General features: G+C 38.2%; 1 protein-coding gene across 2 annotated transcripts; it reads left to right on the top strand.

Moving 5' to 3' along the window:
* The first annotated feature begins 13,512 nt into the window (after positions 1 to 13,512).
* LOC145979469 (alpha-tocopherol transfer protein-like) lies at positions 13,513 to 68,082 on the top strand. Of its 2 annotated transcripts, none has more exons than XM_083112385.1 (8): positions 13,513 to 13,695; positions 44,324 to 44,488; positions 45,514 to 45,602; positions 49,616 to 49,766; positions 53,277 to 53,470; positions 60,979 to 61,089; positions 62,043 to 62,187; positions 67,860 to 68,082. In XM_083112385.1, exons 2-8 carry the CDS (start codon positions 44,362 to 44,364, stop codon positions 67,889 to 67,891), a joined length of 849 nt encoding a protein of 282 aa, XP_082968511.1. In that variant the 5' UTR covers positions 13,513 to 13,695; positions 44,324 to 44,361; the 3' UTR covers positions 67,892 to 68,082. The 2 variants fall into 2 exon arrangements, with proteins under 2 accessions (XP_082968511.1, XP_082968510.1); XM_083112384.1 differs by having other exon boundaries at positions 13,516 to 13,695; positions 45,511 to 45,602.
* Positions 68,083 to 72,089: the final 4,007 nt, after the last annotated feature.

The raw sequence follows: 72,089 nt of genomic DNA, 5'->3' as shown, positions 1-72,089 counted from the left end.
TCAACTCGACCTGAGAACTTTGGTAATAAAGACAATTCATTTAACTTCAAATGTCTATCTTTTCTCATGTACAAGGGTAAAGAATCAGAGTTCGGTCTTGCATTACAATCTTCTTGAAAATTATGTGTACCATTACAATTTTCTATTCCATTCACAAATGCACTATCATGACTGTTTGGTGACTGTTGATTACCAGCAAAATATGTGCAAGGGTAAGAACGATTAAACAGTTTCCTTCTAGACTCATCGTTATCATTATGAGAATTAAATGCTCTCTGTGTATTATTCATTCTTGAAGCTGTGTTATCAGACCTGTCTGGATTAATTTGAGTATAATTAGTAGAACCGGAACACCAAGTGCAATGATAGTTTGTGTAATTCAAATTACAATATCCTCCATAACTGCGGAAGTCCTCTGGCCTACCTAACATATTTGATGTTGTTTCACGAAAAGCGTTATTCGAGGAAACATCAATGTTATTCTCAGTTTGCACTCTGTGTTTGTTTAAAATACAATTAGATCTATTCATACAAAAGCAATTAGAATTTACTTGCGTCTTTCTAGCATTATGTAAACTAGATTGTTTGCGATTTTGCTTCCAACTTACATGCTTAAGATGCGGTTCCCTTACATAAAACGTCTTTACTTTAGTAGTATCCGTAGAGTTAATAGAACTTCCATCTGAATCACTCAAACCAGAATCATGATTATGACCAGTTCCAGAATGATGCCTTACATTTAATCTTCTCGATTGGCGATTTGCAACATTATCAATACCATGAACTTGAGTGTTCGTATTAGAATATTTGTTATGAGAAGTACCTGTAACAGTACAATCAGCACCACCATAATTTACATTAACTGGTTTCTGCATATTATTCTCAATGACATCTACACGCAATGCAAGCTGTTTCAAATTATTATCGTACTGATTAACAATTTCGAAACACTGTGAAACCTTGGAATCGAATGTTTCAACTTGCGAACAACAATCATCAAATCCACATTTGAGTTTACCTATATCGTCTTTTGCACCTTGCAAAGAACCTTCAATTTCATTTATTTGTTTCTCACGAAGATCTTGTATACTAAGAATGTCTGATATTTTACAGTCATAATTTCGCATGCTTTCTTGCAACTTCTGGTTTAATTCTGCATTTGAACTTACACACGTTTCTGCTAAAGATTCGATTCTTATTGCTACATCAGAAGCCAACACGTCTATACGGTTATTAACCTGCTTAAAATCAAAATTCATAGATTCAATTTTAGACTGTAATTCGACATTGGAAGCTTCAATTTTGGATTTCAACTCTTCGTTGAAAACTTCAAGCTGAGATTTTAATTCCTCGCTGGAAGATTTCAATTCTCTATTGGAAGCTTCAAGCTGAGATTTTAATTCTTTGTTGGAATCTTCAAGCTGAGATTTTAATTCTTTGTTTGAATCCTCAAGCTGAGATTTTAATTCTTTGTTAGAATCTTCAATATGAGATTTTAATTCTTTGTTTGAATCCTCAAGCTGAGATTCTCTACCGTAGTAGAATAAATACACCAATGTACAACTGACAACTTAAGACAAGAAAAGTGAAACCATGAAAGACATTTATAGCACTGAACAAATCTGATGTCAGCTTTCGTATCACCACAACATTCCACCTTGCGAGTACTGGTATCAGTCTTATCATCAGAATTAACTTCTTGACCTTGAACGTTTGTAAACGTTGCTAGATATGTGCCCTCGTATTGCATAGCAGTCTTCTTTCTGCTACGAGATTTAGATGAATCTCTGGAAGACATTTTTCATTAACGAAAATAAACTTACCACACTTAAATACTTGAATATCAATCAAATGCAGTTAGAATTCGCTTCAATCCCAGACCTAAGGAGATTATATTTCACATCATTTATCCGAAGAACTACTTAACTTCAGAGTCCTGTCACACGGTCGCCACTTTTTGCTAGTGTCGTAGAGGTTTGAGCATTTTACATTATACTAAGTAAATCACTGTTCTACCACACAGCAAATTATGAAATAACAATAATGTATATAGTTCAAAATCACAACACTGTTCTCTGATGAGTATACTTATTATTTGCATTGAATAAATACATTAAATAATTCACCAATTACTATGATTCGAACTATATGCCAAAAACGTTCTTGTTATCCCTTTCAATTGTTTTTCAACAACTGGTTGCTACGCAACAAAACAGTATGCTATAACATTTCTTTCTTTTTCTTTTACACAAGAAGTGATTATACATTTTACAATTTGAAAACAGTCACAAACCTTGGGACGAAAAGAAAAGTCCCCGCGCAGCTTTCCCTTCTTCCCTCCACCTCGGGGCCATAAGAAAGCATAGTCCACTCTCCCCCTCCCCTAATCGCGGGGGTACGGTGCACAGGACTCGCGGGTCTGCGCTGGTTGTTTTGCTCGTGGTTCCACTATAGTAGCTTCACTCCTAAGAAGATCCAGAATTATTTTTGCGAGGGCACATAAACCCAAAATAAACATATCGTAACATATAAGTTTGAGTTCCAATATGTAGTATATTTTATATTTTAAATGCAGCATAGAATGCTATATCGTCAGAGTTTTCTTTTGTGAAAGTCAATTATGTATATATATATATATATATATGCAGGGTGATTCTAAAGGTAGGGTACAAATGAAAACCACAGATACCTCCCATGAAATAGAGACGAAAGTGCCCCTTCCACTTTGCCGAGAGATGCCTCCGTGAGGAGCTAGACAACAACGAAAACGTGTGAAAATGAACTTCACACCGCTGTACAGCCAGTACCAGTGAAGATAGAAAGGCGGAACAAAAGAAGTCAAAAGGAACACCAAAGTCGCCCATCCGAAAAACACCAGGCGGCATTTGCGCAGCGCATGTGCATGGGGTTCCACAAAGGAAATACGAGTGTCCCGCAACACAAGTGAAGGGAAAGGGTAGCGATCGACAACGGTAGGGACAAAAGAATCAATGAAGCATGAAGGAACAATTGCACAGCATGAAACAAACACCATGACTGAAGCAGTGCAGTCGAGAGAGGTAGTGCGGGGTTGCAGAACCACGGGAGGACGACGTAGGACGAAGAAACACACCCAGAATGCAAGCAAAGTGGTCCGTGACACTCGACAGGCACCAGACGCGTACATGGTTCGGGGCAGAAATGGCGACGCTGGCGGTTCAGCGCTTGGGGAGTCCCCAAACACAGAGGAGAGACACCGCAGCAAGAACAAACCACGGTGTAACAAAAGAGAAAGAGGACTGGACGGGGAATGGTAGCTGCCAAGGAGAGAACTAATGTTCTCTTTTGTTGCAACGTGCTTTGTTCTTGCTGCGGTGTCTCTCCTCTGTGTTTGGGGACTCCCCAAGCGCTGAACCGCCAGCGTCGCCATTTCTGCCCCGAACTATGTACGCGTCTGTTGCCTGTCGAGTGTCACGGACCACTTTGCTTGCATTCTGGATGTGTTTCTTCGTCCTACGTCGTCCTCCCGTGGTTCTGCAACCCCGCACTACTTTTCTCGACTGCACTGCTTCAGTCATGGTGTTTGTTTCATGCTGTGCAATTGTTCCTTCATGCTTCATTGATTCTTTTGTCCCTACCGTTGTCGATCGCTACCCTTTCCCTTCACTTGTGTTGCGGGACATTCCTATTTCCTTTGTGGAACCCCATGCGCATGCGCTGCGCAACTGCCGCCTGGTGTTTTTCGGATGGGCGACTTTGGTGTTCCTTTTGACTTCTTTTGTTCCGCCTTTCTATCTTCACTGGTACTGGCTGTACAGCGGTGTGAAGTTCATTTTCACACGTTTTCGTTGTTGTCTAGCTCCTCACGGAGGCATCTCTAGGCAAAGTGGAAGGGGCACTTTCATCTCTATTTCATGGGAGGTATCTGTGGTTTTCATTTGTACCCTACCTTTAGAATCACCCTGCAGAGAGAGAGAGAGAGAGACAGAGAGAGAGAGAGAGAGAGAGAGAGAGTGAGAGTGAGAGAGAGAGAGAGAGAGAGATAGAAGGGAGGGGATTCTAGATAGTTCAACTTTATCTCCATTGGTGTCAATTTATGTATAACCTCTTTCCATACTTTATGTTCAAACTAGCGAGTGGGCCTCCCTGATGGCGCAGTGGTAGCGTCGTCACCTTGCAATCAAGGGGTCCCGGGTTCGATACCCGGTGGAGGCACAAGTGGTTCGGATCCCACTTGAAACTGTAGGTCCAGTCCCGATTAGCCTTACTGTGCATAAAGTGGACTTAAAACACCAAATCAACTCAACTCAACTCAAACTAGCGAGTGTTGATGACCTGATCTTTACGTAATCGTGATGCCCTAGATTTGATTTCCAGTGACATACATTCCAACAAATACAATTTCAATTTGATTATTTTCGCTAAACTTCATTCTATTTATTGGTTAACAGGAAAAGAATATAAGCGATGGTCACATGTTGTTCGGGCATTGTTTGTTTGTTGGGATATAATCACATCATTACTATCAATAATATTTTGTCATTCCTTTCAGGAGCGGCACATGGCCCCATGCCCCTCCAGCTAAATCCGCCAATGGCTCCACTCACGAGCTCCCCTTGGGAAGGGATTATAAGCGATTTTTAGTTTTAGATCGGGATACAATTTACTTACATGTAAAATAATTATTGACATATCCATTTCTGATTTTTAGTTTCTTCTTCATTCTCTGACATAATAGGCAGGTTTTTCACTGCAACTTCCATGCTTTCCCATCTGGCACCTTACGCTCCATGCCAGCGTAGGATCCACTTAATTTACTATCATCCGATATGTTATTATACCCTGGACCCTATCTTTGCTAAGCAGTCCTTCCAGTGTGTTTTTCAGCAGGAATTTTCTCCTTAGCTAATGTCCCAGACAATTTAGTTCTCTTTTCTTCATCACTTCCAGCATTGACTTTCTCCAACTATTTCCACAGCAGTTATATTTTTCTTGATTGTCCTTTCACACACTCGACTCTTCACAATAGCCACATTTCTGAAGCTTCTAGTAATTTTCCCTCACTTCATCGTAGGTTTGATTGATTGATTGAGTTGGTGTTTTAAGTCCACTTTATGCACAGTAAGGCTAATTAGGACTGGACCTATAGTTTAAAGTGGGATCCGAACCACTTGTGTATCGAACCCGGGATCCCTTGATTACAAGGCGACGACGCTATCACTGCGCTATCGCGGAGACTACTTCATCGTAGGGTCAATGTTTCTATGTCAGATAGCTCGCTCTATATTCCGCACAAATACTTCATTAGCCTCATTCTTAGTTATCATGGGGTATTGTACGGTTACATAGTACACCACGGCTGTAACTTATCTTTAGTTTGGCTGATTGATGCTATTTAAGGTGTCGGAGATTCTGGTACATTAACGGACCCTTCTGGCTTGCAACATAACCATTAAAGCTCAGTGGCGCTGTTACAATCCAAAATTCACGTTTCTAGAATCGACGCAAAAATGTACCTAGTTCAGTGAAATTGGAATGGAGTTTTCCGTCTTGGAGGGCACATTCACATTCCCACCAGTCTATGAAACCAATACATTCGAGACAGTAGCAGTTCAGAGCCCAGAAACATATGAATATAATTACACATTTTTTTCAGCTTCTGTAGAAAATGTCATATGATGTAGGTCAAGGCAATTGCGTAGTTTAGTTACAAGATAAAGCTGAAGATAAAAATATATTCAGAGCGAGACAAATTCGACAGATGATAGAGCAAGAAAAAAGGGCAATGGTCAAAGGTTAAGATACGACGTGATATCTCAATATATCGCCAATTCCCATACTCAAATACAAGTCCGGAAATTTCACTTAAAGAAAAACATCTGCTTAAAATAATCCAATTAGAATCACATGCATGCACATGTAAAAATATTGCGAACATAATAAGTATGAGAAACATACAATAAAATAAAGTCAAGATCTTGGGAAATGTTGTTAGGAGAGAAAATATGTGTGTAACAGAAAAAGTAACATGTGAGGAAGTCCAGGATACCACACAATTACAAAATATGTGCTGATTCAGGAATGAGAATACGAGGTCCAAAGAGTGAGTGACCTTGTATTGCGGTTCAGTACTGGGAGAAGTCCATCTGTACGAGTTGAATGCTACACCATTTTTATTATAATGCGACTCGCTTAGTATCATTGCATAAAAATAATATTTAATATTATCATCTTTATCTTCCGTTATTGTATGGATGTTTATTAAAATAATTTTTCACCACCTACATTGTAAAACTGCATGGGATATCCTATCACTTATAAATTCTACTGTTTTGAGAGCCAAGAGAATTATATTATTTATGAAGAAGTCTGTTCCGAAATTATGATTTCTGGTACCACTGTAGAAAAAAGCATAATTTTCAATTTTACAATATCCTGGACAATTTCCTTTAACGTCCTAGAATGTCTAATTTGTACTTAACTGTCTCATTTTAGACTGAAGTGCCACAAGCTGTTAAAAAATTGTGAACTTTTGAACGCGCTGTTTTGGCGAGGACTGTCGTTGGTAAGATAAGTAACGGAGTCTGTCCATATCGTACAAAATATTTGCCACTTTTTGACAAACGTTCAGTGTCAGTGTGAACCGTGAATGGGTTGCACGAGGTTGCATACATACAGGACCAAAACTTATTTTGTCGAATGCTCGCAACCGAAATGAGCCCTCAACGAGCCAAATGTTACCAAGAAAAATATTAGCTTCATCCTTTCCTACTCTCGTATGTCCTGGGTGTTCCATTTACAACGCAACCCGGAGTTAGGAATAGTACAACTTTTGAACCGGAAGTGGTACACATATAATTCCTATACCAAATTGAAGCCTTCTTCATGCAAAAAAAATTTAAACCGGGGAATAATGATTGGATTTCATTAGTGTCCACGCAGTGGTGCCAGATGTACCGAGAAGTGTAAATGATTTTTTTTTTTTACAAAGCATGAAAAATGGCACATAACACACATGTACGGACATGCCGTCTGTAATTTTCAGTTTGGTTAGGTGGATTAGCTCAACATCTATGACAGTTAAAAAAGAAATGTTCATTTCTACCGATAGACAATCGGATGAGCCTTCTTTAAAGGGGGAACTAGGAAGATAATTGTTTTTAGAAATTAAGACTGTGCATTGGCAACATTGCTGGTGTTTCAGTGTCACAAAAGGTGTGTTTCGAAACTGTATACATCATACAAGTGCTGAAAAGAATAAAAAAGAAACTTGGAAATTTTCATGAAAATAGTGTTACTTACATGCAACTGGCAACCATGCGATGCATCAGGAATGGAACACGACTGGCCTTTCCTCTGTTGCGGAGGAAAATGTAATCTCATTTCATGGTTGCCAGGTGCATGTAAGTAACACTATTTTCATGAAAATTTCCAAGTCTCTTTTTTATTCCTTTCAGTACTTGCATGATGTATAAAGTTTCGAAACACACCTTTTCTAAAAATAACGATTTTCTTAGTTCCCCCTTAAAGACGCCTCATCCGATTGGCTATCGGTAGAAATGAACATTTCTTTTTTAACTGCCATAGATGCTGAGCTAATCCACCTAACCAAACTGAAAATTTCCGACAGCATGTCCGTGCATGTATATGTGCCATTTTTCATGCTTTGTAAAAAAAAATCATTTACACTTCCCGTTACATCGGGCAACACTGCGTGGACACTAAAGGAATCAAATCATTGTTTTCATTGTTCCCCCTGCTTAAAAATATATGGATGAACAAGGCTTCAATTTGGTATAGGGATTATATGTGTACCACTTCCGGTTCAAAAGTTGTACACTGGTGAACTTTAAAAAGAGGTCTCCCTCCTCTCAGTTAGATTGGAAGCAACAAACAAAAACCGATACTGAATTGGAAACACTCCAGCGTCAATGCTGAAACTCTATGCTTGATATGGAAGAGCTGCACAGTTGTCAGTCGTGAACACCACACAGAAGAGCAATGTTAACCATGAGTCATCAAGGAATTACCACAGCGTTTCTTTCTGTGGTCATTCGGCCTCGGAAGAAATATTTGTTGCTCTCAAGAAATCAGGTTCTGAGCTGGCGATTTATTTCCTTCATGAATGGAAATAGGTTGTTCATTTTTTCGTTTCTTTTCTCTCTTTTGTCATTAGCTCTAAAACAAATATAAAAAGAAAACGAGCAAAGAAGCACGTGACAGGCATATGTGGTAACTTTTCTATTTTTACGACCATATTATATCCCTCTTGTTTACTTTCAACGATAAGGACGAATGTTGGAGTGACCAGAAAAAATGAACGAACACAATAAGCTCTTAAATATTACCCACGCTTCGAAAATAGATTCCGGCCCCAGTGGCAGAGTAGTTAACACATCACGCTACGACGCCAGGCGTCCCGCATTCGAATCCTGGCCTGGGCATGGATTTGTGAGTGTCCATTCATCAATTTCATCATATCGTCACTCATCCCCATATTTGATTGAGTTTGATTAATTGATTATGTGTTTGAAATCCACTTTATGCACATTAAGGCTAATCGGGACTGGACCTACAGTTTAAAGTGGGATCCGAACCACTATGTTCCTCCACCGGGTATTGAACCCGGGAACCCTTGTTCACAAGGCGACGATGCTACCACTGCGCCATCGGAGAGGCCTCCACCATATTTGCTACTTAGCCAAAAGTGGCACAAAAAGCGAAGTATAATAAAGCAAATCAATCAATCAATCGAACATAGGGTCTCCGGTTTCATAGAGCAGTATGCAAAGCACTCGGTCATGAAGACCCTCAAAATTGAAATAATAAGTGGAACAAAAAACTTGATATTAGAGTATTTTAAGAGTTTAGGCAGATTAACAGTTCACGTCAACCTACAACAATTTCACCTGTATTGTGTGATATATGGTTCTGCCCTAATATAATTGAACGTGCTCTTGCGATAATAGTTACACATTTCCGTCTTGCAACAAACAACCTCGACTCGACACGATATGTTTATTTCCTTGCCCCTTTTCTGTATTTTTTTTCTATTTAGGATATATTACGTTGCCTTTTTTCCTCTTGGTTAATCCGTAGCGATGAGAATGATTGACCAATTGATAACATGGATGTGATGGGGTAAACATGCGTTAATCATGGTTCGAACTTAAGACCTCTGTCTTCAAAGCACGTTACAACCTGCCGTGTGTCTTTTCATCTCCAGTCACCATTAATTTCAAGAGGTAGAAAGCGACGTTACTCAAATAAATTGTATAAATAATTTCCATGAGCATAAACATTTGTTGCACTTGTTGAGAGAAATCCATACCCTCGTAATGTTATAAATAAACGTCGACCTAGTTGTTGTCCCAGGAACCCTTCCTTGCACGAAAATCACACTGTGTCCACAGGATTTACGACTGAATGCTTACTAAAGTAATAGAAATGTGCATCCCCATTTCCATTAATCGTTCACTTTTCGTATATTTTGAGGTCATCTAATTCGAAATTACGACCCTAAGACAGCTACACACTGCCAAGAAAACTGCAGTGTCAACAAATTAATTACTGTATATTTATATATTTTATTTTTGGTAATGGAATATTTTCCCCTTCAGATTCTTATTTATGTTTGATTTGGTTTATTTTACTTCGCTTTTCTGCCACTTTTGGCTACACGCGACGATGAGGATGAGCGATGAAATGATGAAATTGATGAAGGGACAGTCAAGTCAGGTTTGGTTCTCTTAGCATTAAAATAAAGTCCCTAAATGCATTCTACTAAGCTTCCGATTTACGTCTGCATTAATTCCCACTAGTCTACGATACTTAATCGCATGTCAGCGGAAAATACATTGTCCATGGGAAGCGCGAATGCTTGCGTATGGTAATTTTTAAGTTGTTTTTTTCCAACATAAATAACATTTTTTTCGAAATCCAAACTGTGCTCATTAGTCTGAACACATAACCCTAGAACACATAACGTGTTTTTAGCCAAGAAAAGTTACTAACCCTTCGTCTGACAGACTACTTTTTAAAAGGGTAAAAGACCACACTCAAATTTGAAAATATTTTTTTTACTTACATATCTTTAAAGAATACATCATTATAAACACTTTAAATACATTTTGAGAATTTATATGTCCGTTACACAGTCATAGCAGCACTTTGCCTGATGTTCCCCACAAATCTCTCTTGAGCACTTGTCACAGAAGAACCGAGTTATTCTCCTCTTGTTTGAAGGACAAAAAGAGCAGATTTTGCGACCTTGTTGTGGTTGTGGTTCTGGAGAATTATTTGGGACAGGAACATCAAGAATTTCTCCAATCATTCGTCGCAGAGGTTTGCTCAAAATTCTTACCTCCATTCTTCGCCGTAACCAGGGTCCAGTTAGATCAACATGTACCGTGCGTCCATTTCGATCTGCAGCCGAGAGATCGGGAGAAGCGTGGCGGGCGGCACTGACGGAGATGCCGACATTTGCGGCCTGAAATGCCCGCTTATTTTTATGGACATATGCAGACATTTATATAAATATTGCAAAACGAGCACTAACCTGTGTTATAAGAGTATGGTTTTAATTTTAGTAGCTTAGTGACTGTATGTGCCGATGATTTTGACACGCCCACCTCTTGTGAAACACGGCGTAGAGGTTTGTTTGGAGAACGTTCTAACGCTGCACCAATATCATCGAGTTTTGCTTCGGTTAGAATCCGTCGTTTTTGCTTAGGTGTTTTAAAATTTAACGATACAGTTTCTCGTAATTTAACGACAAGATGTCTAACCGTATCTCTGTGTGGAGTTGAAACGCATGGGAATTTCTGTACAAATTACCTACACACGTCTCGACACGAGTTTGTTTTCACGTAGGTACGTGTCATACATAAAAAAAATCTTTGTTCTAACGTGAGTCTTGCGGCTGGCATTCCAATCGTCTTACTGACACGTCACACATACACACTACAATAACACAAACAAGTAACTGCAAGTAACCAAGAATAACACTCTTGCGCACAGTACGAAATTAACACGCTCTTGGTTTACATTGCTCGCCACTATATTTACAACTCTGTCTTCATCTAGTCGCGAAGGAACAAAAAACTCGAGCTCGGAGATTTCGGATTGCAAGGAAGCTCACGAACACTATTGACTTTTAACGGTTTCTTCTACAGCGTAATCTTGATACAGTGTTGCACATTCAAAACCTCCAAACGATCCCCTTCGGCACAAAACTCTTTCAAGGATGTAAACTTAAGCAGGACGTTACTGGTCAAAACTATGATTAAAATGTTTTATTATCTGTGGCTCTTAACATCGTTTCTGAAGCGTATTTTTTTGTGTATATAAGAGCAGAACTTGGATGAATTACAGAAGAACTTTTGCGTGTTATAACACAGGTTAGTGATCGTTTTGCAATATTTATATAAATGTCTGCATATGTCTATAAAAATAAGCGGGCATTACAGGCCGCAAATGTCGGCATCTCCGTCAGCGCAGCCCGCCACGCTTCTCCCGATCTCTCGGCTGCAGATCGAAATGAACGCACGGTAGTTGTTTAGCAAAGTCTCGCCTGTTCATAGGAGTTCCATTTTTTTACTTTGTTTTCCACGTACAAAACAAGTATTTACCAATATAATGTTAATCATATTTTAATCACATCTGGTCTAGTGCGTCTTTAGTTTCATTATAACACTCAATAATATCGAGCTTCTTGCTGATTGGGTTGACACTAGGTGTTTTATGACAAGTAGATAAGACCAAAACAACACGGTTCTTCTTTGTTTGGTGTGATAACAGAGTCTTAGCGCCATCAAAGCGGAAAACAACACAGGCCTTCCATCTGTCCCTACCCTGAGCAACATCTATATACTCTTTTCCATCCCTACCGATTTCTTTTAGGTCCATCTCAACATTATCCCTCCATCTTCGTCTTGGCCTTCCTACAGGTCTCTTACCATCAGGTTTCCCAACAAGAATCATGTAAACTCCTCTTTCCTCTCCCATTCGTGCCACATGGCCTGCCCACGTAAGTCTTCTTGATTTAATCATTCTAATAATATCTGGACATGAATACAAATTATGTAGTTCTAAATTATGTAACCTTCTCCACTCCACTTCTCTCCTCATCCCTTTTACGTCCAAATATTTTAATAAGGATGTTATTTTCAAATACTCTCAATTTATTTTCCTATTTAAATGTAAAGGGGGTGTAAGAGGTGCTCCTACCACGTAGTGCACCCAATAGACAACCTCAGTTCCACGTAGTACACCCTGGACTGCAGACTAACGAGGCTCTGGCGACTGGCCCCATGGCCAGTATAATTTTGTTTGTGTTGTCCTGTTTTTTGTCCTTATTTGTGCTGAGTGCTCCTTTACAGCCTCAGCTTTTAACGAAAGTCAGAAGATTTTAATATTTTATGATTTTAGTTATGCAACGTTATAGTTTTTATGTGTAACGATAAGGGGCTGGATCCCGTATAATGTGAAGGGTGCAGAATAGCCTTAGTGCTGACGCACCCAAAATTTTAAATTCAAATTCAATGTAGGGGACCAAGTTTCGCATCCATATAATGTTACAGGCAAAATTACTGTTTTGTATATTTTAACTTTTAGTTTCTTAGATATTAAACGAGGAGACAAAGTTTATGGAGAGTAAAGAAACATGTATTTCCTGAATAAAGCCTGCTTTTTAGTCTTCCTGCTGGAAGATATTGAAAAAATCATAAAACAATCGAAACTAGTACTAATCTGATATTCCCCGGACAGGTTCTTCATTTTTACAGAGGAAACTACTTACGTTAATAAGTTCCTGTAGCATTGTCTAACATCTGGAAGGTGTAACGGATTTCTTCAAATTTAAAAGTTTAGGGCTCATTTGGGGGTAGGTAACTCCGGCCAATTCCTAACATGCCTTTAACAGGGAGTCTATAGAGAAAGCCGAGGAGCTGGAGCGGAGAGGAGGCGGGGCCGCTTTAGCGGTTGGGGCGGTAGGTCAATTACCCCAGGGGCAGAGCCCGGAATCGGTGGGAAATCTGGACTCAAAAATTTCAAACGAAAATAATTTGTTCCTTTAAATTTCCCACCGATTCCGGGACGAAAAACGTGAATACGCCTTAAAGAATGTTCCGCGAAGCAGATAGGTAAGTACAAATGTCAAAAATTGACAAAACGCAGAAGTTATAGGTGTCCGGGGAATATCAGATTTTTACCTCGGATCCGTTACCCTAGTCCCAATTAGCCTATTTGTGCATAGAAGTTCACTTAAGATAAAACTCAAACTAAAAGTCACCGTGATGTAATTGTTTTTGAACCCGTGGCAATGACCTGGAGAGTCTGGACAACTTTGCATTGACTTTTAAGGAACGTTTTCCTTTCAAGCCGTGCATTTAATAGCACGAACAACACAGTCCTTGAACACAATTTGCATTGCGAACTTTCCTTGTTGTCTTCCAATGAAGCAAGAATCTAAAATCCAGTTAAGGAGGCGATAAGGCTGCTTGCTCTTCTTACACTTCTTATCAGCTGCAGAGGAGGGTCCTGGTCGCTTGCATAGAGCTCTCGGAAGGGATTACGTCACACAATTAACCCTCTCTGCTTCGTTGCCAGTGCGTGAATGCGTGTACGGTGTGGAGGTCAAGCTGTCCGGTTGAAATGATAGAGCGAGTGCTCCTGGTTGTGTTTTGTGGCGAGTGTTCTCTGGACTCCCAATTACTGGTGAGTACTGTTATGATACTAAAGTAGCGACCGCCCATGGCTTAACCCTTCGATGTGTATAATACAGTGCCCATATTTTGAGAACTTATTTATAATAGAAGTATCATTATGTTTCTAGGTCCAAGGATTTGGGCTGCAAACGTATACGAGTATACGCTTGTTTAAAAACAAAAGTTTTAAAACCTCTAAACTTCGAGGTTCCTATCTCAAGGGGTCATGTTCGTTGATTGAGTCAGTGAGTAAAGAAGAGACCAGTGTAGCTTCCCCCCAGATTATGTGATAATTAGACGTCGGATTTTAGGTTTCTAACCTATTTTCTCCTTAGCAAGTAATTGAAAAATAACAAGTTATTCATTAACCCTACGTACACCAAGAGGTTACGCGTAACACTGCACACCAAGGGAGGGTTAAAAATTGTTCACCACATAAATCATTATTTCTGTCCCAGAAAATTTAATATTCTTCTCTATTTTGTAGTAACTATAAACTAAGACAACTGAAGGCTACGAACAGAGCAGGTATTAAGTATATCACCTTTATTATTCGTTATTCTTACAATATATTTTAACATTATGGAAATTCTATTAAGTATATCACCATTTTTATGTGTTATTCTTACAATATATTTTAACATTATGGAAATTCTATTCACATATTTCCCGAATTATAAGAGCAATGATGTAGTACTACAGACATAAATTATTTTTGTTGTTGGAAGCTACAGAGTAAGCATTATTGTATTATATTACTTTCCAAAAGTCATTGTTGGTTACTCTGAATCAATAGCCTTGCGTTTGCAAGAGCGGCACACGTGACTTTCTTCACTATGTTTTCCACAAACAAAGGCTTCACATTTTCCACATACAATTGTTGTTCTTGCAAACTTGTTCAACTGTACATTTTTTGATCTGGCTTCTTTGCAACAAAAAACACATCTTCCTCTTCCTGTTCTCGGTTCTTTTACATGCGCATTATGGTAACACGTTACACCAAGGGTGGGTACTTTATGTCCACCACGAAAACTATTTTTTAAATTTTGGGTTATTTTCTAGAAATTAAAAGTATTGAATGACAGAAAATAAGAGTTATATTATTTTTGACACAAAACCTGAGTTATGACATGATACTAAAGAAATATCCATAAAAATTCTTATCCGAATCAAAGTGTGGACAATTTTTAACCAACCTTGGTGTACGAAGCGTTAAAAAAAACGTAACTGATGAAGTTTTATAATGCCTAAAATAACCTATTTTAGGTTTAACTGCCTAAAGTAAACTTTTTTAGGTTGTTACATGTTTTTTCAGGTTTTACAGGATTCTTATATCTCACAGAGGTATTTTACTTGGTTCAGTGCCGAAACAATTCAATGACTGACGTGTTTGAAACATGTTTTCTGCCGATTTCCCTCCCTCCAAGTATATGATTTTTTTTAAAAAAAAATGCATAGTGGCGGCGATTAGATTGCCCCCACACTATGGACTCTTAATGCTAAGCCTTGTCTACTAAGAGCAATGAAAAAGTAACAGCGCAAGCATAGTATTAATTTGTGGATAATTTTGAAAGTTATGTAAAGAAATTAAAATTTGGGGAAAAAAACAATATTTGGTATACGTATTAAAATTTCGTACGGTTCTTGTGAAATTTTATTTCTAACGATTATAAATTATCAGTATATTCAGGAATTTTGAACAATTTCTTTTAGAACCTACTTCACGATTTCTGGACCCTGATTTGAGATTTTTAGAAACTATTTTAGGATATTTAGAATCTATTTTAGGATTTTTAGAGCCTATTTTAGGAATGTAAAAGCACACTTTTTAGAACTTAAAAATCCGAGGTCTAATAATAAGCATGGCCACCCGCAGTTTTTTTCCTCTGGTGGTGTTCTAAAATGGGGGAAATTTTGATCGATCCTTTCCCCTAGTTAAGAAAATTCTCAAAAAGCATCCTCACCACTAGGCTGTCTTTCACGGCACTCGAAAATCACGCTCCAATTTCATTCGGTTATTCTGCACTTCTGGAAATTTTGAAAAATTATATATTTTCTGAAGTGCTATTCACCATTCTCATTAGGTATGTAAAGTCTTTCTATATATCTCAGGGGGCGCCCTTGGTCATAATTCCTCAAAATACGTATTTAATTACTACTACCCTATTACTGAACGTCACTTTTAAGCGTTAGTGAACGCTTTATTTGGTCTGGTCTGCCCATAAAATCTTCCTTTTCTTCATCTAACGGATTAAATATGCTGCATCTAGTCGAAAAACTGAATTTGAATCAGCTAAATGACTAATTACTAAGGGTGATCCCCCCTCTCCAGCCTCATCGCACATATTGCAACATGGTCTCTAGGTGTAAAGCTTTCTAACATATTTTCTTAACAAAATTAATGATGAAAGAAATTAACCCACCGCCCCCCGAAGGCACTAGAAGGCTCTGACACCTGGAGTCACAGTCAGTATAATCCTCCTTGTGGGTCATTTTGTGTTGTGATATCCATTCATCAATTTCATCTCACCCTCATCGTCACGAGTAGCGAAAAGTGCCAGAAAAGGGACGTAAAATAAACTAAGAATTTTTATATTCAAATACCAATGAAAGATTAGTGAATAGGAAAGACATCTCATATCCAAGAGCAGAATCACTAAATGGGGAGGGTTGGTGGAACGAGATGAAACTTTAATAAAATCGTAGCTTCAGGGGAAAGTACTTCTAAAGAGAATCAAAGAATTTAGAAATTAAAAAAGGAATACAGATCAGTTTGGTTTCACACAGGGAAGATCCACTGAGGATACATTGTGCACACTGGGAAAAGTAGTGGAGAGCTCAGAGGCAAAGTATCTGGTAGCTAGCCATCCTAGTCGACATTGCAGGTGCGCTCAACAGCTTATGGTCGCCGCACCTGTTTAACCCATCCGCTTACCATTTAAATGCCATTTTTTTTGCCATGAAATACCATTTAAATTTGGCTATCTCCCGTGAAGGTTGCACAGCAAGACAAGATGTCAAATATTGTTTAAACTATCCAAGCAATTTACGTGAAAATTTTATATATTGAAGTGGAAGTATAGTAATAAGTATGCACATATGCAGTTTACTTGAAAGATAATTAGAAACTCACCTAATAAATTTGATCACACACATCGTTGCATTCCATTTCCATTCCTCAACCTTTATACAACAAAGAAATGTCAATAGGAGGATGTGTCTCTGTACCCTCTTCCCTCCCAACTCAGAAACCCGTGCACACTCCAGAATACACCTAAAGATAGTGTATGTGATGCATACACACATATATTCGGTTACGAAATAGCAGTTATGGAACAGCATCATTGCTTCTTTGTAATGTAATCTCACCAATAACATAGCATGGCATATTTTCTTATTCTGATGCTAGGTGTTATTTGTTTTCGTGATTTATCATGGAAGCTTTAAATAGGTAATAAATGCCCATATACTTTTACATCAGGTACAAAAACACTACACAAAGAACAGAAAAACACAGCACAATATCACAGCCCTCATTTTGTCATATTTTCCTACTTTTGACGTTTGCACACTTGTATTTTGTATGAATTGAATTTTTTTCACATCTATAAGTACATATAGAACAATTTTTTCTGCTTACCTACTGCTTTTGTCGGGCAGAATTATTTTTTCCATCTCATTCCTGTTAATAATGATTTTTGTGTGTGTGTGTGTGTGTGTGTGTGTTTGTTTGTGTTTGTTTGTTTGTTTGTTTGTTTATATTGCGTAGTAGTTGTGGTGTGTGTATGTTTATATTGTGTTATAGTTGTGATGTGTTTGTGTGTGTCTTGTGTAGTAGTTATGCTGTCTGATGTGTTTGTGTTCGTCTTGTGTAGTAATTGTGCTGTCTAATATGTTTGTGTTTGTCTTGTGTAGTAGTTCCTCCATTCATATTGGGGGTTAGGCGTAGAGCTGACAACTCTGCACTGTAAAAAGACATGTCAAGAAACAGAAATATAAGGCCATGGATGTTCCCAAGGTAAAATATTCCGGAGGTAAAATAGTCCCCCGTTCGGATCTCCGGGTGGGGACTACTTTGGGAGGTCCCTGGACTAAGGATAAGATCTACATTAGGAATAAGGATATTAAATTAGGCACCTGGAATGTTCTGAGCCTTTACCGGCCTGGGGCATTTCAGTGTACAGTTAATGAGATAGTGAAGTATAAATTAGATGTAGTAGCTGTCCAGGAAGTTAGGTGGCCAGGAGAAGGGAATTGTAAAACTAAAAATTATACTTTTTTCTATGGTGGTACTGAAAATCATAATTTTGGAACAGGCTTTTTCATAAATAATAGAATTATCTCGGCTCTTAAAACAGTAGAATTTATTAATGATAGGATATCATATGCAGTTTTACAGGGTAGGTGGTGTAAAATTATTTTAATAAACATACATGCACCAACGGAAGATAAAGATGATAATAATAAAGATGATTTTTATACAGAGTTAGAACAGGTCTTTGATAAATTTTCTCAGTATGATATGAAAATTCTGTTAGGTGACTGTAATGCACAGATTGGCAAAGAAGAGACATTTAAACCCACGATTGGTAAAGAAAGTCTTCATGAATTAAGTAATGATAATGGTATAAGATTGATTACTTTTGCAACCTCAAAGAATTTAATTGTGAAAAGTACCACTTTTAAACATAAAGATATCCATAAATATACCTGGTCTTCTCCAGATGGTAAAACTCATAATCAGATAGATCATATTCTCATTGATAAGAGAAGGCATACTAGTATAATTGACGTTCGTACACATAGAGGTGCTGACTGTGCCAGTGACCATTATTTAGTAATTGCTAAATTAAGAGAAAGACTCTCAGTGATAAATCATAAGCAACAAAATCTAAAAGTTATAAAATTTGATACAGGAAAGTTTGTTGATGAAAGAATTAAGAAAGATTACCAAATTAAACTGTCAAATAGATTTGATGTTTTGCAGGATTTAAATGATGATGAAAATATAAATGAAACAGACGTAAATAAGAATTGGGAGCACATACGTAATGCAATAGAATCAGCAGCTAAAGAAAGTATAGGATACCATAAACCAAGAAAAAGTAAGCCGTGGTTTGATAATGAATGTCATAATCTAATAGAAATAAGAAATCAGGCTAGATTTAGATGGTTAAATAACTCGGATGATACAAATCTAAGCAATTATAAAAGAATAAAGCGAGAAGTTAACCGCACGTTTAGAAGTAAAAAAAGAGATTACTTGAAAAGCAAAATTGACGAAATTGAAACAAACAGCAAAAATAAAAATATCAGAGATTTATATAAAGGTGTAAATGAATTTTGAAAGGGGTGGCAACCTAAAGTAAACTTGATAAAAGATAAAGACGGTGATTTTCTAGCTGACCCATGCGATATTCTAAATAGATGGAAGAACTACTTTAATGACCTTTTAAATGTCCATGTAGGAGATAAATCAGAAGTAAATGAAGTCCACACAGCAGAACCTTTTGTTCCAGAACCTAACTTGACGGAAGTTAAAGATGCTATTAAAAGGCTAAAGAATAACAAAGCACCTGGCATTGATTTAATACCAGCTGAGTTAATTAAATATGGTGGAAATTCATTAATATGTCAAATTCATAAATTAATTTGTTTAATATGGAATAAAGAAGAAATCCCTCAACAGTGGAAAGAATCCATAATTGTTCCTGTGTTTAAAAAAGGTGATAAAATGAACTGCAATAATTACCGTGGAATTTCTCTACTCTCAACAACATACAAAATATTGTCTAACATTATTTTAACAAGACTAACCCCATATGCTAATGAAATTATAGGTGATTATCAATGTGGATTTAAACGTAACAGATCAATTACAGATCAAATTTTTCACATCAGACAGACACTTGAAAAAAAGTGGGAATATAATCAAAATGTCCATCAGCTATTCATTGATTTCAAAAAAGCATATGATTCGGTCAAAAGAGATAAATTATATAATATATTAGTAGAGTTTGGAATACCTAAGAAGCTTGTTAGTATGATAAAAATATGCACCAGTGAAACAGAAAGTAAAATTCGTGTGGGTAATAATATGTCTGACAAATTTACAATTCATGATGGGTTAAAACAAGGAGATGCATTATCTCCATTGCTCTTTAATTTTGCCTTAGAATATGCTGTTAGGAAGGTAAACGAAACTAAAGAAGGACTAAAATTAAATGGTGTGACTCAGTTGTTAGCATATGCAGATGATGTAGACTTACTGGGGGATGATGTGAATACAATTAAGAATAATGCTAAAATATTTTTCAAAACTGCTAAAGAGATAGGTTTGGAAGTTAACAAAGAGAAAACTAAATATATGCTTACAGGCCGAAACCAAGTGTTAGGTAATAATCAAAATCTAATTATTGATAATAACTCGTTTGAACCAGTTTCCAAATTCAAATACTTAGGAGTAATATTAACAAATGAAAATTATATTAAAGAGGAAATAAAAAGTAGGCTTAATTCAGGAAACGCATGTTACTTCTCTCTTCATAAACTTTTGTCTTCTCGTTTAATATCTAAGAAACTAAAGGTTAAAATATACAAAACAGTAATTTTGCCTGTAGTATTATATGGGTGTGAAACTTGGTCCCTTACATTGAAAGAGGAACATAAATTGAGAGTATTTGAAAATAAAATCCTTAGGAAAATCTTTGGACCTAAAAGGGATGAGGAGACAGGTGAGTGGAGAAGGTTACATAATTTAGAACTACATAATTTGTACTCATGTCCAGATATTATTAGAATAATTAAATCAAGAAGACTTAGGTGGGCAGGACATGTGGCACGAATGGGAGAGGAAAGAGGAGTTTACAGGATTCTTGTTGGGAAACCAGATGGTAAGAGACCTGTAGGAAGGCCAAGACGAAGATGGAGGGACAACGTTGAGATGGACCTAAAGGAAATCGGTAGGGATGGGAAAGAGTATATAGATCTTGCTCAAGATAGGAACAGATGGAAGGCCTGTGTTGCTGCAGCCATGAACCTTCGGGTTTAAGAAGGCTAGAGAGTTAGTTAGTTAGTTAGTGGTGGAACGAGAGCGATTGGGGACGATACTACTTTTGCCCCCCCCTCCCCCCGCAGAACTGAATAAGGAGCCCTATACGATAAATCGAGTTTCATAACTTTTCTTTGTAGTTTCCACCACGTGCTCGTGAAAATGTATAACAGGAAATTAATCAGAAGGACAACATTAATAAGTCGGAGAAATCGGATAACTGAAATGAAGTGCTCCGGTGTAAAACACGGTAAGTGACATTTTGGTTATTTCTGAGCTCATTAAGGAAAAAAGGTTACTATAAGCTGTACTGTAGATAAAATGTTTTCCTGTTGTGTTTATCAATTTCAGAAGGCTTCACCGAGTCCAATGCAATTTGTATGACATTTCAAGGATGGCACATTTTACTTTGTAACTCAAAAATGACCAAAATGTCACTTACCACACTCAGAGAACTAAATGCATAATATCGATTGATGCACCCGAATGCATCGATTGGTACACTAAAGTGTGTTTTATGGTTTCTTCGAAGAATCAGATTCACATTTGATGCATTTGGGTGCATTTTTGTATGTCGTGGAAAGAAACACCAAAGTGCATCATTTGATTCAAGTTAGGATTTATTGCTGTCGAGATGCCCTTCAATGGATCAGTCGATGCACCTTGATGCGTTTTGATGCACCAGAATGCATCTGTTTTGATGATACACTTAAACGTTTCGTCTCAGCTACATAAACTCTGTAGCTCAGACCAAACGTTTAAGTGTATCATCCGAAAAGATGCAGGAAGGTGCATCAAGGAACCTCAACCGATGCATTGAAGTGCATCTCGACTGAAAGAAATCCTCAGTTGAATCAAATGATGCACTTTCGTGTTTCTTTCACGACATACAAAAATGCACTCAAATGTATCAAATTTGATTCCGATTCTTCGAAGAAGCCGTAAAACACACTTTAGTGCATCGATATGATGCATTTAGTTTTCTGTGTGCATGTCTTACACCAGAGCCCTTCATTATTAATACTCGTACATATATGATTATCTGTTACGTATAGCGTGATGATTGCTGCAGAAGTAAATAGATTGAAATGTAACAATAGCCTTATTGTCTTTTCGACACTGTTGTGAAAAAAAACAATGTAAATGATTAACACTCGACAAACATACAAGGATTGCGTGAGTAATCAATCGTTTCTTCGAATACAATGACGATAGTGTTTCACTTTTAATATGTATTATTTTACTTATTCTATGCATACACAGGAAAAAAAAGAGAAGCGGTGTGTCAGTGGACATAGACCTGGGGGAGTAGCCAGGGAAGAACGCAACAACGACAGGGGTTCTAAGTTAAGACATGGATGTTTATGCTAATAAAACATTAAAATACTGACCAAGGAAAAAATTATAGTATAAAGAATATATACACTAAAAACGTAACGTTTCCGCCCTCTAACAGGGTCTTCTTCAGACGAAACTTCACAATAAATTGATCTGAAGAAGACCCTGGTAGAAGGTGGAAACAGGCACGTATCTAGAAATTCCTTTCGGGGGGAGCTGAACATCATAGTTTTAAGGAGTATAGATAGAACCTCACATTTGTATGTTTAAGGCCTGTCGTGGCGATTGGGTTCCAAAACGGGGGGGGGGGGATGGAAAGTATACTTTCTCTTGGTAGACAAGACCTACGATTAAGAGGGGAAAAAATGGGGAGCAACTATCCCCTAAATCGTTGCCACTGTTTAAGGCTGCCATTTTAATCAGAACGTGAAATCGGAACGTTCCTTACCACTCGACTCCTCTGTTTCCACGCATTGTGTGCCAGAACCATCTGAGTGTGTGTGTTTGTCCATTTCTTCTCGCCAGGCATCAACACATCTATGGTGTCTTGAGTGCTTTTACGAAGCCGTTACACATGCACGGGATGGACAATCCACTCGACAACGCCAAATTCAAACTGTGGGCTGTGAGGTGGACGCAGACAAATCTCGAATATTTATCTGATAAGAGCCTGAACACCACTACTGTGTCTTGTCCTCCCATGTGTGCAGCTCTTATAAAAGCCGAAACCCACAAAATTGTTCATATTCAGGCCTCTGAAAACCCTTCCGTTCCCAACACATCTAATGTTTCGTCTCCCAATATGATCAAATGCTAACTTATTTATTTCTAGATACGTGCCTGGGTGGAAACGTTATGTTTTTAGTGTATATATTTTTCATAGTATAAATTTTGCCTTGGTGAGTATTTGAATGTTTTATTAACATGGAGACAATGCTTAACTGTGTTACCATGTTTATGTCCTTGATGTTGAGAAAATAAGAGAGAAAAGTAATAAATTGGAATACAACATATAAGATATATAGAATTGGAGCTGACTTTTAAAAAATGTCGGTAGGGTGTCTGCCTGCCAAGTGGGATATCCAGGTTCGATTCTTTGGGGGGTGATTTCAGGCGGAAATTTTTCCACCAATATCCCTGAATGGAGTGGCTATGGGGTTCTCCCAGCCTCAAATACATGGACACCCTGAGACAATCACACCCTTGGGGGTGGAGATGGGAGAATGATGCTGATCCGATCAACTCCACAAATCCACAAATAACGGAGAATGTAAATTAATTACTTAGATTGATATACTGTATCTTACGTTGCTTTCCTACCAGTTTTGCCTAATCGCGACGATGAGGACGAAAACGATGAAAGAAAACTCACAACAAACTCTCATGCCAAGACAGGGATTCGAACTCAGGATCCCTGGCCTCATACATCGCTGCTTTAACCACTCGCCACGGAGGTAGGGAGTAACTAACGTTCAGGTTGCTAAATTGAGAAATTAATTTGGGCAATTCCACATGATTTTGTGCCTATTTTGCCGACAGATTTCCTTGTTCTGTGCCTCGCACGTAAATCACAAATAATTGAGGTGTATAATGTTGAAAGTCATTTCACGTATTTGGAGCAGTCTTGCCGTTTCTAAAATCGACATATTCTACAAGTACAGTAATCCCTCAGTAATCCTACAGATATCAGACCAGAGGACTGCCGCATTAACGAAAACGCTGGAGTAGTGGAGGTCCATTAAAAAAAAAACACATTTTAATAACAAAACCTATGTTTATTGCATAAAATGTTACAAAATATGTATACGTATGTAATGGAAATTAATGTTGTAAAAAAATTACGAAACAAGATACATATTGCATTTTCCTGTAGTTTACGTAACCTTAACTAGGGCTGCGTTAGGTTTACGTTATAACAAAAATAAAATAAAAACTTACATTTCTGCACTAGTACAGTAGTATTCCTTTGAGGGAACAGGTCTAAAAAAAAGTGTCAATTTTCTTTTGTTTCTTTGCTTGAAATGACACTTTTAAAACTTTTTCTTGAAGTCGTTTTAACACCAAGATATCACTCGCAGAGACATCATTTTCTTCTGCCCATGTAATGGACGTAGTGAACGAATCAATGGCAGCGTTGTGAGGTATTACTTTATGTTTTCGTTTGCTCACTCACAGCACTCGCAGCAATACACATAATTAACACGGACAAAAAAGGTGCACATGGGGTTGCGTGTGCAACAATGACGCGTACAGATCGCTATACTGAGCATAGTGTTTACCTCGTGCCAAGGTCTCTGACACCGCCGACATGCAGTAACATGTTTTCTATTTCACTCTCCCCACTCCCTCAACGCCGGTTTGGCAAAGTGCCGGATTATAGAGTGACCACTGTATTAAATCTAACACTCCTAATCATATAAAACTGATCACGCCTAAAATAAAACTATCGTCAAGGAAATAAGCATACAATATACATGCATTATTCGAGGGGTGAACAGAATATTCGTGAAGACGTACGAGGCCGAGGGTCCAGCTTTAATCCAGTGTGTCGTATCCAGACTACTTTCACCGCTTTCTAAAACAGAAAATCGTTGTGTGGACGCACATAATGCCCAATACACTTAAAATTTCCAACAGCATTAATACTAACACACTTAATGTAATAAAAACGTAAAATTTCTATCAGCAACGACGCCGTGAATTGACAGTATCACATAAAACATCCATTACTTGAAAATAATACATCCCCACAAGCAGCAGTCTTACATATTAAACACATGGCATGTAGCAACCAGGATTGTTAAAGGTCCAGGAAGTTTAAATAAATTCAAATTCCGGTCCAGGAGAGAAAAGCGTAAATGGTTTCTGGACCGTAAAGAACCTTTTTATCTGTAAAGTGTTTCAATTCGGTCCAAGTACCTTTTCACCAAATCAATTTAAATACGGTCCAGCAACCCTTTTTCCCGGATCAATTTAAATACGGTCCAGGAACCTTTTTTCAATGTAACAATACGCAACTTGGACCGAATTTAAATTGTGCGAGAAAAAAGGTTCCGCTCCTAAAGCGGAACCCAATAGAACCCATTAGAATTTATGGGTTCCTGGACTTTTAACAACCCTGGTAGGAACTGTGCTCCATCGTGATTACAGTGTTATTTTTTATGTGTGTTACGTCAGTTAAGATTGCTAGTCTTAATTAGTTGGTAATTTCCACGGTTTCAAGCACTGGCAATATTGTAAACACGTGCGAGAGAGGAACGCTTCACAGCGCTGTACATTACGAGCGCGTTTTCTGGCACAATCAACTTTTAACGACATCGTAATTTCCCATAACTTAACACAAGTTAAACTTTTAAATGAATGCACAGTGTGGTTTCTCCAAACTTACCATATTTTCCTCCATAAAATGACTAATGGGAACATAAAAAGTGATCGCCTTCTTCAAGAAATTCACTTTCGAGTACCGTCCCGCACCACAAGGAGCACTCAGCTTTTCACCAACCAGAAACCAAGATTAAGCCTAATACAGGGTTCTCTCTTCCACAGACTACCCGGCCAATACAACCCGCTACCAAACCAGTCATGTATTTAAAAGCTACATGTAATCAACTTTATCTCATATGTATGTATGCACAAACGTGAATTCTGAAGGAAAAAATATGTATTTTAGTTTATGTTATTATTATTTATTGCTACTTCCATTGTTATTTTTTGTTATTTGCATTGTTATTACTTTCCAATGTAAAATGGCCAAAGCTGTATTTGGAATTCTCTGGTAAATAAATAAATATCTTATTTATTGTCCAGTACGACATCAATTGTATTTGTCTTAGGGAGAATTCACACCGAAGAAACACGTAACACGCGACAAGCAACACGAAACACGTTTCGGTTGGAAGCCAACACTCAATAACACTGGTCTACGTCCATTTTGCTGACTGGAGTCTGATGGTTGTTCTTTAGTAATTCGAGGGTGGTAAATCCAAAACCGAAATCCGTTTTTTTCTATCACGTCAGGTTTCGGAGGAAAATAGAAAATTATCTAATATTAGGGATGTATATTTAGAGCAATGAAACAACGTAGTCCGTAAAGAGGTCACAAGATGGCAGCACATGGAACATTATAGTGATTATTATTTAAATCAGTTATTCGAACATTGTTAACCTCAAAACAAAGGACAAATATTACTAACTTAGTAAGGAAAGCGTATAGTGCATATTTCGGGATTAAATTGGGTGACCAAGATAAATCCTGGGCACCTCATAAAGTATGCAGGACCTGTGTAGAAAAGAAGGAAAGAAATATGTTAGCGTCTGGAACAACCTTCATGTATCTGGACAGAGATAGGCATGTATTAAGATATTTTCAAAGGGACGAAGAATATGTGTATTGTACAGATGTGAAGGGACTAATTGAAGCTATGGGATGTACGTATAATGCAGAAGAATGGAGGCTTTTTATTGATAGCAAGAGGAGTTTGAAGTGTGTGTTGATACATAATGGCAATAAGTTAGCATCCATTCCTGTTGGCCACTCCGTACATTTTAAGGAAAGCTACGAAACAATGAAAGAACTGCTTCGAAAGAAAAAAAGTATGCAAATGACAGTTGGCTTGTGTGTGAAGATCTCAAGGTCATTTCAATGTTACTTGGTCAACAAGCAGGTTTCACGAAATATCCATGCTTTTTGTATTTATGGGACAGTCGAGCAAGGAACGAACATCGGGTACGAAGACTGTGGCCTGCCAGGAAAAGCTTTGAAGTCGGGGCGAAAAACATCCAGAACAAGCCGCTTGTTGATCCTAAGGAAGTGTTACTTGCTCCACTGCACATTAAGTTGGAATTAATGAAGCAGTATGTAAAAGCTCTGGATAAGAATGGGGCTTGCTTTAAATACATTTGCTCAAAATGTCCTGCATTGACGCATGAGAAAGTAAAAGCAGGTATTTTGATGGTCCTCAGATAAGGATGCTAATGGAAGATGAAGAATTCTTACAAACAATTAACCACACAAAGTAAGATGTATGCTGTGCATTTTCTGATGTCAATACAAACTTTCTTGGAAACTTCAGGGCGCACAACTACGAGGTTCTAGTTGAAAATTTGTTGGTGACGTTTCAAAAGTTAGGAGTAAATATGAGTGTCAGGCTTCACTTCCTGCACAGCCGCTTAGATGTATTTCCGTCCAATCTTGGTGCCGTAAGTGAAGAACAGGGCGAACGCTTCCACCAAGACATAAAAGCCACGGAGCACCGATATCAGAGGAGATGGAATGAAAACATGATGGCCGACTATTGCTGGTGCTTGCAGCGTGACGTTCCTGAGGCCACGTACTCCAGAAAATCAAAGAAACGAATAATTTTGCCTAAGTAGGTATGCATGTTGTGCTATTCTGTGGTGTATGTTAAGTTTAGCATAAGTACAGGCATCAGGTGCTGACTGTATGTGCTCGTGAAACAAATTGATCAATTTGCCGGAATTACCTAAACTTTTTGTTCATTAAGAACTCCCTATTGAGAAAATAGAAACGTATGTTTGTTAAACAACGTGACGTGATACTCTGATTGAACATCTGACTACGTCGCATTCTCTTTGCAAGTGCTGTTGGAATGTAGCCGGATATAATTTTCTGAAAATTTTGAAATGTGACTTGTCAAACAATGCAACTTAATACCTGTTATCAGCTCCGCCACCTTATGTATAGTCCTATAATTTCATTATGTGCAGATATCTATATGGAAAATTGTTGGAGTTTAGCCCAGTATTATAATATTGTGAAAATTTTCAAATGTGATTTGTGAAAAATTGTGACGTGATACACTTTTTCTGACTACATATTTGGAATCAGCGACCTCAAATTATATAGAATCAGTTATAATATGTAAGTCAGCAGAAAAAGAAATTTCATTATGTGCAGATATCTATATGGAAAATTGTTGGAGTTTAGCCCAGTATTATAATATTGTGAAAATTTTCAAATGTGATTTGTGAAAAATTGTGACGTGATACACATTTTCTGACTACATATTTGGAATCAGCGACATCAAATTATATAGAATCAGTTAAAATATCTAAGTCAACAGAAAAAGAAATTTCATTATGTGCAGATATCTATATGAAAAATTGTTGGAGTTTAGCCCAGTATTATAATATTGTGAAAATTTTCAAATGTGATTTGTGAAAAATTATGACGTGATACACATTTTCTGACTACATATTTGGAATCAGCGACCTCAAATTATATAGAATCAGTTAAAATATCTAAGTCAGCAGAAATCTTTTTTTCATATGTAGACCAGTGAATCAATGCGACCTTTCGAACCGAAGAGACACGGCAAGATGCACGTGTTGCATGTCGCTTACGTGCCTCTGGGACTGTGCCGTTTTCTCAATACCGTGCATCGTGTTGCTTCAGTTTCTTGTTCGCGCATGAGCAGCGAATGCTTTATTCCAACGAGCTGTATTTAGACTCTAGAAGAGAGCCCAACCGGCATTATGTTTGAACCTCTAATTTGTTGATATAATAAAGTATCGATATGTACAATATTTTAACAAAGTTTTAAGATTTAAACACAACGTTCATTTCGCTTTATCAAGTTTTTTGATGCAGTTATCTATCGGCTGTAATTTGCCTTCAACATCGTGAAAAGAGGTCGTGTTTCGGCCATTTACCTGACTGTTTTTATTTGAAAAAGTCAGCTTATGAGGCACTTTAGTCCAAAATATATTTGTCAACATGGTAAAGTACTCTAGTGCATTGTTTTTCAACCACCGGGCCGCGTGCCCTCGTATCAACTATACTGAGCTGTGAAATGTTCTGCTGAAACTAGTTGACAACTATCATAACCCTAATATCATATTTGAGTTATGAGTTTTCGTTTCTTAAGTCCATTTTATGCACAAATAGACTAATCAGAACTGGATCTACCCGGTGCCTTCCCGTTTATCGAACCCGGGATCACTTAATTACAAGGAGACGACGTTACCACTTTGTCTTCCATATTTTTATATTTGTCAACAATCCTACACACGTAATGAAACTATTTTTACTCTTATGATTATGCTATAATTTATTTATCAATATTTAATTTCATAGGTACATGTTAATTCATGCATAAAATCTTAAATACTGTAAAGATTTACGAGGAAAATTCTTCGGCTAAGGGCATCGACTTAAAAGAAAAATACGGTGACATGGTTTCACGAAGGTTGAGAACCATTTCTCTAGTGTTTAGGTATTCGCTTTATTCAGGCTGAAAAGTCTAGCGTATACAGTTTGAGGTCAGTGCATATTATTTCAACAATTCAACATTGTACATATCGATACTTTATTATATCAACAAATTAGAGGTTCAAACATAATGCCGGTTGCGCTAAATACAGCTCCTTGGAATGAAGCACTCGCTGCGCATGCGCGAACAACAAACCGAAGCAACACGATGCACGGTATTGAGATAACGGCACAGTCCGAGAGGCACGTAAGCGACACGCGACACTTGCATCTTGCCGTGTCTCTTCGGTTCGAAAGGTTGCATTGATGACTGAGTGTTGGCTTCCAAGCGACACGTGTTTCGTGTTGCATGTCGCGTGTTTCTTCGGTGTGAATTCTCCCTAAGGCTAATCGCGACGATAACTATGACTGATGGGTTTAAATTGTTGACGGAGCAAGCATGTTCAGTGCAAGATTGCAACTCATAACTTCCGGTTGGAAAGTCGTGTGACGTTACCCGGACAACTGGTAAAGATCGTTACATAATCTGCACTCAGACCAGCAAAAATAACTATTGGCTTCCGGATAGTGGCGACAACAAGATCCCACGGTGTTAGGAGAAGTGGGGAACAACGGGAGCCCACAAACGGTTGTTAAATACCACAGCCATTAGGAAACCTTGCTGCCGACCACCGTGGTGAAGTGACTAGCACTCTGCGACGCCAGGGGTCCCGTGTTCGAATCCCAGGTAAGACACGGATGTTTGCGTTTGTCTGTCCTGAAGTTATGTACGAAAGAGTAGACAACCTGATATAAAGTAGGAGTTTTCCTTTAGTTTTAAAACAATGTGATTGCCACAGTACGCTACGACAACAGGGATCCCGGATTCGAATCCCGACGTGGGTGTTCCTCGTGAGTGTCCTTTTATCACTCATCCTCGCAATTAGTCACAAGTAGCAGAAAAGCGAAGAAAAATAAGCCAGATCAATCGATCACATATTATGATATTGATTGTTGGTTAACAAATATCCACATTACTTTCTATAGGGAAAATTACTGATTTTGAAACTTACTACGGAATATACTGCATATTTATTTGTATCCACTTAACCATGTTTACAAAAAGAATCGAATGTGAAACATTGAAAAAAGAAAGAAAGAGAAAAATATATGAAAATTACAGACGAATAAGAAAATACAAAGAAAAAATACATATAAGAATGGTAATCTAACCTATAGATATAGTTGGCAACCTGAGAAGTTGCTCTCTAAATAGGCAGGGATGGGGGAATCTCATGATATTTATTGAATATTAACACTACATGAAGCAATTAGAATATAGGTTTTGTAAATACAAAAAATCAATATTTGCCAAACGGGTTTTGAACATAGGCGGATCTAAACTACAGGGTGTTCAGTTCAGTCTCTGCATACCAGAATACGGATTGTGAGCGCTGCTGCGGAGTCGCCATTGAGCTTTATGCGATTGTGGCGCTGCATGGTGAGAGAATGGTGAACTTCAAGGTCATGCAATAAAATTCTATGAGTTTCTCTTTCGTCTAGTACCACTTGCATTCCATTATGTTTCATAACCTTTTAGCAATGATGAATTGAAATGTGGGAGGTTTGAACGGAACACGCTGTATTTCTAGTAGGGCATGGATTACGCTGTAAGCATATGATAGTAACGCTAACACTGGAAATATCACGCGCAAAGTTATCTCCATGTTCACACAGCTTCATATGTGTGTGTGTGTGTGTAATATTCACGTCAGAACAATTACAAGGCTTGTAGTCAGATAAACAATTTGGGACTGGTCCTTTAGTAGATTTTTAAGAAATAAAAGTGTTTCCAAGTAATGTGTATTAGCAATGATTACAGAAAGGGATAAGATTGAGAATTGATTTAATCAGGTAAAACTGCCATAAACATGAGAAATATTGAACTCTTGCCTTGTGTCCAGCGTTTAACGTTATTGCCTTTTAAGCAATAAATCCCAGATTTGATTTCCAGTCTCGACCTATTTAAGGGACTACAGACGTTTTTAGTGAATCTAGTCTCAGTGAATGTATACGTTATTTATTTTATTTAATTATCTGAAGGAGGATTGCTCGAACATTCTTGGTAGTAAGGGAATGTTATCAATACTTTTTAAAAGACTTAGTCTTCAATTTTGAGAGGGGCATGTCCCTCCCGCTAAATTCTCCAATGGTTTTGAATATGTTCACCACAAATGATGTTTCACAGGACTAAATGCACGGCTATTAAAATTGCAGAATTGCGGTGGTGCAACATGTGGGAAAACCAAAGCGAGGGCGGGACAAAAGTCGCTGGTTCCCGCGCACTGTGTGGCAACGTCAACCGGGCTGTGTTGCCTAGTTCGAGCGTGAGGCCGAACTCTATCCGGGGCACTTTTGTATGATCCCTGACCTTTCGAACAAATACTGTCAGTTTGTATCACATGGATTACAACGACCAATTATACGAGATCTTTCATTCTGTTAAATGTCCGAACACAAAGAGTTGTGCTACGACGTGGCAACATCGCGAACTTCTGCCACCCGCCTGATTTCATGGCCATGCATTTAGCAAAATAAGTCTATAGTCGAAATGTATTGCAATAGGTGACAACATATACTGTATCTGATCTCTGAGACGAAAGCAGTTTCTTTGTACAGTACTTGCAATCTGAGTGTTTCATATGCACTTTACATTATGGAAAAATACCATTTGTTTCTCTGAGGTTAAGTTGGTGTTAGATCGCTGCACGCATTTAAGTATTTACTATACAATGGAATAATGCATATTGTTTGCAACTTGGAATGTAATATCAATATTCTAAAATTCGCGAGGTATTTATAGGTAATAGTTAGGGAGACAAATTTATGGTAAATACAAGCTGAGGAGAGCGGTAAATAAAATATTAGATCAGCGGTATATACCAGTGGTGGAAAAAAAAACAGACTAATCTTATCGCTGCTACAGCTAGCAAGTTCAATGAAACTGAAGTTGAGTAGACATTCGGGGTAAGAAGGGAATGCAGCTTGACAGGGAGCGAAGTTTTCGAGCTGAGATTATGTGAATGGGAAATCCCAATTTGCAGCGTCTTCCTGTGTGATCGAAGATAAAACGTTCTTCAGCTGCTAGTGGTAGGAAACTTTAGGCAAAGGTTTCGTTACAAATCGACAATTTGCGCGCAAAACCTCGATTGACGGTTTTTGCGTGTTTTCTATTTAATTTGATGTTATTTCACGGATATTTCACGAAAAAGCGTCCATTTCGTGGAAAAGCATACAGTTCGCATTACTTCGCGAATAAAACTCATGCATATTTCATCATTGGGGGTGTAGTTACGTCCAGAATGTTCAAAATTGCATCTTTTTTTTCACATTTTGCGCATCGCGAAAATTCACTGTCCCTAGTAATAGCATATTTAACATTAAACAATCACATAGCCATATCCAGAATGAAACATTAACTAACTCTCTAGCCTTCTTAAACCCGAAGGTTCATGGCTGCAGCAACACATCTGTCCCTATCTTGAGCAAGATCTATATACTCTTTTCCATCCCTACCAATTTCCTTTAGGTCCATCTCAACGTTGTCCCTCCATCTTCGTCTTGGCCTTCCTACAGGTCTCTTACCATCTGGTTTCCCAACAAGAATCCTGTAAACTCCTCTTTCCTCTCCCATTCGTGCCACATGGCCTGCCCATCTAAGTCTTCTTGATTTAATTATTCTAATAATATCTGGACATGAGTACAAATTATGTAGTTCTAAATTATGTAACCTTCTCCACTCACCTGTCTCCTCATCCCTTTTAGGTCCAAAGATTTTCCTAAGGATCTTATTTTCAAATACTCTCAATTTATGTTCCTCTTTCAATGTAAGGGACCACGTTTCACACCCATATAATACTACAGGCAAAATTACTGTTTTGTATATTTTAACTTTTAGTTTCTTAGATATTAAACGAGAAGACAAAAGTTTATGAAGAGAGAAGTAAAATGCATTTCCTGAATTAAGCCTACTTTTTATTTCCTCTTTAATATAATTTTCATTTGTTAATATTACTCCTAAGTATTTGAATTTGGAAACTGGTTCAAACGAGTTGTTATCAATAATTAGATTTTGATTATTACCTAACACTTGGTTTCGGCCTGTAAACATATATTTAGTTTTCTCTTTGTTAACTTCCAAACCTATCTCTTTAGCAGTTTTGAAAAATATTTTAGCATTATTCTTAATTGTATTCACATCATCCCCCAGTAAGTCTACATCATCTGCATATGCTAACAACTGAGTCACACCATTTAATTTTAGTCCTTCTTTAGTTTCTCTTACCTTCCTTACAGCATATTCTAAGGCAAAATTAAAGAGCAATGGAGATAATGAATCTCCTTGTTTTAACCCATCATGAATTATAAATTTGTCAGACATATTATTACCCACACGAATTTTACTTTCTGTTTCACTGGTGCATATTTTTATCATACTAACAAGCTTCTTAGGTATTCCAAACTCTACTAATATATTATATAATTTATCTCTTTTGACCGAATCATATGCTTTTTTGAAATCAATGAATAGCTGATGGACATTTTGATTATATTCCCACTTTTTTTCAAGTGTCTGTCTGATGTGAAAAATCTGATCTGTAGTTGATCTGTTACGTTTAAATCCACATTGATAATCACCTATAATTTCATTAGCATATGGGGTTAGTTTTGTTAAAAGAATGTTAGACAATATTTTGAATGTTGTTGAGAGTAGAGAAATTCCACGGTAATTATTGCAGTTCATTTTATCACCTTTTTTAAACACAGGAACAATTATGGATTCTTTCCACTGTTGAGGGATTTCTTCTTTATTCCATATTAAACAAATTAATTTATGAATTTGACATATTAATGAATTTCCACCATATTTAATTAACTCAGCTGGTATTAAATCAATGCCAGGTGCTTTGTTATTCTTAAGCCTTTTAATAGCATCTTTAACTTCAGTCAAGTTAGGTTCTGGAACTAAAGGTTCTGCTGTGTGGACTTCATTCACTTCTGATTTATCTCCTACATGGACATTTAAAAGGTCATTAAAGTAGTTCTTCCATCTATTTAGAATATCGCTTGGGTCAGCTAGAAAATCACCGTCTTTATCTTTTATCAAGTTTACTTTAGGTTGCCACCCCTTTCTAAACTCATTTACACCTTTATATAAATCTCTGATATTTTTATTTTTGCTGTTTGTTTCAATTTCGTTAATTTTGCTTTTCAAGTAATCTCTTTTTTTACTTCTAAACGTGCGGTTAACTTCTTGCTTTATTCTATTATAATTGCTTAGATTTGTATCATCCGAGTTATTTAACCACCTAAGTCTAGCCTGATTTCTTATTTCTATTAGATTATGACATTCATTATCAAACCATGACTTACTTTTTCTCGGTTTATGGTATCCTATACTTTCCTTAGCTGCTGATTCTATTGCATTACGTATGTGCTCCCAATTCTTGTTTACGTCTGTTTCATTTATATTTTCATCATCATTTAAATCCTGCAAAACCTCAAATCTATTTGACAGTTTAATTTGGTAATCTTTCTTAATTCTTTCATCAGCAAACTTTCCTGTATCAAATTTTAGAACTTTTAGATTTTGTTGCTTATGATTTATCACTGAGAGTCTTTCTCTTAATTTAGCAATTACTAAATAATGGTCACTGGCACAGTCAGCACCTCTATGTGTACGAACGTCAATTATACTAGTATGCCTTCTCTTATCAATGAGAATATGATCTATCTGATTATAAGTTTTACCATCTGGAGAAGACTAGGTATATTTATGGATATCTTTATGTTTAAAAGTGGTACTTTTCACAATTAAATTCTTTGAGGTTGCAAAAGTAATCAATCTTATACCATTATCATTACTTAATTCATGAAGACTTTCTTTACCAATCGTGGGTTTAAATGTCTCTTCTTTGCCAATCTGTGCATTACAGTCACCTAACAGAATTTTCATATCATACTGAGAAAATTTATCAAAGACCTGTTCTAAGTCTGTATAAAAATCATCTTTAGTATTATCATCTTTAGCTTCCGTTGGTGCATGTATGTTTATTAAAATAATTTTACACCACCTACCCTGTAAAACTGCATATGATATCCTATCATTAATAAATTCTACTGTTTTAAGAGCCGAGATAATTCTATTATTTATGAAAAAGCCTGTTCCAAAATTATGATTTTCAGTACCACCATAGAAAAAAGTATAATTTTTAGTTTTACAATTCCCTTCTCCTGGCCACCTAACTTCCTGGACAGCTACTACATCTAATTTATACTTCCCTATCTCATTAACTGTACACTGAAATGCCCCAGGCCGGTAAAGGCTCAGAACATTCCAGGTGCCTAATTTAATATCCTTATTCCTAATGTAGATCTTATCCTTAGTCCAGGGACCTCCCAAAGTAGTCCCCACCCGGAGATCCGAACGGGGGACTATTTTACCTCCGGAATATTTTACCTTGGGAACATCCATGGCCTTATATTGCTGTTTCTTGACATGTCTTTTTACAGTGCAGAGTTGTCAGCTCTACGCCTAACCCCCAATATGAATGGAGGAACTACTACACAAGACAAACACAAACATATTAGACAGCACAATTACTACACAAGACGAACACAAACACATTAGACAGCATAACTACTACACAAGACACACACAAACACATCACAACTATAACACAATATAAACACACACACACCACAACTACTACACAATATAAAAACACACACACACACACACACACACAAAAAATCCTCTTCTCTTCCGGTAATTGAAGTTAATGCTAAACCAGTTTCCCTTTAGTTAGAGCCGGGAAACAATATTTTTATTTTGCAAAATGACAAAAGAATGGCAGAAAATTTTCATAATGGGTATCAAAATAGGTTACAAGGAAATCCTTGTAAGAGACTATCAACAGCATAAAAGCATTTATCTTACATAGTGTTGGAATATAAAGATTAATTAATTAAGCGGAGAATTTTCCATGCTCGGCTACAGCGGGGCCGAGCATGACGCTTGCCGGAGCTACACGAAGAAACGCGGAATTACGCGACCGGATCAAGAAAGTGTGGGGCGTTACCCCCACACCCCCTATATGCCTTCATGGCGTGGTGCTATGCACAGGGGAACACTTTACCTTTTTTACCTTTTTTTTATAACTTCTTTGACGTAGAGTTCAATAGAAAAATGTACATACATTTATATGTTCATATAAGAATGAAATTTATTATCATTAACTATTTCGGCTGCACCAGTCTCTACACATTGCATCCGTGGATGCATTCTCCATTCTAAAAGAATGCATGTGAATGAGATAATGTTTCAAACTAGTTGAATCCATCAACACATATATTTATGGTACACACTGATTCATAGGCGTGAACAGACCCTCTGATTATGGGGAGGCCAAAGCCTTAATGAAAGTTCAATCGGAGAAAGAAAAACCTCACTTCATCTCACTGTTTTATTGTATTAATGGATACGAGACAGGGGCATATATTGTGTGTGTCCTTACCCGCCGAAAATCACTGTATTAGAAGAAATCAAACTTCAGTAGCACTAACGTTCCTTGCCTCTGCCCTCCTTTATTTCTCTACTCTGTGGTTTATTAGTTGTACATATAAAAATGACTTCGTACAGCAGATTCAAAACAACTATGATTTATTCATTTCCAACAGCGACTGCCATTAGGAGGCAGTCGCTGTTTTGACACGCAATAGCTACTTTTGTAGTATTTATTCTGCAAACACATAGAGATAACACAACTAATGAATAAAGTGTATCGAAGTGTTAATAACAAGAAATTTACTAGAGAACGAAGTGGGATAGGAAATAATACACCCCATCCATAGTTGGAACTTTCGTCGGCTTGAAAATACTTAGTTTTCTTTGGAGCATAATTTTGTTTAAAAACGGCGATAAGATTCCTCTACACTAAATTACTTGTGAGAGTATTAGGGGACAACTGCCCCCTCTTGCCCCCCCCCCCGTGCGCACGCCTATGAACTGATTCTGATATTAAGAAAACAAAACAAGAACGAAAAATAATTTTGAGATAACCCCTGTATCACGTTCTGATAGCATGACGAAAAACAAGTTCTTTACTATCCTAGACGTCCAGCAACATTCTAGATGCAGTCAACATTTGTATTGCGTTTATTTTACTTCCCTTTGCTACCCCTGTCGTTGAGTACATGAGTGAAAGTTTGCATCTTGATGATGATTCGAAATCAGGACCTTAGTTAATCTTCACGGAGGAAGTTTGACCCATTGGCTCTCCATCATTTATGTTCGACTACATACTATCCCAAGCAAGATACTTGAAGCAGGATCTAAAGTCCATCAAATTTTAAATTCACGGCAACCATGAAAAATACCGGGTGAGCATAAAGTATTTTCCTGTGTTCTAACTATTATTACACGAAAAGTATGCTAGGCACAGGAATATAGTTTTTTTGGATGTGGCATCAATGCTCAAGAAGTTTTGTTATGTTAGGCACAGACATATTGTGTTACAAAAATGTTTCCCCAAATCACAACTTTGTTTTCTTATTCATAAACTTCAACGTGTGTGTCATTTGTTGCACGGAGAATTCGAGGGCATCATGGCAGATATTAAAACTCTAGACTTTTTATAGCATATAATATTAATATTATTATTATATATAAAGAATATAACAACTATAGAATTTATGAATATAACAACAAACATGTGTAATATAACAACATTTATTGAGTTTTAGTGCCTTTTCCAAAAACCACGCCTCTACCTAGCGTACTTTTTATGTAATAAATGCTTAAAATGAAAAAAAATACTTTATGCTCACCCTATATATTCTTGCTTAATGAATGACTAATTAGTGTCTATTGAAGAAACGTGTGTCAATATTATTGATTCTATTGATACTACCACTTCAAAAGTTGCTCTCCGATGGTGTCCTGTTCAGTTTTCTTCCTGTTCAATTTCGGCTTTTCTTCTGTTACGCTAACCAGGTTGGTTTGTATTTTGTGGTCCGTCTTGTACCTTGAAATTGCATTTCAGTTTAAGCACTGAGCAATACCAATGATAGCAGTGGAGTAGATGTGCCATCAGGCATAGGCCAATAGCGCGTCCACCCAGTTCATATCAAACTCACCATAAAGTATTTAATTACAACGGGGTGTTTATTACTATCAGAGGCGTCTCCTGAACGCATGCGGTGCATGGTGCGCATGCGTCAATTGTGGGAAAAAGGACAGCTTGCTCTGCGATGACATTAATTAGCACTTCAGATCCAAGAAATGTAATATTTATTTATTTATTCGTTTGCTTCCTACAGAGAGAATCTCCAATTACAGGAAAGCTTACATAATTCAAATAATAAACATATAAAAGTGTAGATTACATATAAACACACACACACAAACGCGTTTATACACACAAGATTATAAGTGAAATACTACAGGAAAGAAACATATATACATCCAACCATATACATAAATATTCATTGTTCAGAACATAGCCTTTACATAGTATTGAATGGAAAAAAATAATAACAATAATAATAATAATAATAAAAATAGCATAGAAGGTAAAATAATTTCAGAACAATGGAGGAATATACAGTAGAATGGATTCACAGATGTATATCTAGTCTTTTGCAAAAATTGGTTTTAGTGTTTTTAGATACAAGGAAAGTGGCAGACTGAAATCCAGATTTTCATGCTTTGTAGAAATATTATTATATGCAGAACAAAGTCTGAATAAAGGTGATGATTTGTATTTTTCTGTTCTCGGAATATCACAGAGGAAAAGGTGTCTGATCCGAAGATTAGATTTTCTAGAATTAAATTTAAAATGATGAAGAAAGTTACTATTATCCAGAATTCCATTTACTCTTTTGTAAAGAAATATTTGTTGTGCTAATTCTCTCCTACTACTGAGGCTTACATAACAAAACTCTTTCAATAAATACTTATAAGATAATTTCATCTCGTAAGCAGATACCTGATTCTTCTTCTAGTATAAGTACCGTAGAAATCTTTTTTGAATTTGCTCTATTCTATTTTTATAAGATATAAACCCAGGAGACCATACAACCGACGCATATTTGAGTTTACTTCTTATCATGCTGTTATACAATAGCATAATAACATTCAAATTATTTAGGCTCTTTGAGCTTCTTATGAGAAATCCTAGTCCTCTATATGCATCCTTAACAATATTCGAAATATGTTCCTCAAAGGATAAATTACAATCAACAACAACACCAAGATTTTTGACAGAGTACACTTTTTCCAGCTTTTCATTACTAATTCTGTATGAATACTCATATGGGTGTTTATTCATCGAAAATACCATAAAGCTACATTTTTTAATGTTAAATGTTAATTGTTAGATCGTTATCCATACTCCAATCATAGAGTACATTTATATCATTCTGAAGATCTAACATATCTTGAGTACAATTAATTTCGTTATACAGTTTAACATCGTCTGCGTACATGAGAAGTTTGGAGTGCTGAAGTTTATGTGGCAAATCGTTTATAAATATAATAAACAGAAGTGGACCAAGGTTCGAACCTTGAGGGACTCCAGAATTTACAACGTATTGATGTGAATCTAATTGTTTGTAAGTCACATATTGTTTCCTATTGTGAAGATACGAAATAATGAGAGATAACATGTCACTCGTAAAACCAAAGTTTGCAAGTTTACATAGCAATACATCGTGATTTAATTTATCAAATGCTTTGGAGAAATCCATGTAAAGAGTGTGAACACTTGACCGATTATGAATTGCATTATAAAGATCTTGAATGAAATTTACTAAATTTGTGACAGTGGATCTATGAGGAAAGAATCCATGTTGGTTACTATTTATGTAACTTTTTACATGATTAAAAATTCTAGTAGTATATAGAATTTGTTCTAGTACTTTAATTGGAGCACTGAGGATTGCAACTGGTCTATAATTTTCCATGTTACTACTATCTCCAGATTTCAAAATTGGGCACACGCGTGTTAATTTCCACATATTTGGAAAGGTATGTAATTCAAATATTAAATTAAATATCACCAGTAAAGGTTTTTTCAAGACCTCGGAACATTCCTTTATTCCGTAAGGCGGTATGCCATTTGGACCTGCTGCTTTTTTAGGTTTCAATTTCTTGATAGCATTATTAAACTCGCATTCAGTAATTTTTTCAATACATAATGAATGTGGAACTCGTAACTCATCATTTCCTGATACTTTATATGAACTAGGAGAATCCGTATAAACAGATTTAAAGTAGTGTGCAAAGGTATCTGCAATATCCTGACTAGTATCGAAAACTTTCCCATTGAAAACCATAGCACTATTACTGTGTCTATTTTTATCCTTTTGTTTCGAACAAATTTCCAAAAAGAGCGTGAATCATGTTTGATATTCTCCTCCATCTCCTTAGTGTAATTAAAATAAGCTTTATTTATCAACGATTTTGACTTTTTCCTGGTTTCCTCATACAATAATTTACTGTCCTCTGCATGTTTCATACGTTTTCTGTGATACTCTTTTAACTTCAATATCTCCACAATTTCTTTCGTAAACCAGCAAGGGTATTTATTATTTACGTAAGCTTTCTTTTTTGGAATTGATGCTTCGAATACCGTATTTACTACATCATAAAATTGGCTTACTGCTTCCTCTACGTTTCTGAGACTACTCAAGAAGGTCTAGTCAGTGAACCGAAATAACTCATAGATTTTCAGAAAATTTGCTTTTCGAAAATTGTACACTAAAATTTTATCATTTTTTAAAGCATTTGTTAGTTTCCTTATGCTCATATTAATTATTAAAGCAGGGTGATGCTTGTCCTCTTTAACAAGAGGTGCAACTTCTCTATAAACTGAAATGTTATTTTTGATGTTAGTTAAAATCAAGTCCAGTGTTCTATTATTACTATTTTTAATATTATTAATAGATTGTAAGTTAAGAAGACTTAAAAAGTCATCCAATACTCTATAACAACTTCCTCCATTTTGTAACCTATAATTTGAATCTACAATTAAAGGAAGGTTGAAGTCACCAACAATAATAAGATTATTGTTTTGAATTTCTTCATGGTCCTCAAATAAGCTATAAAAAGCTGCATATTTGTCTACCTTAGAACCAGGTGTAAAGTAGACAACAACAATAATATATATTATATTACATATGGTTACTTTTACACAACATAAATCAAGGTTATCATCTAACTTTATGTGCTTAGAAATAATACCTTCCCTAACTGCAATGGCAACTCCTCCTCCCCTATTATTAACCGGTTTATCATGCCGATAAACTTTATATTTCCCATTAAACAGTTCACCATCATGTATACCTTGATGTAACCATGTTTCTGTAATGAGTATAATGTCGTATCTATTTGAGATAACATTTACATAGAATTCTTGGGTTTTTGTACACAAGCCTCTTACATTTTGATAGTAAATTATCATCTCATTTGAAGTAGCCATTTATAATATTATAGGTTATTTACATCTTCAATCGTCTTTAGTACATGTACATCCCTATCGTCCTCTTTTTTCCTTAATCTTATATTCCCTGAACTATCTACCCACAAATAGGCATAATTTCTTTCATGCTTAATTTTTCTGGCTTTCCCATACAGAATCTTTCGATACGGTGTAAGGCTTTGATTAATATAGATAATTTCATTACTCGTGTATCCTAAATGAGTACAATTCAAGTTTCTTTTTACCTTGCGTTTTACCAAAAAGTTTTCCTTATCAGTACGCCTAAGAAATTTTACAATTATTCCACCTGATTTTTGATGAGGGAGTTTTTTCAATCTGTGACAAACATCAATCATATTGTAATCTACATTCACATCCAAGGCCACTCCCACATTTTTTACAACATCATGAGGATTTTCATTGGGGGTTTCAGGTACACCATATATTTCCAACGTGTTACGCCTTCCATATTGTTCTAAGTCATCTAATTGTAACTGCGTATCTGCTAATTGCTTTTTTAGCAGCAGATTTTCTTCCTTCAATTGTTCAACCTTCCCGACACAAGCGGCAATACTTTCCGATTGTTTTTTGATTAATTCTACATTTTCATCTAATTTCTGAGGGCTAAGTCTAAGGATTGTCCTAACTCACGTTCGATTTCCTCGTTACTCTTCCTTATCTTGGCAACTTCTTTCTTCAACCCAACTTCTTTCTTCAACCCAAGCGTAGTTGAGCGCTTTCGTTTAAAATAAATACTTTTTCTATATGAAGAAATTAGAATGTAGAAATGCTCAATAATGTCGTCGCAGAGCAAGCTGTCCATTTTCCCACAATTGACGCATGCGTTGAGGAGACACCTCTGAATTATCCTATTACTGAAAATAGCCTTTTGTAGCTGTACCGAACACTGTATCTGATCTGCCACCCTAAATGGTTCATTTTCTTTATCGAATGGATTAATTATGGCGCACCTAGTAGCAAAAGTGATTTTGAACCAGCTAAAATAAAATACTTACTGAGGAAATATACAGGAAACTTGAAACTTGAAACCTCCCTGATTTCAAATCATAATTTTGAGAAAACTATTCGACATCGAGCCTTGCGGTATGCGGCATCATGTAAGGCAACTCAAAACGTTCTCTTTAGGTGCTGAGAGAAGGCAGCACGAGAGAGAGAGAGAGAGAGAGAGAGAGAGAGAGAGAGAGAGAGAGAGAGAGAGAGAGAGGGAGAGAGGGAGCTAACGTCACACTCATCTTCACGGAATAAAGTGTCGCTACACGATGCCGGAAACCGCAAGGATTTATGTTGAATGGTATTGTCACAATTGTAATTTGAAATCAGGGAGATTTCTTGTGGACACCCTGTATTCTTATTCCTCCATCCTTTCTCATTGCATGGTGCGAATGTGTAAACGTTTTACACATATTTTAGAAAAATATATGCATGTTGAATTTTATATTATTTTAAATTTAAAAAACAAGTTGATGACTCATTTGGAGCCATTATCCCCTCTGTGGACACCTCATATACCCAGGGCAGTGCGCAGTCTATACTCTGTCGCGGGAATTTTTGGAGCGAGCGAACGAAAACGAGCGTCTGTTCAAGTAGTGACTCGAGATTGCGCGTGAGAGGGGAAGTGAGTGCAGATATAGTCCACGCGTTTGCTTCGTTAACGTCGAAGAACTGAAGAAAGCCGCCGCCACGAACGTGGGTGGGGATAAATAGCGGGCGAGTTGTTTTCGTACACTCAACTTTCAGCCAATGGGCGCAGCTGTCATTCTGCTCGTTTACTCCACGTGGAGTCTCAGTCACATGACTTCGGATACGCTGTTGCTGTACTTTGCAACTTCAGTGTGGGGGACTGTGGGAAGGTGCTTGTGCGTGGAGCGACAAAATTGTGGAGAGTAGATGTGTGGAAACACTGTGCGTTGAATGTGATTGTTGCAGCTGCTGGGCGCGCTCCGTTGACTTCAAAGCCAGCCGGTCGTTAACGTAGCTAGCGCGTCGACTATGCCAGTTGTTTGCAGCAGCTCGCACTCGTTTGCTCCGCACACTCGCTTTCTCCCCTTAACTTCCGTTATGCGCGGCCTTAGTCCACAGATTACATTGACAGGAACAGGATATAGGGGCTGGGTGGTCAGCTATAGAGCGACAATTAACCTTCAGTCCAAAGTCTCCGCGCGCCTTCCCCTCCACGCGGAAGTATGATGTTCAGGAGTCGCAGGTCTGCTCACATTCTATTGCCTGTGGTTCCACTATAGTAATGAACATTTTTTCAACATATTGAGAGTGTGAAGAAGGAACATTTAAAGTGTCATCCATCTATACTTACTTACATACTTGAAATATGAATGGGTGGGTGAGTATTTTCTCCTGCTACCCCTGTTTCGGAGGAATTGTTAGCCATTGGATAAGAAACTTAGGTTAAATACAAAGCGAAGTTAATTACTTTCACCGTTTCCGTAACTTTCCTTACACGTATTTGTCTTCATTTCAGATCCTTGTGAAGCGAAGTAAGTCGAGAACCCTCGCACAATGACGTCACCACAACTAAGGAACAGGGAACTCCCTTTGCACTGGAGGAAAAGGGCGCAGCTGGAGCTGAACGAAGTCCCGGAACATGTCTCAAGGGACCTGGAAGCCCTTCGGAATCTCATAGCAGGTATGCACCAGATGAAAACTCGCTGTACACGTTTCATGTAATAGTCAATGGGAAGGACAGAATTCTGGGCTCCTGGAGCCACGTTGATCTTCGAAACACTAATCTTGGATACATACCACTTTTATAATTATTATGGCTGAGGCGATACCTATGCATCAGTATCGGAAAATAACGGTTGGAATTTATTTGCCGATACTTTTCCGGAATTTTGGTCTCTCACGGAGTCCTCAAAAATATACCGTGAGACGCTTTTGCGGAGTGTAATTATCCTGAAAATTATGCAAATTCAACTATTTTTAAATTTTGCACCAATTCTTTTGTCAAAAAATTGAATTTTGTGATAACATAACATGTAATTTAATAAAACATTCAAATGCAGATCAAGGCAAAATGCGTATTATAGAACATATTATATACTAAAACGTAACGTTTTCACCCTCTAACGGGGTCTTCTTCAGACAAAGATTCACAGTATTTTCATCTAAAGACCCATCCATCATCTTATATACATATATACATTAGCAGTCCATACACAAAACAACATAAGGGCGCCATTCCTTATCTGAGACATTTCCTGTCAGGAATTCCTGAGTGGGGAGTCTCCTGACATGTAATATATTCTACCTGGCAGGTGATTGACAGGTACCTGGAGAAGTGTCTGTCCCTTATAAATTCCTCCACATCTGGCCCTGGACAGTTTCCTTATCTCCTGGACTTCTTCTCTCCTCTTTCTTCGTTATTTTTCCTTCTTCTTTCCTCCTTCCTTTGTCTCATCCTTTCCACTCTTTCTAACACTCCTTTCCATTCTTTGTTTGTCTTCAGTCAAGAGTAACGAACATTTTTTCGTGGGATGTATAATTTTCGAGATATTTATATTTTTCATTATGTGTATGAATATAAACAGTACTTATGTGTGTGTGTTTGCGTAAAGTACTGTTTGCTTCCTAAAAGCATTACTTGAAATTAACGACACTTGTACTCAATGCCAATGTAAATTACTTTCAATTGTGTTTCTATTACAGCAGAGAAGAAACTCGTTACAAGGACTGACGAAGAATTCCTTCTCAGGTATCTAAGGGCCAGAAAGTTCGACGTTCAGAAAGCATTCCATATGGTAAATTGCACAACAAATTATGCACACATTCTTAACATATTTTTAATTTAAGTTCCAATTTATGGTTACTGTCGGATGAAATATATTTTTTTAGAGAGACATGCGGCCTGAAATACACATGGAAGAGTCCATGTTGAAATGATATTAATAATACCAGTAATTTGAAATTCAAGTGCTGACAATGTTATCAAACTGCTAGGAGGTATTATTTTACTGTAGTAGCGATTATTATTGGATTGCAATGAAAGATACACAATAACCTTTTCTGTGGGAACACATTTCATTTAATCTAATCATACAACCTTCGCGACAACGAAGTTCGACCAGTCACAAATATAGGAGTGCGTTGTGAAAGAAGGAGAACACATGCATATGCTGAACATATTTTATTCAGCAGGCTACATGGAACAAAGGAAAACATAAATTTCCGCTGCAACTCAGCAATGTATGGTGTCCACACAAAATAAAACATTCTTGTCCATCTACACGTGACATTGAAGTTCGACCACTGTTAGAGGGGATCCTGTTTACCGTGGTGTGACGCCGCCCCGTCGGCGAATAACTGTGGCAATGCGTCGGCGCATGCTGCGGACGAGTCGTTCAAGGTATTCCACATCGATGCGTGCCATTCCTCCTGCAGGCAGGCGATAAGAGCAGCTACTGTCGTGGGTCCCCTCTGTTGCACACGTCGCTTAAGAACACGCCACACATTCTCAATGGGCGAGAGGTCGGGACTCGATGGTGGCCATGGCAGAGTTCGCACGTGATGGTGAGTCAACCATTCTCTTGTCAGCCGCGCTGTATGAGGCCTGGCATTGTCGTGTTGAAAGATGAGACGCCGCCTGTGGAACAGGTGCCTTCGCACTGTGGGAAGATGCCGCTCCAGTATGCGTGTATAGGCGTGTGCATTCATAATGCCCTCACAGACGTGTAGTGGGCCAACCCCAGATGCCGTCATGCATCCCCATAAAATCACTGACGCAGGTTTCTGTACCCGACGTGCATAACATTTTGCTTCATTCTGTTCCTCCTTCCGACAAATGACTGTTTTCCGTATTTTCCCGTACACAACATTGAAAATGGATTCGTCCGTTAACAAAACCCTGTTCCACTGCCGAAATGTCCATCCCCGGTACATTCGTGCCCACCGTAGTCGATTGCCTTTGTTCAACATGGAAAGGAAGGGTTTACGTTTCGCCTTGTACACTCGGTAACCGCATCGCTGTAGGTAACGGCGAATGGTTCTGGTTGACACTTCAATGTGAAATCTTTCTCGAGTCCACAGTCGTAATTCGGCCACAGAAACATGATTGTTGGTCTGGATAGAGCGCCTAAATATCCGTAGGTCACGCACGCTCAGCAGGCGTTTTCGACCGGGGGCCTTACCTGGCTCTGTAGTACCCGTATTTTGGTGGTGTTTGATGATGCAGTGGACGGTTGACTTGGGTAAATTCAGTTGGCGCCCTATTTCCCGTTCACTGAGTCCATCCCGTTTCAACTCCACCACTCTTCTCCTCACGGTGTTGTCAATAGGTTTGCCCCTGGCCATGGTGATGATGCACTGCGGTTCCTCGGTGCACAGCACGCGCTTATATACGGCGGACTCCCTTATCGTGTCCGTGACGTCATGCTTCCGTCGAATGCGCCACTATGTGGAATTTTTCCGTTTGGGTCTGGTGCCTGGTCGAAGTTCAATGTCACGCGTATAATTCCCCGTTTTCGTTCTTTACGTGACCTTGGGTGCAACATGCTGGGATCACGATTCTTGCCTGCTCACACGCCTCCTCTTACACACATGCGTCACTTCTGCAGGTCACCCATTCCACCGCCCATGTCTCTGTGCATTTAATCACGTATTCCTTTCTGGTCGAACTTCATTGTCACCAAGGTTGTACTTTAATCTTAGCTTACCTGAGAAGGGGGGGGCTCACAGGCCCCCATTCAAGGAACCATTTTGTTATTGAATAACGGATTCGTTTGTTGATTATACATTTGAAGTAATTTATTAATTATAATAATTATAAAAATTATCATCATTAATATGAAAAAATAATCAATTATTGCATTAGTGTCACACACATATTTTACGATTCACTAAAGCTCACGAAAACGTAATATTTTTTTATTAATTCTTTTTTGTTCATTATTTACAATAATTATCAAAATTACCATCATGACCAAACAATTATACACTGTCATTGGCATGAGTGTCTCGAATAACACGCATTCAAAGATGGCGCCTGATAGGTCCACCAAGTGCATTTTGCCTTCTATTTATTTATTTACTTATTGAGAAAATTGCAGATACAGCACAGGTGGTCGTTTTACACTGAAATTGTCAACAATCAAAACGCAAAATAATAATTAAAAATTAACAAAATAACAGAAAAGTGAATTGCAATTTTTTTTAAAAAAAAAGTAAAATATGGCTTGATATTATTTATAAACATTTCTTCTAATAGAAGACCGAAATACAAACTCGGAGGAAAATATTTCGAAACTTGATGGGAGGTCATTATATTGTGGAGGAAGTCTGCAAAAGAGAGATCTTTTTTAAAGTCCTAGTCTAGATTTTTCTGTGTAAAATAAGGTTGTGTTGCGTGGAATTCCTCAAGGAGTGTGTTGCAGCGGATTTTGCCATTGGCAATTGTGTATGAAATAATTGAAATCATTCTGCAAACGACGTTGAGATGCAGTCTGTAAGTTTAGAAAACGCAAGAGATGCGGAGATGAAAAATTGCGTAATGAGAGAACCCTATAAATACATTACAATTAGTTATGAAAGCATGTAATACAGAAATATTGGGAACATTCTAGGGAATAATGTAATTTATTTTCAATTATTCATAAAAATTTCAACAGTTGGAAAATCGAAAAAACAGAGGTGGTGGACCTGACAGGCCACCCCTTGGGTAAGTATCTGCTTATATCGTTAAACTTATAAAATGTTTCTCTAGTTTGATACTTGCAAATCATCTTTCTCTCATTATTAGCCATGTGTCAGCTGATTTTCTTCATTTCTCTGTAAAATGTGTAAATTTGTGTTTGTACACAAGTTTGCATTTAATTAGTGTTTCGATATCTAAACATTTTTTAACATGTTTAGTATTATTATGGAACTTTTAAAAATGGCAAATGTTTAAATCCAGGTACTAATTTCAGAAATAGCAACGATATCATTTGTATCTGAAGTAGAAGCGACAAACGTAACTACAGTAGTAGTTGTGCGAGTTGAAATTTTGTTGATGATAAAAGAGAAGGTATGTTATGCAGGGCTGTTAAAGGTCAAGGAATTTTTAATAAATTCAGTTCCGGTCCAGGAGAGAAAAGCGTAAATGGGTTCTGGACCGTAAATAACCTTTTTATCTGTAAAGTATTTCAACTCTGTCCAGGAACCTTTTTCTTCCAGATCAATTTAAATACAGTCCAGGAACCTTTTCTCCGGATTAATTTAAATGCGGTCCGGGAACTTTTCTTCTGGATCAATTTAAATACGGTCCAGGAACCTTTTTCCAATGAAACAATACGCAATTTAAATTGTTTGAGAAAGAGATTCCGGCCCTGCAGCGGAAACCAATAGAACCCATGAGAATTTATGAGTTCCTGAACCTTTAACAACCCTTATTTTATGTGCTCTGAAAGTGAGGATTTTCTTCACAAATATACAAAACTTTTTCACTAAAGGAGGAAGTTCATCATGAACGGCCCGCTCGGCTCTATACAGCAGTGGTAATAAACTGAAAACGAAGCACAAGCATCCAGATCTGTTCTGTACTCTTCGCTTCAGCTTGCACATGAGCGGAACGGCTTGGATGCCTACCTGAGAATTAAAACCAAACTTAGATCACGAGTCCGCTGCCGAGCCGACCGTTTATGATGAGTTTCCTGCCTGACACTCGAAAGTTTCGAGACTTGCTCAGAGCTCATGTGATCGGTAAATACAGTGAATATCTTTGTCATGTTACTGGTAGTTATTTTCGTGTGACTAGTGATGTACAGGTATACATTTTCAGATTAAAACATACTGCAAAATGAGATCAGCTAACTCGACTGTATTTGAAACAGCCCGACCGTCGCTTCTGAAAGACGTTTTCCAGCAGCAGCTTCAGACGGTTCTGGAGGATAGGGATCAACATGGAAGAAGGGTTTTCGTTTTCAGGGCAGGTGAGGTTCAAGAATAACGTTCAGGAGGTGACCGGGGTTAAAATTATGAGGTTTTCTTATATACAAGGTCCGCCCATAACGAAACCGAACTGTAAAAAAAAAGTACTGTATTCTGGCAACACTGTAAAGAGCTATATATAAACTTCCCGTCAGTGCATGTTTCAACCTGTTACAAGCAGTTAGTATCGGGTTGTGTGCAGGCGGCGTACAAAATACGCGCATCAAGATGGAACAACTTTACAGCATAAAGTTTTGTTACAAACTGGGTAAATCATTTACCGAAACGTTACAGATGATACGGGCAGTGTATGGTGAGATGAAAACTAGTGTTTACAATCTGACCCCGAACAAAAAGACAGAGTGCGCAGTGGAAAGGACAGTTCTCGCCCGCAAAGAAAAAAGCACGGATGTTGAAATGGAAGACAAAGGTGCTGCTGATCGCATTTTTTGATTCCCAAGGACTGATCTATCATAAATTTGTCCCTGAAAACCAAACAATCAATCAGTGGTGTTACAAGGAAGTCCTTGGTCGACTCAGAAACAGGATGTAACCGGTTAGGAAGGACCTCTGTGATTCTGGCCAATGGTTTCTGTTACACGATAAAGCTCGGCCTCGTACCGCATTGTCTGTACAACAATACCTTGCTAAGTATTCAGTGACGGTGTTCAATCACCCTCCATATTCTCCGGACTTATCGCCTGCTGATTTTGTTTCCTTTTCCCCAAGCTTAAGATGGCTATGAAAGGGCGAAGATTTGACGACGTCGCGGATGGATTAAATGTTAGGCGTACTTTGCGATCACTTACTGTCACTGACTATCAAGTGTTTCCAAGACCTGTACAGACGCTGGTCAAAGTGTATTTCCTTCTCTGGTGATTATTTTGAAGGTGATAAAGTCATTTAAAGATAATTACTTGCTTTCTTTAATAAAAAAAAGTTCGATTTTTTTACGGGAGAACCTTGTACATGCTAGGCCAAGTTATGTCATATGATTAGTTCAATTTTTAATACAGGATTATTGCAAACGGTCTTCCTGATTTCAGACACATGTAATTCACGGTTAATGAAACTCAGATACAAAATTGTTAAATCAATGTAAAGAGTAACTCATAAAGTTTTATTTCATGACCTCACAGTGTTCAATGTGGTAAAACTTGAATGGACCCGTTCCACTGTTTCCTTGTTTACTGACGGGCACCTGGTGACTTTCTCTAACAGATGCATACCCTTTCTTTAAAGTCGGAGAACCATTTACGAATTGAATGCCCACTGGGTGGATCTGCATCAAACTTTGCACCAAAATTTCGCTGAACACTGTAACAGACTGGTGAACGTGGAAATCTACCACACAAAACGCCTTCCTCTCTTCGCTGGCAGCCATTTTCTCTCGCAGCAGTGTTACCAACCGTATCTGAAATGATACGAAATAAAGCTTCATGAGTTGCTCTTTATATTGATATAACCATTCTATATCTGAGTTTCATTAACGTGATTTACATGTGTCTGAAATCAGGAAGATCATTTGACAACCCTTTATTATCCACATTTCATATATATTATTTTTTTTATTTTTGGGTCTTTTTAAACCTTTTTCTCCCCATTGGTGCTAGGATGGAGTGCTAAGTTGCATGTTCTTTATAAGGGAGAGTCTAACGGGTCCAAACCCACCTGGTTTAATAAACATTTTGCATTACTTGAATCGTATCAACATTTGATTAAATTACTTTAATATTTGAAATCATCTTGAAAATATAAATTATAGCTTAGATGTGATCCACGGACATAAGTAATTATGTTATATTGTTCAATAATTTTACTTTATTCATATGTTCAAAACAACTGCATCAGTATGTTAAAAATAAGGCGTCGATTGACAATAACTCGTGCAATTTTTTTAAAAATAATAATATAAACGCACACATATGTGTATTATATTTCGATTTAATTTTAAAAATTGCAATAAAAGTACAAATGTACAAGGGTAAGTCAAAAAGTATATGCTCTTTTGCCACAAATTTTCTCAGGTTGGCCACACTGCCTTCAGCGCATGTGTGCTATAAGGTTGTACTGTTGTGGTCATGTGGCAGAGGTTTGATCTTAATCGCTTCATTTTTCTTTCTTTTGTTACAGATTAAACATGGTCGCTCCACTGGCAGTGTGCACCAAGGAAGAACAGCGACCAGTGATCCGATTTCTCTGGTCTGAAGGTGTGTCAGGGGTTGAAATTCATCATAGCCTTTCAGTACAGTACAGGGACAGCGCTTTACCACGTATAATTGTGTAAGTTGATTGAGGGGTTTAAAAATGGCTGGACAAGCGTGAAACACGAAGCAGCAGTATACCCATCAACCTCCACCACTGAAGATTCAACAAGCTTGAGAGATGATTCCGATGAACCGATGGTCACCCATCATCCATCATCAGATGTACTGAAAGGCTGCGATGAATTTCAGCCCCTGACACACCTTCACACCACAGAAATCGGATCACTGGTCGCTGTTCTTCCTTGGTGCATACTGCCAGTGGAGCGGCCATGTATAATCTGTAACAAAAGAAAGAAAAATGAAGCGATTAAGATCAAACCTCCGCCACATGACCACAAAAGTACAACCTTATAGCACACAAGCGCCGAAGGCAGTGTGGCCAACCTGAAAAAAGTTGTGGCAAAAGTACATATACTTTTTGACTTACCCTAGTACAGTCAACAGCAAAGGTAATGGTATGCAAATTGTCCACCACTATTTTAATTACTTTTTTATTCCACATCCTGTGTTGTTTTAAGGAATGAAACTATGTTGGTTCGAAGCAGGCATTGTTCTCTGCTGATTGAAGTCATTATTTCAATTCATTCTCATCATATTGTGTAATACAGACCAAATGAAAATGGTGGTGGACAATTCACCTACTGTTTCTTTCGCCGTTGGGTGTACATAACGAGAAAAATATTGTACTTCTGAATATAATTAGTGTGCATCAATATTTACAGCGAGATATTTATAAAGTGCAATTTTATTAATTAAGACAATACTAATGTAAATATTAAACACTTTAACATTATTGAATAACATCCACAGACAATAGGTATTTCTAATATTACAGATATGTAATTTTACTATCCTCCTGCTGAAATTTGAAATTCCCACATTATTTCCGTATAAAATACGGAGATGTAAATTTTTGTTTGTCTGCTTGTCTCGCCCAATCCCCCCTCTCTCTGCACATACATAAAAAAGGTAAAGTGCTCCCCTGTGCTTAGCACTACGCCATGAAGGCCTAGAAGGGGTGTGAGGGTAACGCCCCTCACTTTCTTGATCCGGTTGTGAGTGGGGGTGATGTGATCAGCCTTTACCCCCCACGGTTTCCCGCAGGTACCCATGTCATTCGACGCTGGGTAGGACCGCTTCCAACGCTAGAAAAGTTCCCGGATTTGAACCGGCCTGGGATCCTACCGACTGAGCTACCGCGGCTTTAACTCTGCACATACATATTTATATGTTTGGATTTTGTAGGACCCTGGAATCCAAGCAAGTGTTCCGTGTGGCAGATATTTCAGAGCAACATGTTATGCCTCGAACAGATGTCAGAGGAGGAAGAGACCCAAATCGCTGGAATAGTGGCGCTGGTTGACATGACGGGATACAGTTTATGGCACGCACGACATGTTACTTACAGCTATGCAAAGCATGTGATATCTCTCATACAAGTAAGTCCAGTGCGAATACTTGTCTTATTGTTAGTGACTATGTTTATCTTTTTTATGTTAATAAACATTGTCTATTGTTTAGTTGCTAAGTGATTTAACAAGGAGGTTAATCTCCGCGGCGGAGTGGTAAACACAGCACGCTACAACGCTAGGAGGTATGTGTTTGAATCCCTGCCTGGGTATGTGAGTTCTTTGGGAGTGTTCCTTCATCATATCATCATTCTTGATGATCTTACTTCGCTTTCCAGCCTTTTTCGGCTAATCGCAAAGATGAGGTTGAGTTATGATGCGATGAAGAGAGACTCGCAAGGAACGACCATGGCCGAGCCGAGAATCGAATCCGGGAACCTGGTTTCGTAGAACGCTGTGGTTGAGTTCTTGATCGATTGAGTTTGTGTTTTAAGTCCATTTTATGCACAGTAAGTCTAATCGGGGCTGGACCTACAGTGGGATCACTATGTGCCTCCACCGTGTATCGAAACCGGAACCCGTTGATTACAAGCCCATGACGCTACCCCTGCGCCATCGAGGAGGTCGTAGAGCACTGTGCTATACTGAACGCAACTCCATCTGGCGGTTAACCTTGATGGCTATTTCTGGCGCGTCCTGTCCCCCAATCATTTTCGGGGGTGTGTGGTCCAATGAGTGTCAACAAACTCAGTTGCGAAGTAAAAGCTGAAGGGATCACATCGCTGTCCCGAAGTAACGTTGCCAAGCGTACTTCTCTTTTCGCAAGTTGCCTTTATATGACTGTGTATCCTCCTGCATTCCGACATGTGGGTGGTACTTCCGGAAACTTCATCGTTCAGTACCGCCGGTGCAGTTGTACCATCAACCCCCGCTGATTTCTGGTGCTGACAATACCGTATCCCGAGAATACTCTTTCTCGCCTTACGGTACGTTTGGCAACATGTGGTGTACCTAACGCTCATTTATTTTGTCCCGCGAACAAAGTTCGGTACCTTGTGACTCGAAAATGCCCGATCTTAGTCGAAGGAAATTCAACTGATCGCTGATTCGCTGTTTCCCAGCCGCCACTTGGAGCTGCGTTCAGTATAAAAACTCTGCCATGAAGGTCGGTCTTCTTCATCGTCGGAGTTAGCAAGAAGTGGCAGAAAAGCGACAAAAACAACAACAAATGTCCTCCTCGATGGTGTAGTATGACGTCGTGGCCTTAAAAGCACGTTTTCCCAGGTCCCTTACCCGGTGGAGGCACGCAATAAGTTGTATCTCACGGTAAACTGTTGGTCCACTCAATAAAGTGGATTTAAAACACAACTATACTATTTTAAAACTTAATTTCAAGAGACTACTTAGGGTCTCCCGATGGCTCAGTGATAGCGTTTCGCCTTGTAATCAAGGAGTCCCTGGTTCGTTAACCGGTGGATGCACATAGTGGTTCGGATCCCACTTTAAACTGTAGGTCCAGTCCCGTTTAGCCTTGCTGTGCATAAAGTGGACTCAAAACACCAAATCAACCAACCAAATCAAGAGACAGACCACTTCCTTGGTTTTATTCAAGTGAACTACTTCTAAATTACTTATCTTAGGTATTGTTGACCAGATATCTCCTAAAGTTATCAGAATAGATAAGATGTGTTTGGTCCAAATTCCAACCAAGAACAGACTACAGCATTGAGAAACATTCAACCAGAAAACTACACAAGCATGTAAAATGACACATGTCATTGCCAAAGAGGAAGAGATATGCTGTTTATGCCGCTCAGTGGGTGGACAGCCACGTAGCCAGGGGGAGGGCTAAGGGGGCTGAAGCCCCCCGAAGTCCTACAGGTATCTAATTTAATTAGTGTATAGTAGTAATTAATGTTACTTCCTTAGCAAAATTAAACGTTAGTGCGAAAACGTTTAGTGTATAATAGAGCAGCCAGCTTATATTTTCATATTGCACAATTTAATCCAAAGAATAAATGGATCCACAGTTCCCAAAAGTTATAGTTTTCTTTGTGAGAGATCACAATACGTATAAACATTATGAGTAAATTTTTGCCTCTAACGTTTAAAGTCTCTTTTTGAACTGAATGTGTAATAGTTAATAACAAAATAGAATAACTATGAATTTCAGTACACTAACTGTACAAAATGTAAGAAAAATAATGTCACTCACTGGCGGTTTCAGGAGTCGTGAACAAGGGGTACGATAAGCAAAACTGCGCCCCCCTATACTTATACAGAATGAAAATCGATTACAAAGTTTCACGCCGTCTCTTATATATTACAATACCTTTACCAATTGACGTGACTAATGTACAATTTACTGCGAAAGCAAACCTAAGTGCGTAACCTATTTTTGTTCACATTGAATTTCAATAAATTTAAAATTTTCTTCTTTTCAGTTGAAAAAAGGGAAACAAAGGTAAAGTGCTCCCCTGTGCTTAGCACCACGCCATGAAGGCGTATGGGGGTAACGCCCCACACTTTCTTGATCCGGTCGTGAGTGGGGGTGATGTGATCAGCATCACGCCCCTGACCGCCTTTACCCCCCAGGGTTTCCCTCAGGTACCTATGTCATTCGACGCTGGGTGGGCCCCGGGGCCGCTTCCTTCGTTAGAAAAGTTCCTGGAATTGAACCGGCCGGGGATCGAACTCGGGACCTTTAGCATGGTAGTCAGACGCGTTGCAGACTTTTTTAAAAATAAATATAAGGGAAGCTCCTAAGAGGAAGCTTTTCCCATCACACTTCATTCAGTCAAGTATCTGTTTCAGGACTTTTCAGGGCAGACAATCTCAAACATCCATGTCCGAGCCGGGATTCGAACCCAGGACCCCTGTCGTTGAAGCGCGATGTGCTAACCACTCCACCACGGGGGCCGACACCGACTGAGCCACCGCGGTCACTCTTTCCGGTGATCCATTAATAATTTGGTACAATAAAATTTGCTCGTGGATTTCTCTTCTAGTAGAATGTATTATAATATTTTTTCTAGCAATTTTGTATGTAGTATCTGTATGACGATTTTTTTATAAGTTTAATAATAGAATATACTTAACGTAAGAACTTCTTGGAATATACAGCACTAGTATAAAGGTAAAAAGGATCTCATATTATACAGACATATTTCTATATGCTTATAAGGAAACTATTAACATTTAATTATTAATATTTAATTAATAAATAATATAATTAATGCCTCTATATTTTAATGTATTTTGTATTTGTTATAATAAAACATAAAACTGAAATGTTTGTGCATGTTTAAAATACCAAGGTTAACAGTTGAGTTTCCAATCTGTCTTCTATGCAATCCTATGCCATAACAGCAATTACTAATCGTAATCAGTTGGATGTTGTGTACTTTGATCTGTCCAAAGCTTTTGATTCAGTGGATCACCATTATTTAGTGCATAAATTAGCTAACAGATTTAATATAACTGGAAACACGTTAAAAATAGTGAAAGACTATCTAAGAAATAGACAACAACGTGTTATACTACCTGGAACTAATTCTAACTGGCTTCCTGTTATGTCTGGTGTGCCGCTAGGAAGCGTTCTTGGCCCTCTGTTATTTGTATTATATCTGGATGATCTCACAGACCTCTTTAATTCCCCCATCTCAAGCACAATTCTAATGTTCGCTGATGATTGCAAGATTATGAGAGAAATAAAACAGCCATCAGACATGCAACTTCTCTAAAATGACATAAATAGATTCTCTGAATGGTGTAAGCGATGGAAACTGACCACAAACCCTTCGAAATGCTCATACATAACAATTTCATTGAGCCAAACATTCTTGAAGGTAATTATACACTAACCGACATCACTCTAACAAAAGAAGCACAACACCGAGATCTAGGTATCCTCATAGATTCTAAACTAACTTTCGATAATCACATATCAACCATCACAAATAAGGCAATGCGTATGCTAGGCTTACTTTACAGATTCACCGAAATCCATAACCCGAAAGCACTTTCCATTTACTTCAAAACTTTTGTGTCCCCCATTCTAGAATACTGTTCACCCATCGGGAACATGGCTACCCCTTCTCATACCTCCAAGATCGACAGTCTTCTCAGCTTTTTCCTCTCCATCGTTCGTTATAGAGTGCCGGCCCTGAGACATCTACCTAAGAGAGATCTGCTTGTAAACTTAAATATAAATACTCCAGAATCACGCAGATACGTTGCAGATATGAAATTACTACATAAGATAATTAATGGAAACCTAAGATGCAGCATCCCACTCAACGAACACTCCTTCAGAGTGCCTACACACAAAACACGGAGCAAGGAAACTTTCCACACTGCAACTCCAAGACTCTTACTCATTCAACGTTCACTATTTCATAGGCTACCAAATCAGTTCAATGTCATCTCAAACCAAAACGATATATTCAGTTCATATCCATCTTTTATCACTAACATAGAAAAAATTGTATATAAGTAATGCTTTTGTGAAACACATCTGTTTACCTTGGAACTGTCTCGACTTGTTTATATACTGTTTTACTGTTTTTTCTTTCCGGTTTAAAATGGCTTCTGCTGTACTGGAAATTTCAATAAATAAATAAATAAATAAAGAAGCCTACGAGGGTCGAACGATCTGAATCTATGAATGCAATGAGAAATATTAACATTTCTGCGCAAGTTTTGTTCAACAAACATCATCAATAATTCCTGGAGTCGATCTTGTGTATGGTGGTTCTTATTTTTGATTTCACCAAAGTCAACTTCGAGAAATTTCTCTCTACGCTGGGTGTCGAAATTGGCATGCACAAAAAAGATCTAATCATTGACTTTACTGTTGGTAAAGAACAGCTGTCGCTGCAGATCTGAAACACTCCATAGCTTCAGAAATCTGCGCATGGTTTCTCAACATATAATATCACAGATCACACTGAACACACCAGTACCACCTGAAGTTTTTTTTTTTAAACTATGATATTCCCTTTCTCGGAGTTGCGTCCCAATAATGTATTGCAGAAAGATTTACATGGGTGGCAAGAGGTTAAGAATTATAGCGGTCTGAAATAATAACTACATCTGAAAGAAAATGAACGAGAAGTGATTCACGTTGATATGATCCATATTTTTATGTGACGTCTCCAGTAGAAAATATGTCACTAATATATTTATTTTTGTGAATGAAAGCGTAATTTCCTTGTTATTATGTGTAATAATACATCTTGTTTGTAATGTATATCTTTTGTTTATTGTTTATTGCATTTTATGCTACATTATGGGTAATTTAATGTATCTTTATGTTTGAGAGAGTTCACTATACGAATTTGAATTTCTAAACATGCATAGATGTCAGTTTTGTTGGTAGCATCTTTTTGTAAATAGTGAGTCATTCATCTGTACTTGAATCTGTGCTCTCGAAATAGTATAAAAGTGAGGATATCGCGTAAGAAATATCACACTTTCGCCACGGATCGACGAAGATTTTAAACCTAAAAAGAACTCCTCGATGTTGTGCATACATCCTGGTATGGTAATTCGGGGCGCAAGCTAGGCCTATGCGATCATAGGTACGCCGATGGCCATGCATTGATGCTATGCACAATACTGCAACCATTATTCGTTAAGAAATAAAGCTAGCCTAATGATTAATTTGGATTAAAAGGCTAAAAAGCAAATATTGGCTCGGTTATTATTGAGTATCTCTTGGTGTGGTAGTTCGGGGCGCAAGCTAGGTCTATGTGATCATAGGCATGCCGATAGCCACGCATTGAGTTTATGCGTCTTAGTTGAGTCAATTCATCGACAAAGCGAAATCCTCGCCTTCGTCTCAAGTATTTTTGCATTATAATTGCCATAAGTAAAAAATAAAACCTTTTAGATTATCTACTGCAGCAATGTGGTTTTATTTCTCTGTGCTGTGAATATTGTCTTTGCCTAACACTATCCCTGTACCTGAGAGGAGTCTGTGTACTTACCGAGTCTCATCGTTCACCGCTCATTATTATTAAGTTATTATTAATAAATATAATACGTTTAATAGATAAATAATACTTGAAATAAATCTATGAACGTGTCGCCCGTGATGAAACAATCAAAGCAACTTACATTATAAGAAAATACTCACATAGTGGGAACTGCATATGTTTGCTGTTATTTACTTAAATATATTTAATCCGAACAAAATTATAAGTATTCCAGGTTGTAGTGAATAAAACAACCTTTTATATTGGAAAATTTCTTCCTTACCGAATCTATATTAGTTGTATCGTTATCAAAATTAATCTAGGCCTATACTTTAGTATAGCTTTAGAACCCCCTTAAAGCAAAAACTCAAATGCACACTGTGGAGCAATAATATAATACTACATAAGGAACCAAATTCAAGAGACGATAATCGAAGAAGCCTCGCTCGTACATAGCCCTCCCCCCAAAAGTGATTACGCCATTCCAGCGCAGAATCAAAAAACATGACTAGTTGTTCAGAAATATAACGTATTACAAAGTAAAGTACAGCAAGAAATTAGTACTTAATTCTGATAGACATTGTAAAGCAGTGGTTAGCGCATTGCATCAGTAATACGTCCATATCCAACATCATCGTCAGATCATGCCAAAGTTTATCTTATATGGTCAGAAGTGATGCTCTTTCAAAATTTCTTAGGTTAAAACAGATGAAAGAGAAACCAGACAACGAATAGGATCAACGATAAGGTGATGATTCCCTATCATAAAGATTTCAGAAAAGGTAGACAAAAGTAAGATTCTGAGATATATGTGTGTGTTTGTGTGCGTGCGTAAGAAATATATGACAAAATGTACAAGGTCAAATTTACACAATTTGCTCAAAGAAAAACACGCTTTCCTGTTCCCATGGGAACACTCACCTACGGAGGCAATGAATTTTCAAAATACCACATTTCGAGAAATCCTCTGCATTTGTATGTGATAACATAGGAAGTTTTGGTATTCTATTACTCATTTTGAAGTTATAATATTAGAATTTGGTTCTCGTGAAAAACATAAATGGCTTTGGGTGCCCATTCGAAAACTATTGATAAAACAAAAACAAAAGGAATATTTCTCGCAAAAGTTGTATGAAATATCTATATAAGTCTATCAACCGAAGTGTCGTTGAACCCCTTTTACTAATAGAAGTTTTCAAGGCATTCCCCCACCTTTCGTCTCATCACACCCATGCCATTTTATAAGTTGGCTTTGATAGCATCGGAACTGCGTATTAGCCTTTTTCTCATCAGACTCGCCTTCACAGATGCAACGCATTAAAATTTACTTTGTCAATCCCAACCTCTGTTGTGTGTGTGTGTGTGTGTGTGTTGTGTGCGTGAGGCCTGGATTAAAGGGTTCAGCATTGTGTCTCCATCTTTGATTAATAAAAAATGGAAAAGAGCCGCAAAATGTAAAACTATTGTGTACAATATATATACACCCGAATTTCTCAGTAATGCTTTTGGTAAAGTTTTTTATTGTGTGTACAAAGCGATTCAAATAAGACTAGTGCATTTGTGTTTTGTAAGATTTTTATTTCAAAATCACTCTGTTTATGTTTTCAATTTTCCTTTCAGGACTGCATACCTCTGAGATTTAAGGAGTTCCATTTCTACAATGAACCTTATATCTTTACGATATTTTACACTATTATAAAACCTTTCATTAAGGAGAAGTTGACAAAGAGGGTGAGCATGAGTTTTTGAATGTTCTGACACTAGTTTAGAAAAGTTAGGATGTTCATTTTTTGTACGCTTTCTGGATACAATTGTGCTTGTACGTACTTCAGATTTATAATTCAATTTGTTTTGACTTATATGCAATCAATTTGTGCATACTTGATATGTAGTTAAGTCTGGGCCGCAGGAAAGTAGCACATTTATTATCGAGGGTTGATTTTTTTATGAATTAGTTAATTCACGAGTCAGGCAGCAAATATATAAATATAAATCTCCAACTTCTTGGTTAGGAACATAAACTCCTCTTAATTTAGAATGTTCAGACAGTTGACAGTTGAATAAATTAGGAGAATCATAATGATTACCCAGTATTTGATAATGTCTTTGGTAAATATAATTGGTAAGATTAGCTTCAAAACACATAGAAAAGATTAATTTTGAATCAATATTTTTTTGTTTTCGTAGTTGGAGTTATAGCGTAATTATATTAATTACAAAAACTAGCACCATTAATACAAAATCAGAACCAATTGTTGCTGGCACTTGGATGAGTGCTATGTCGAAACACAAATCCCAAAGGGAGGTCACAACACAGCTCTTCAAGTGGAAATTGCTAGCCGGGGGATGTTTGGTCGAGCCTTGGGTCTAGCTGGAGATGCTACTATGTTTTGTCAATAAGACAAAGGAAATATTTTGCGAAAATCATTCAAGTTTTGGGGATCCACAAGCACTTCCAGCACGTGAATTTTGTCTTCTATGTACGTTAATTTTATGATTTTATGAACAAAGGTAATGTAGAAACATTGGGAGTTCTCTAGAATTTGAAGCCGGGATCGCTCGCACCAAAGACGAGATTGTTAATAAATTAAATGCGAGAGGGATCACCAGTGTAATATAAATCTAATATATAATACGTTAAAAGCTATCCATGATTTGTAATATTTATATTGCTTTCTCTGCAGATCTTTTTCCATGGAAACAGCCTCGAGTCCCTGCACTCTTACATCCCTAGGGACATCCTCCCGGAGGAATTCGGAGGACTCAAAGCCAAGTTTGACAACAAGGAATGGTACTCCACTTTGGTGAGGAACGAGAAAGTCATATCAGGTACGGTTTGCGCGACTGTACTTGGGTACGTAAATGTATTTTTGATTTCAGACCCACCGTAGATAAGAGCAGGGTTAAGCAAAGAGGGAATTTTATCAGGCATAATTTCCTTTGATTTGGTCGCATTAGCGAGAATAAAAGATTATTGACAAAACGTGGGTGGGATAGAAACTTGAAATGAGGGAAGAAACTTTTTACAGACAATTGCTGATTATATAGATGTCTGTTACAGAGTTGTTGAACGTCAAGAAATCGTAAATAAATTCAATTCCGCTCCGAGAGAGAGAATCCGCAAGGGTAAATGGGTTCTGGACAGTAAAGTACCTTTTTATCCAAAAAGGACATTTCAAATCGGTCCCGGAACCTTTTCTCCGGATCAGTTTAAATACGTTCTAAGTTCGGTATTGAAATCAAACAACTTGGACCGAATTTAAATTGTGTGAGAAAAAAGGTCCCTGTTACAGAACCCAACAGAATCCATTAGAAATTTGTTCCTGGACCTTTAACAACCCTGGTCTGTTACGCTGATTTTTAATAGATGGAGAGGGAAGGGGAGAATTGGCTGAAGTTAGAAACCCCCTTAATTGGGCTATCCAGGGAGCTTGGAAGAAAGAAGAACCGCAGAGTCTGTGGCCGAGGCACGATTTTGTCCTTGCCACCGAAGTTCTCGAGTTCGATTACCGCTCTGATCAGCCCATACAGCACATACATATCCAGAAGACGTCTAATGGACGTCTTCTGGATATTCGTGCCCAAAATTCTGAATATCCGTAGGATGTCCCGGAATGTCCAATATACATCCATAGGACATCCCCTGAATATCCATATGTCCGTCCAGGGGACGTCCATAGGATATCAAGGAAGAATGTGTTTTGGATGAGTTTTGGACTTTATAAGGATCATTTTGGACATTTTATGTAGGACGTTTGGACATGTTTCGGACATGAGTTCATGTGATAGGAACATTGTTTTGATGTTTTTATTTCATTGTGGATAAGAATATATTCTGGACTAAAATTATAGCTAATCTGGACATTATGCTGATATTTTTTGCACATACCTTGGATACGAAAAGAACATTCCTGGACTAGATTTACACACATCGAAGACCTCTAGAACACATATGCGTATTACAAGCTCTCCACTCTCTGTGTCTCTATCTCTCACTCAACACACACGCACTTGCGCACACAAATTCACACACACGCATCTACACATCCAAAGAGAGTACTTTGTATTCACGCACATAAGCAGAGCATATTCTTGACTACCACGCAAGGCAACGTCCTCATGCAAACTGCCGTTGTGTTCGAGACGAGACACAAAGAAAGCTTCGTGGCAACTTTCACCCGCTTGGCGCGCATGCGTGACTCGCTCAAAAGGCAATGGGCCTACGGACAACGCAATTCCTGTGGGAGATGTTATTTACGATTTATTACTGCATAACAGAGTTTGAGTGCTTTCATAATTGAGACTAGATACTATGACTGAATCTTTACACGGATATCAAAACATTCATGTCAAATTTGTGATAACACGTGGACGTAATACCACATATCCCATGAAGATCCAGAATGGGACGTCCTATGGATATCCAGGACTATCTGTACTATCGTAATGCATAAAGAGCATCAAAAGGCAAAGTCTGTCAAAATACTATTTTATGCTTATGAAAGAGAAAGAATGAAACCAGAAAAGGAAGAAAAGAGGGGAAGAAAGGGAGGATACGAAAATGATAAAATATGAAGAAAGAGGTTAAAGAAAGAAGACTCGTGGAGAGAAAGGAAGGGAGACAGAAGATTTTTTTAAAAGAAGAAGGGGGATGCCAGCGTATTGACCAGAGGAAGGTGCCTTTGTGGAAGGTTAGTGTTTGCAACCCTAAATGATAACCGTTCTCTACGGTAGTTTCCGTCAATATAGCGGATTCTGCTATGTGACGACGAATCTCATTAACCAACGGCACATATTTTATTTTTATTTTAAACTATTTATTTAAAAATGAAGAGTCATTATTCTGGAATATATGCAGACATTCATTCATTCGGTAAGAATTTTGCGAGAGTCACAATTCTATTTTTGTGCTCCATTACGAAATCAACGTGCACGTGTAAAACAAGTAAAGCCCGACAACTTTTATTTTACAAAAATTCCATTTACTGTTAAAGTTAAACGAGAGAACAACCGTTGACTTTTTTTAATAGCCTGGATGACTTTTGGGGGGTGGGGGGGGGGCTACCTCCTCTCATGTGCCCCCCTGGCTGTGACATAAACTGTTCTTCCTTTAGGATTTCTATTATTTTTCCCATCGCATATTCAGTGCTAACTTTGCGATTCTGTTTGCCAAAGTGTATGGGGAAAGGGTTTATTTATTCTTCAAGCCTTCTCCTGGACTAGGATAACACTATTGCCGAAGGATTTCTTTTTACATTCATTTTCAGGAATTACAACAGCGCTATTTCTGTCTCGCTTATTCTTATTGCGTTTTTACCTTTTCGTTATTTAGTGTGGATTTTCTTCCATTTTCGGCTACTCGCAACGATGGAGAACACCCAAGGTCAGGCCAAATTCGAACCCGGGGCCCTCGCATTCTAACGAATTGTGATAACTACTTCGTCAGGAACATAAAAAACGCGTTTCTTTTTAGAATAAATTTCAGGAATATTTCACATTTACATTACTTTGATTGTAAACGTGGACAGTCCAGTTAATTAATATTTACGCAGCAATCTTTCCGTTAGCCCTTTTTTTTGAGTCTGAGAGACACAAAATTCCTAGCATATGGTTAAATTGATTGATAGTAAGCAACTTTGCTGCTTTCCGAACACTTACTTCGGCTGTACTTCCGGCCACGATGCTGGACTTCAACTCAAACGAGTGTGCCACTTTTTGTGAACGGAAGTGTACCACTCTTGGCTGATCATGTCGATGAGGATGAATGGAATCTAAATATAAATACCTACGTACCTAAAGAAAAGTCCTTAAAAAAACTGTGTGGGATGGATCTGTGAGGCAGTTACGTCTCCACTGTGGGCTCTGGGTAATGTGGACTTTGTATTTGTAGCTAGTATATACATTAGTTCAGTCTCCGGGAATTTTCGGCCTGTGTATAGGGCCGGTGGCAGCCAACCATCGTGAGGAAATTGGGGAGCTCCGAGTGAGTGAGCGTAATAAGGTCGCGAAGTCCTACAACGGCTGGGGGTTGGTTGGACCGACCAGCCGTCCCCCTAGTCTGGCCGCAGATCTCCACGCCCCCCTGGTGGCCCGTGTGGGAGGGAGGCCAGCAGCCGGTAGGTAAGCCAGGGCCCGATATTGGGCTGTAGCGCAATAGGATTTATATACATGAGTTAAAACTTGTATATACCCTATAATATCATACGCTGTACGAAGCGATGTACTCCGTAAGAGCCGAATTTTTTGAGTGAAACTAACAGATATTTAAAGTTTGGTTCACGCGTAATGTTATGTCGTCAGGTTTGCAAGTTTGACAGACAAGATTGATGCAAAACAAGCGGCTACACTATTCATGCTGTATCTCAGTATTTTCTTCACTCTTTCCAAAAACACCATGGATAAAGCGTTATTGACAAATATAATTTCAGTGTGCGGGTGAGAATGGGAGAAAATGCGCATCACTCACTGTGGTCTCGAGAGTGGTTACTTAAGAGGGGTAAATTCTCACATTTGCTCCGTTGATTACGGCAGAAACATGAAGGTTGGCATAGTTAATCATCACATGTGGATGTGGACACCTACTGCAAATTATTAACGCTAGTAACCCCATAAATTGAAAAACAAGAAATTGCTCATTCTATATCAACGAGACCCGTTATGCAAAGTTTGACCGTTTTGTTTGAAAAGAAAGCTGCAGCTCATCTGTCTTTAGAGCTGTCCTCAAACCTCATTCAGTTCATGCAAGACGCCAACCTTGCTGTCCACACGTAAGGTTTTGTTTGATCCGTCCGGCATAACTATGCAAGACTGGCGACAAAACATTACGTGTGGACCAGGCTTAAGGCGACGGGTGGAATTTTCTCACTAGTTGTGCTTTTATTTCGATGTCGTCGGGTTAGGCACTGGTTCAAGAAAAAACAAAAAACGACTATGCAAGACTATACAAGAGGGTATGATTATCTCCCCATGTTGCAAGTGGAAGCACTTTTTCAAGTTGAAAATTAATCTATACTCTGTCCCAGCTAACTGTGAAGCAGAGCTACGCGTAGCAGCAGAGGAGGAGGAGGGAAATCAAGTGGTGAAAGCGCAGCGCTGCCAACCGTACGGTCCAGACCTAGTCCGTACGCCAAATGGACGGCTTGTCAAAATTTGCACTTTTTGTTTTATCCCTAATGCTTCCCCAAGAAATTCTTAAACCAAGCATACGGACCTGGAGACAAAAGGTCCACTAGCCATGTGCGTACGGTATTATCGTTATCAAAGTTTGCAACGCTGACAGAGCGAAGCAAGGAAAGCGGGTATCTCCAGTCGTCCATTACGCAATTCCGTCTCTCTCGCTGTTCATTGGTGAAGCCGTTTCGCGTCACTACTTGCGCAGAGACTTGTTCTCGTCCGCCTGGTCTACAGTTAACTGGTACAGGGCATAGATACGATGTTTGTAAAATATGAGAAATATGAATTTTCAGAAGCCCATGCTTCTGGATAAAAAAAAAACGCAACATCAAGTTAAGACTAATCAAATGGGAGTGTTTTACTTCTCCGACGACAAATGAAATCATCAATGTGTCCTCTTTCGTTCAAATGTTTTCTATACGCCATCGAAAGTTTACTATTCCTAAGAGAACATGTAAAACAATACTCCCATAATCGTAATGTTAAGTTTTCTCTCCCTCCTGAAACCATCCAGCACACAGACCTCTCACTCTCCAGTTCGCCAAGGGAAATGGTTGGTGGAGGTGAGGGGTGGTATAGAGTCTTTCCAGAACATCGCAACTGGATGAACACTCAAACCGTTCCTCATGACCTTAAGGTCAATGTGCGTACATAAATTTTCATTTTAAGAAAATTGCATTTAAGAACACGTATAGGATCACATAGGTTGCGGGACGGCATAGGTTCGATCCCGGGTTCAGTCTCCGGGAATTTTCGGTCTGTGTATAGGGCCGGTGGCAACCCACCATCGTGAGGAAATTGAGGAGCTCCGAGTGAGTGAGCGTAATCCGGTCGCGACGTCCTACAACGACTGGGGGTTGGTCGGGCCGACCACCCGTCCCCCTAATCTGGCTGCAGATCTCCACGCCCCCCCTGGTAGCCCTCGTGGGAGGGAGGCCAGCAGTCGGTAGGTAAGCCTTGGCCCAATATTTGGCTGCAGCGCTATAGGGTTACTTTGTATAGGATCACATAACGCTGCTTTTTGTGCAGTATTTTGTGCATTTGCGATTTTGTATCGATTATTGGTATCGACATTTCATATCCTTACGCGTAGAAAGTAAGGAAAGTAACATGTTGAGTGATGAGCTGAAAGGAAACGATATTTGGAAACTAACTCTGAATCCTTATATTTATTTTATTCCATGTGTTAGACGTAGTGCATATGAGATAATTGAAAAAGCTGTTAATATTCTAATTTCATCTTTGAGCTCGAGTAAATGTTGCACATGTATGGAGAATTAATTATTTCTGCTATAATGTAAGACTGATGTTGCTTCTTTTATCTCCAGCTCAAACTCTATCCTGGAGAGAAGAAAGCTGAAATGAAGGCATAAAGGACATTTTAGTTGTTAAATAACAATTCGCAAGGCAAGTGTAGTGTACGTGTGAACAAGTCACCATTTCATACCTGTGTGAAGTGACATGGGTCGAGAATGTGTGGATCTTTATATAGTGTTGTGTCCATATCTACTTCTGTTGTTTTATATTTGAAATAAAATTTATATTTTGGGACCATTGCTTATTATTATTATGAAAGTTACTGTACAATGAATAAAGTAAAATGAACCGATCTAATCATATTGGAGTCGCGGCAGTTCTACCCCCAAACTAGACTGATAATGATTTCATGGCAATATCAATACCGCAGGGTGGGTCTATCACAACAAGCAATCAATCAACTCACAAACATGTGATACAGCAAAGAAGACTATACCCCTTTTCTGCAATGTCTGGACTAATAGAACGCGAACGCGTCCTGGGCGAACGTTGCGGGCGTGAGCCTCGTCCAATGAACGCGCAGGAGGGGGCAATTCGACTGGTCATTCGCGGTCCAGCACTTCGTTGCTTTAATCCCGCACCCTTCCCCACCTAGTCTAGCCCCTCTCACAAGTTTTCGCTTCTGCGCGACGCTACTCCAGACATTCCGGCAAAGTTGTATAGGCGAGAATGAAGTTGTGTGTGTGTGTACATACACATGTACACCAACTCACATACACACATGTATGTGTGTGTATACACGGTGCTTACGACATTAGACCAAAAGAGATGAGGATGAACGATTGAACCACACGATGCAATGTTTCAAGCATAATTGAATAAACTTTCTACTCTGATGAATATTGTATTCAGTGCCGGATCTATAAACCACAAAACCCCGCATTGATGAGCAAGACTTTAGGGGGCTCTTGCCATTCCATTTACATACTCAAATATGTGTATGTAAACAATAAACGTAGTAATTTGTCCAGCACCGCAGAGCAAAGAAGAAAAGATCACCGAAATATTGTTAGGTGAAAAGATTTCTTGGTCATTGTAAGTTCTAAGATGGAGTAGCGCCATACCACCAACTGAACATTATTTGTTTTTCTAACAGCAAGTGTTTCTTCACTAAATTTGTACTGTGGAACTAGGAGCAGAGATTCTACTGTACGTGCTCACGAGTTAAGAGCTGGTCTTACTACATGGAGGTCCAACACAGCGGAGCAAGGGATAGAACGAAAATACTACTTACTTTGGGAGCCATCAGACAGGTATTGGTCCATCCTTCTCAGCCAAATTGAATAGTTTCTTTCAGAAACCCTCTATCCACCACTTCTGGCGAAAACGATAATGGAACAGTTTCATATAGCCCTCGCCAAGATGCATCGTTCCATGCAGAAATCGATTATGTAACCGTCGATTTCTACATCATACTATGCATCTTGGCAAGGGCAATTCAAAACTATACAAACATAGTTTTCACCAGAACAGGTCGATAGGGGGTTTCTGAAATAAACGATTCAAATATTTTCTTCAAAAAAGCTTTGAAAAATGATTTTGGGAAAAGTTTCGTCTGTACATGATTTTACACAACTTCTGCATGAAAAGTACAATACAATTTTACCTAGATCCTCAGAGATATGCCGAACTGAGTGAGAGAGTGGTTAGCACAGAGTGCTCTACGACTGCGGTACCGGGTTCAAATCCGAGCTTGGACATGGGTGTTTCTTCAATTTCATCCCATCATCATTCATCCTCACCGTCGCAATTAGACAAAAGTGGCAGTGTATGTGACATTTTTTCCAAAATGTCACATACATACACTGAAGATACTGAATGCCAGCAAAAGTTTTGACATTTCCTTTCACGTGTATTGTACAGTCACGAACACTGCTGGGTTGTAACGACCTTACTGGAGAAGCAAGCACTGAAGCAAGCCATCCATGTCTGACCACCCAGCGCCTTGTGACTAGACAACCCAACCAGCTTTGCAATTCTGCGGCTTGTATACCAGTCACGGGTATACATCTATGTAAATTGAGTAGTGATGCCAAAGAGAAATACGAGATGCAGATTGTGTTCTCGACATGGAATAATACTCGGTCCACGTTACGTTCCATTATTTAATGTTGTTTGGGAACGAACCAGACGGACTGGGTTTATATTTTCACTCCTTGCATTACAGTAAATTCCATATTTTACAATTATATTAATGCTTTGAACGAAAATAATACCCAGAAAACATCAAACACACGTGCACACCACTCTTCTCACACACATGCACGTGAAAACAAACACACAAAGCTAACTTTAACTTCCCAGTAAATGTCCAATTAGCAGTAAATGGAGAAGCACGATGTGCGAAACATGGGATTTTTCATAGAAAGAATGCGTCTATTTTTAACATACGTGGTTTTTATCAATAGACAATGAAACAATTATGAGAGAAATTGACATGCATTTTCGGCTTCAGGTGTTGAGGACGGAAACAGACTGACTGGAAAAAAGAAAACATTGTGCTATTGATAGAGTGTTGGTTAGAGTACAGAGCTTTCATCAGTGAGGTCTAGGTTCGATCCCCACCAAGGACAATTTTTTTTATTCCTTTCTATTAGTCTACGAAAGGGTATACATCAAATTTGTTCGTTTAATCTGTATTTTCGTTCTTCTAATAAGTTCTCTATCACAAGGGGATATAGAGATTCTCTATCTAGGCGATGGATATCTTCTCAATGGTTCCGTAGCTACGATTCTCCAGTCCCTTCCACCCACTTGCCTTATTTATTTACTTCATTCACATCAACTCACGAAATACCATGAATCTAACGAAAACACACAGATATAGTTAGAACAAAAAACACACCTCGCGTCGAAGGTTTCAGACTCGAGTTCTGGAATTTTGCGAGGGTGATTATTCTTGTGTGTCTGTTTATCATCTTTGTCAAAAAAAATATTCCTCATTATTGCCGTGATTAACCTAGGGAGAGACCAAAGCGACTGAAATAACAAAAGTACAGAAAATGCAAGACACATCTGCCTAGGCATGTTATACCTTGGGAATTAGCAATCTGAAAATTAACTTGCGTTTCAGTCGACTACTTGCGAAAGAGTTTTGTGTTGTCTCGTTTGGAGTGTTGGTTATCGTGTCTGACTAGCATGCGGGCAACCCGAGTTCGAGCCCAGCGGAAGGATTTTTTTTGTCTAATTTCATCCAACCTTATTTATAAAACTCAAAACTGAGGTTTCTGCAAAACGTTTTGAATTGTATACCACTTCGTATGTTGTTAATCTGAAAGCTGCAAAGATGAAAATGTGATGTTCCGAACCGACGATGTATTTGTGTATGTGTTGCAAAAACGCAGTTATTTATTAGCGAAAAACATGCAGCCACGTGATCATTGAGAACGCTTCCTAGTTGTCAGTGCTAATATGGCAGTAGCTACAGTCTGTCAACACACAAAAACTTTTACGTTTCCCGTAAAATGATTACCTTTCCACGTTTCAAAATCATGAGTGCTGTCTAAAGCAATACTTTGATAATTGCGTTTGCATGTTCGAATCTAAAGTAATACGAAACTTTTTTCCCCAGCAAATGACATTGGAACCATTAATAAATGTTTGCAATGTGATAATGATATCATATATGGAAAGAATAAAAATGGAGAATTTCGCTTAAAACAATTTATAAATATATTAAATTATTAAATTATGTGGATACCTGATGTGAAACGTACGATGCACGATCAGAGAACCTGAATGTTGCATTGAAAACTGCAGAGAACAATGAATGACTTATGAACAGTGAAAGGTTTTTGCATGCTCCAATGGGATTTTATTTATAACTATAAATACACAAGGGAGAAGGACAGGTTGGTATGATAAACTAAATTGTAATCTAAAAAATCTAATCTAAATCTAATCTACGTGGACATTTTGTCTGTTGCTCTAGGACACAGGACAGTGAGAACTTGGCTGCTGCTCTCTAACGGTGTATGAAAGAATTAGCAATGAAGCGTTTGTTGTTGGTCCGTCCACTTCTTCCCTCACCCGCCGGGGGATCCGAAACGGGTCGCCTGACTTTGCAGTGTTGTAAACCCATTGCAACGACCAAGCCGACTGAAGCAGGGGATAGGAAGAACAGCGTTGAACTTCCCTGCAATACTCCTCGCTGTAGAGATCAGGGCGTTGCTCTGGCCTTGCAACGCCTACCTGTTCGTCACCTTTACTCCAGGTAAGCAGTCTCGCTGCTTCCTGTGACA

The sequence above is a fragment of the Lepisma saccharinum genome, chromosome 26, assembly GCF_977018435.1.
Source record: "Lepisma saccharinum chromosome 26, izLepSacc3.1, whole genome shotgun sequence".
NCBI lineage: Eukaryota > Metazoa > Arthropoda > Insecta > Zygentoma > Lepismatidae > Lepisma > Lepisma saccharinum.
The sequence above is the reverse complement of the archived record's forward strand: the minus strand, read 5'-3'. Positions and strand labels throughout refer to the sequence as shown.

What these genes read in the sequence shown, in the direction of transcription:
- LOC145979469 (XM_083112384.1), top strand. Translation starts at nt 44,362, where the DNA reads ATGACGTCACCACAACTAAGGAACAGGGAACTCCCTTTGCACTGGAGG. An exon ending in CCTTCGGAATCTCATAGCAG is followed by an intron (nt 44,489 to 45,510) that starts GTATGCACCAGA and finishes TTTCTATTACAG; the next exon opens with CAGAGAAGAAACTCGTTACA. An exon ending in GAACGAGAAAGTCATATCAG is followed by an intron (nt 62,188 to 67,859) that starts GTACGGTTTGCG and finishes TTTTATCTCCAG; the next exon opens with CTCAAACTCTATCCTGGAGA.